General features: G+C 41.3%; 3 protein-coding genes across 3 annotated transcripts; 1 reads left to right on the top strand and 2 right to left on the bottom strand.

Moving 5' to 3' along the window:
* Positions 1-17,860: 17,860 nt before the first annotated feature.
* On the bottom strand, positions 17,861-28,843 carry LOC124253240 (UDP-galactose translocator-like). Its single transcript, XM_046686982.1, is given in 4 exon segments — positions 17,861-19,735; positions 22,196-22,216; positions 22,218-22,537; positions 28,537-28,843. Coding segments are annotated over 4 exon segments (1,056 nt in total). The 5' UTR covers positions 28,607-28,843; the 3' UTR covers positions 17,861-19,090.
* A 4,547-nt stretch (positions 28,844-33,390) lies between these two features.
* On the top strand, positions 33,391-36,250 carry LOC124253246 (putative Dol-P-Glc:Glc(2)Man(9)GlcNAc(2)-PP-Dol alpha-1,2-glucosyltransferase). The gene is given in 5 exon segments (XM_046686987.1): positions 33,391-33,586; positions 34,464-34,581; positions 34,584-34,663; positions 35,361-35,598; positions 36,240-36,250. Coding segments are annotated over 5 exon segments (597 nt in total). The 5' UTR covers positions 33,391-33,436.
* A 4,486-nt stretch (positions 36,251-40,736) lies between these two features.
* LOC124253245 (coadhesin-like) lies at positions 40,737-48,956 on the bottom strand. The gene is made up of 6 exons (XM_046686986.1): positions 48,871-48,956; positions 47,547-47,627; positions 47,126-47,160; positions 45,981-46,169; positions 44,055-44,138; positions 40,737-41,062 (listed from the first exon to the last, which is right to left on the bottom strand). Exons 1-6 carry the CDS (start codon positions 48,936-48,938, stop codon positions 40,737-40,739), a joined length of 783 nt encoding a protein of 260 aa, XP_046542942.1. The 5' UTR covers positions 48,939-48,956.
* Between the last annotated feature and the right edge of the window lie 19,021 nt (positions 48,957-67,977).

The raw sequence follows: 67,977 nt of genomic DNA, 5'->3' as shown, positions 1-67,977 counted from the left end.
ATAAAGCTGCTATTTTGTTATTTGGATATGATAATGTCAGTTTACACCAATACGAAATTAGTCGTTTCGAAATTTGAGGCTGAATTGGTTCTCTGCCAAGTTCCCAGTATACCATGAAATTAGGGGTGTTATATTTTAAAACAGTAGCTAATTTAAGAAATTTTAGATGTACTCTTTCTATCATGTCAGTCTTCTCATGTCCCCATATTTCACATCCATACATCAATATTAGTACTACTAATCTGTCAAATGCAGAAAGGAGCAGGTCCCGTGGCAATTTAACATTTCTAGCATGTTTTAGTAGCGCTATTGATGCCTTCATACCGAGATCGGCTATGTGTTAACAGCAAAATTCATACGATCATTTCTGTGTAGTAAAGCTCCTAGTTATTTATAAATGTTTAGAACATCTATCTTATTATCATATAGTACGATCATTTCTGTGTAGTAAAGCTCCTAGGTATTTATAAATGTTTAGAACATCTATCTTATTATCATATAGTACGATCATTTCTGTGTAGTAAAGCTCCTAGGTATTTATAAATGTTTAGAACATCTATCTTATTATCATATAGTACGATCATTTCTGTGTAGTAAAGCTCCTAGGTATTTATACATGTTTAGAACTTCTATCTTATTATCATATAGTACGATCATTTCTGTGTAGTAAAGCTCCTAGGTATTTATACATGTTTAGAACTATCTTATTATCATATACTGTAAACGATGTCTCATAACTAGCTGCAGGTCCGGAACCAAAAACAATAATCTTAGTCCTACTAATATTTACTTTAAGTGTCCATGTGTCGCAATATACTGCAGATGTATTCAGTATATGTTGTAATTCATCATGAGTTTCAGCTTAGAAGAATGTATCGTCAGCATAAAATAGAACTAGCAATTTTAAGTAAATAATAAAACTCATCATTATTTGATTCTAATTCAATACCAATACATGTTTGCTCTTCTAGGTGGGATTCTAGGTCATTTAGAAATAAGGAAAATAAAAGAGGAGACAAGTTTTCTCCTTGTCTAACTCTTGAAAGACAATCAAAGAAATCTGATCTTGCAGATTCTAGATACCATAACGCAGAATTGTATATCATTATACATATTTTGTATTAAAGTCAGTATTTTACCTTTGATACCAGTTTGTCTTAATTTGGTTCACAATTCTCCAAACTTTATCAAATGCTTTAGAAAAATCTATAACGGCACAAAAGAGTTTCTTTGTAATTTCTTCAAACGATGAAGCGTGAAGCGCCTTTAAATCATCTTGAATGTTTTATTTGTCAACAATCTTGTCACCGAAACTGGCACTCACGAACTCGATGCTTGATTCGATACTAGTCACAGGATCATGGCATAAACAAGGGAAGCAACTCTGCACAGTGAATTGCAGGGACCATAAACAACTCACAACCCATGCCCTATCAGTGACAGTGTTTGACATAACCACCACTCCTCAGGTACAAGATAAGGGATAATTTGTGGTCAGACCATAATAGATTAATTATTATTCTCCACGTGGCCACATCTCCTGATTTTCTCCATTCAGATATAGAAATACTGATGATATCATTATACTGTTAAATTCCGAGTTCTAGAGGAGGCTAATGAGTTAATCTCTTTGTAAATAATTGCCCTGAATGAAGCACACATATAATGCTTTTCTTTTCCCTTGAAGTGTTGCAAAAATTGATCAATGGGTGAGTGAGTTTAGTTTTACGCCGCACTCAGCACTATTCCAGTTATATGGTGGCGATCTGTAAATAATCGAGTCTGGACCTGACAATCTGATCAATGGTAGCTAGTCCTAAAATAACAAGTGAAAAAATCAAATCTGTACATTTTCCAGTAAAGAATGAAATAAAATCAAAAGAAAGATTTAAATGGTTCTTTTTCATTTGCTCATCAATTTAACTGTTCTCATGAATATGTCAAATTGAACCTAAATATAACATGAAGACATTAATAACAGCTGTCATGGTCGATTCAATGGTTGGAAAGTGACACAAATCGATCACCCAGGAAATTAATTAATAACACAACCTGCCAACCATGCAGATGTGTAACCTCTTTCTTTGAAGTAATCAGAGTTGTGATCCACAAGGTATTTTAAGCACTACAATATCTGTAGGCCTATGAGAGACAATATATACTGTCGTAATATATACTAATATAAAATAGCCTTAAATAAACATGCAGCAAAGCACTTTGCATGAAATTTGATGTGATGTATCGCACATGGCAAGTGCACTTTGTACACAATGAACTTCACTCGTTAATTTCAGGCTAAGGTGCGCGCACGTCAACACACTTCATGCCACAACTTAGAGAAAATCTGCATCTCCGCGCCATGGGTATGCTGCAGACTGGAATGACCCAAAATGAAGTGGCCAGACATTTTGGTGTCCATCGAAACACGATCTCATCTCTCTGGAGACGTTTTCAAGGACATTCGGCTAACCCATCTAAGAAATCGATTCCAGACTGCTCGGTCCATTCCTAACTTATGCCCAATCAGTTCCAGGACTGAACGGAACCGACTCAGGGAGCACATCATCCGGCCCCGACGGCCTGCAATACGTCTAATTTTGCTCCAACGTCACTGACAGGCACGTCTTGCCTGGTGTAGACAGCGTCTATGGTACAGGAGACAAGATCTGGATGGTGTTTTGTTCACTGACGAGTTGAGATTTCATCTGGACAGCTCAGATGGCAGGGCAAGGCTGTAGAGACGGCGAGGTGAAAGGTGCGTTGACGCGTGCGTTGTTCAACGTCAACAGTTTGGTGTCGACAGCGTTATGGTACGGGGGATCATCACATCTCATGGTCTGACACAACTTGTCATTGCCAATGGCAATCTGACAGGTCTGCGATACAGAGATGAGATCATTGAGCATCATGTGCAGCCGTTCATTCAAAGACAGAGACGTACACATAACTTCACTCTTCAGCAAGATAATGCCCGTCCACATGTCGCTCGTGTTGTGACAGATTTCCGGAGACAGAATTCCGGTACTCCCCTGGTCATCTGTTTCTCCGAACCTGTCCCCTATCGAGCACGCTTGGGATGCCCTGGAATGGAGCCACGTTTACGTCCAGCCCGGAATCAGCCATTGACGTTAGCTTAATTGGGACAAGCGTTGGTTCAGACATGGAACAACATTCCCAAAGCTTTCTTCAATCGCTAAGTGTCGTCTATACGTCGCCGTTGTCAAGTCTGCATCAACGCCAATGGTAGATACACACGATAATGAATGTATTAACTTTATCTTCAAGGGCGCGTCACGATGCCTCGTGTCAAATCATACAGATTTCGATATTATCCTGTCAACAGTTAAACAGTGATAAGGATAGCACCAAAAATCATTTTATTATCCTTTTGCATTAAAAAAATGGCATAACATAAAAAAATGCACAGTTACTTTATTCCAGTAGTATAGTTCAGTGAGTGAGTGAGGTTTTACAATATACATGCCACTTTGTGTATTGTGTGTGAAATAAACCTTTATTTCCACACAATATTTACGAGAGATGTTATCAATGGCACTTTTCATATCAATAATAGTTTAAGATTCTTCCCTTCAACAACATTTCAAACGTTTTCTTTTAGCCTGCAAAGCTAGCATCGTTTGTCCTGTACATTAGAGCACCTTTACCCCTTTTAACAAATGGCCGGTCTTCTTCAAAGCCACCACGAAAGGTTAAAATAACTCGGGGCAGTCCAGTAAAGGCTCAAGATTTTTTATGATAATTTCATATCTGAAAATAATTTTCCCAAAGTCTGTCAGAAATGGGACAGCGAATTGAGTGATCATTTAAATTGGATTACTATATTTCTACCATATAGACAATCTAACAAAGACACAAAACTCATTGAGTTTCAATATAAATTTATATATAAAGCTATTTATACAAAAAGGGAGTTTATTAAAATGAAACTGGTTGATAATGATTTATGTTCATCGTGTGGTTCGGTGAGAGCATCTATGATGTATATATTGAATGTCCAACTATTAGACTGTTTTGGAAAGAATTCATCAATCTTGTTAATAGACTATGGAACATAACATATGAACTTTCTATTGTAGATATTTTATTTTGCTGCAATAGCAACCACCTACTCAACCACATGATTTTATTGGCCAAACGCCATATATTTGTAATGAACATAAAGGGTTTGAAACCCAGTTTTAATACCTATAAAGCAGTATTAAAAGATGTGTATCAAATTAAAAAATATATTTGCTCGAAAAATGTAATAATTTAATAGAAAACTGGTTGTACAGTACAACCAAAAATTATTGAGAATTTAAAGATTGTAATTATGTTTTTTTCACTCATTACTCACGTATTAAATGTGAATATTAGCAGAACATAACTCCAGATTCAAAGACAGGTGAACAGTTAGTATTTTGTCAAGTCACCATGGGCAGCAATGCAGGCTTCAATGCGGCGGGGCATACTACTGATCAAAGAAGTTAGAAGGTCGTGGTCCATGCTGTCCCAATATCGGACCACCTCTTCTTTCATTTCAGCAATATTTGTCAGATTTTTCTTATTGACACTTTCCTTCATAAGTCCCCAAACATTTTCTATTGGATTTAGGCCAGGGCTATAGCTTGGCCAATCTAATAATGTCATATTTTGGGTCCGAAACCAGGCCTGTGAATGCTTTGAACGATGTTTTGGGTCGTTGTCCTGCTGGAAAATCCAAACATTTCCATAGAACACGTGAGCAGATGGAAGTAAATGTCCCTTGAGAATATCTGTCTACCGCTCACTGTTCATATTCCTTCAAATACACAGAGGGGCGTTGCCCTAACACAGATATGCCACCCCACACGTTAAATTTCGGGCTGTACTTGTTGTCCTACGTGAATAAAAAAAACAGTAAAAACAAAAACTCGGGGTAGTTGGGTAGCCTTGTGGATAAATCGAGATAGTCATAAGTGCCATACATTAGCATTAACTTACGACTATCTTAGCGCTAAGAGAGCTTCGAAAATCTAGGCCCTGCCATGGTGTATTAATGGGTACAATGTGTGAAGCCCATTTCTGGTGTCCCTCGCTGTGATATGGCTGGAATATTGCTAAAAGCTGCGTAAAACCGTTCTCACTCAATATGCCTTATACAAACAGATGTACTTTAACTTCCCTGGTCAGACACTTACGTCTGGCCAGCTGTTCCATGGGACTGAGCATGCTCAACTTCATCTTAATCCAAACCCCCCAAATCCCTAGTCCTGATAGACGCAGTCTTACCAAGCCTCCCTTAGATCAATATTCTCCAAGTATCTCGACAGTTTCGTGTTCCAGTCAGACAACACGCTTCTGTTTCCTCGTGTACATCCTGGTCAATGAGACCTGTGTGTCATGCATTATCAATGGGTCGTGTCTGACCATGATGGATTAATGAACAAATCACCTCGCCCATGACACTATACCACTAACAAGGTATCCCTATTTAGCATTTGATCATGCTTACAGGACCAGTAGTGACCGGCACAAAATACACATGGAGATCCGGGTTAGAACAGGGCCTAGATTTTCGGAGCTCTCTTAACGCTAAGATAGTCGTAAGTGCCATACATTAACATTAACTTACGACTATCTTAGCGCTAAGAGAGCTTCGAAAATCTAGGCTGACTGACTGAGTTTGGTCTTACGCCGCTTTTAGCAATATTCCAGCAATATCACGGCGGGGGACACCAGAAATGGGCTTCACTCATTGTATCCATGTGGGGATTCGAACCCGGGTCTTCGGCGTGACGAGCCAACGCTTTAACCACTAGACTACCCCACCGCCCCTCCGAAAATCTAGGCCCAGCATTCCATGCTTGTCGTAAGAGGCGACTGCAGTAACTGGATCGGGTGGTCAGACTCGCTGACTTGGTTGACACATGGAGATCCGGGTTAGAAGTGGTCTCCAGCAACCCATGCTTGCCGTAAGGGGCGACTAAGGGGATCGGGTGGTCAGGCTCGCTGACTTGGCTGACACATGGAGATCCGGGTTAGAAGTGGTCTCCAGCATCCAATGCTTGTCGTAAGGGGCGACTAAGGGGATCGGGTGGTCAGGCTCGCTGGCTTGGTTGACACATTGCATCGTATCCAAATTGCGTAGATCGATGCTCATGCATTTGGTAACTGGTTTGTCTGGTCCAGACTCGTTTAATTACAGACTGCTACCATATAGTGGAAATATTGCTGAGGCATAAAACTACCAGCAGAATTTCATTTAAATATGAAGTGAAGAGGGAATTCAGTTGCGTTTTAAGATTACTGTACGGAGACTTTCCATATTGCGATGTGCAAGCCTGTGTGTGACTGCTTGTACTAGTCCGGGCACATTTTGGTTTTATATTGCTGGCCCACTGTGATACTTGTATACCCCTCAGGGTGCCGTTGTACAAAGCGATCTTAGCGCTAAGGTGACTGTAACTCCGATACTAGTCTCTCGTACAGATCCTGAAGCAAATATATCCAAGAAAGCCCACACAAGTCTAGAAAATGTGGCAAGTCTTGATTTCCTCAGCTTCAGGAAAAATGAAGAAAGTCTCAGGGCTCCTTTTCATTATATTTTATATTTTTTTTACTATGAACTTTTTTTCAGTAAAATATGTTCATTTCAGAGACTAGTTGTTAGTCTACTCCGATACCTTAACACAGACTTAAGGTAGTCTTAGCGCTAAGGTTGTTTTGTACAACGGCACCCTGGTACACTTACTGAGCCCACTGTGATACTTGTAGACCCCCTGGTATACTTACCGAGCCCACTATGATACTTGTATACCCCCTGGTATACTTACTGAGCTCACCAGTGCTTGTTTTATCCCCTAAATGTGTGTCAGCCTGTCTGTTCCTTTGTCTGTTTAACTTTGGACTTCATGTTTCAAAATCATTGATCCATCTGTGGCAACAGCTGTTTACATTTGCCTTTGCCATTACACGACGATTACCCAACTAATGGACCGGTTTGAAACAGGTTTGAAACAGGCCCGTTTAAGAACAAATAGTGTCCCCTCTGCTAGTATAGGCATGTTTAGGAGCACAGATCAGTGAGCACAGCCCTATGTTGGGTCACAGCTCTTTGTTGGGTCACAGCCCTATGTTGGGTCACAGCCCTATGTTGGGTCACAGCCCTATGTTGGGTCACAGCTCTTTGTTGGGTCACAGCCTATGTTGGGTCACAGCCCTATGTTGGGTCACAGCCCTATGTTGGGTCACAGCTCTTTGTTGGGTCACAGCCCTATGTTGGGTCACAGTCCTATGTTGGGTCACAGCCCTATGTTGGGTCACAGCCCTATGTTGGGTCACAGCCCTATGTTGGGTCACAGCCCTATGTTGGGTCACAGCCCTATGTTGGGTCACAGCTCTTGTTGGGTCACAGCCATATGTTGGGTCACAGCCCTATGTTGGGTCACAGCCCTATGTTGGGTCACAGCCCTATGTTGGGTCACAGCCCTATGTTGGGTCACAGCCCTATGTTGGGTCACAGCCTCTTGGGTCACAGCCCTATGTTGGGTCACAGCCCTATGTTGGGTCACAGCCCTATGTTGGGGCACAGGTTGGGGCACAGCTCACAGGGGCACCTAGTCCTATGTTGGGTCACAGCCCTATGTTGGGTCACAGCCCTATGTTGGGTCACACAGCCCTATGTTGGGTCACAGCCCTATGTTGGGTCACAGCCCTGTTGGGTCACAGCCCTGTTGGGTCACAGTCCTATGTTGGGTCACAGTCCTATGTTGGGTCACAGTCCTCATGTTGGGTCACAGCTCCATCCCTGTTGGGTCACAGCTATGTTTGGGGCACAGCCCTATGTTGGAGTCACAGTCCTCTGTTGGGTCACAGTCCTCTGTTGTCACAGCCCTGTTGGGTCACAGCCCTATGTTGGGTCACAGCCCTATGTTTGGTCACATCTCTTTTTTGGGGCACAGACCTATGTTGGGGCACAGCCCTATGTTGGGGCACAGCCCTATGTTGGGTCACAGTCCTCTGTTGGGTCACAGCCCTGTGTTGGGTTACAGCCCTATCTTGGGTCACAGCCCTATGTTGGTCACAGTCCTCTGTTGGGTAACAGCCCTGTGTTGGGGCACAGCCCTATGTTGGGGCACAGCCCTATGTTGGGGCACAGCCCTATGTTGGGTAACAGTCCTCTGTTGGGTCACAGCCCTGTGTTGGGTCACAGCCCTATGTTGGGTCACAGTCCTATGTTGGGTCACAGCCCTATGTTGGGTCACAGCCCTGTGTTGTCACAGCCCTATGTTGGGTCACAGCCCTGTATTGTCACAGCCCTATGTTGGGTCACAGCCCTGTATTGTCACAGCCCTATGTTGGGTCACAGCCCTGTATTGTTCACAGCCCTATGTTGGGTCACAGCCCTATGTTGGGTCACAGCCCTATGTTGGGTCACAGTCCTATGTTGGGTCACAGTCCTATGTTGGGTCACAGCCCTGTATTGTCACAGCCCTATGTTGGGTCACAGTCCTATGTTGGGTCACAGCCCTATGTTGGGTCACAGCCCTATGTTGGGTCACAGCCCTGTATTGGGTTACAGCCCTATGTTGTGGCACAGTCCTATGTTGTGGCACAGTCCTATGTTGGGTCACAGTCCTATGTTGGGTCACAGTCCTGTGTTTGGTCACAGCCCTATGTTGGGTCACAGCCCTATGTTGGGTCACAGCCCTGTGTTGGGTCACAGCCCTATGTTGGGTCACAGCCCTATGTTGGGTCACAGCCCTGTATTGGGTTACAGCCCTATGTTGTGGCACAGTCCTATGTTGTGGCACAGTCCTATGTTGGAGCACAGCCCTGTGTTTGGTCACAGCCCTATGTTGGGTCACAGTCCTATGTTGGGTCACAGCCCTGTGTTGGGTCACAGCCCTATGTTGGGTCACAGCCCTATGTTGGGTCACAGCCCTATGTTGGGGCTGTTTACAGCCCTATGTTGGGTCACAGTCCTATGTTGGGTCACAGCCCTGTGTTGGGTCACAGCCCTATGTTGGGTCACAGTCCTATGTTGGGTCACAGCCATGTGTTTGGTGACAGCCCTATGTTGGGTCACAGTCCTATGTTGGGACACAGCCATGAGTTGGGTTACAGCCCTATGTTGTGGCACAGTCCTATGTTGGAGCACAGCCCGGTGTTGTGGTACAGCCTATACCTAGGTCTGAATGTTGACCGTCAGCCCACACCTGAATTACTCTGTAAACAGTTTGGCTGTGGCAACAGTGACTCATCCAGTGTTCACATAACTCTGAACCTGTCAAGCAGGCAACATAATAGTTGTAATTACCGGTGTATAGGTGTCTCCCTTCAATTACAGCACAGGCTCGAAAATGCCTTGTTTGCAAAGTTAAGTGCACAGTTACAATTATTGTAAAGTTAGGACAAGATAACAATACAAAATCCATTTCAGTTAGATTTTATTTACAGTGTTTTTCATACATCCTCCTCAAGCACTCAATTGACAGCTGAACATTTTTCCAAGTAAGAATCCATTTTATCTCAATTACTGAGAGATCATGTAATTGTGGTATTAGTGTGATGTAAGAGAATGAAAACCAGAAGAATATTGTTATAATAATTGAATAAACACCACAGTAACACAGAAATCAACATACAAGGAGATGAAGTATATTACTTATCATTTGCTACCAAAACAGGCCCCGATTTCTCGAAACAAACTTAAGTCTGAGTTTCGACTTAAGTTAGAGTTTTTACTCAAATTTGAGAAAATGCATTTCCCAGAATGAACTAAAATCGATATTAAACTCAAACATAGTAGACAATTTGAGTTTGGTGGATAGATTACTTAAGTTGTTTGGGCTTTTTTAAATTTATTTAAAAAATGCAGTTGAGTTAAAAATTCATCTGTTTCAAATTGTCCAACTCAGTTTGAAATTTGAGTAAAAACTTAAGTTTGTTTCGAGAAATCGGGGCCAGATCTTCTAAGTCAAATGTGTGGTCTTTAGCAAAGGTTGAGTGACACAGTTACACAACACACTGCCCATCATGTTGGCACAATATTCTGTCTGGAACCACAGGTCCATCATGTTAATGGAAGCTTGATTGTTCCTTGGTAACAACATCCTGCTGTGTGATATAGTAGTGACTTTATGTGGCATTCAGAAGTTGGCGTGATTGACAAGGGCAAGTTGATATAGATTTTTTAAGACAACTGAGGTGATGTTCAGGTGTGGATCTTAACACTGTTATCACTTGTCTGATAAATGTCTTAGAATCAAAGTCCATGCAGTTGTAACAGATTGTTTGTCAATAACAGTAAATACATGTGACTCTAACTCCAGGGCCTAACTAAAACGTGCTGAACACTTATGGATGGCTTTAACACAAAATCAAGAGCAGATTTCAATGCGGCCACTGATCCAAGGACATCACAATAAGAATTGAGATGTATATTTATTCCCGATGACTCAGTTACAAATGTCCAGGCATTTTGTCACTTGATCCCAAATGAATAATACACACTGAGCCAACACAGTGATTGAGACAAAAATAATACTTCCACATAATCAACAAATGTGTATACACATGCCAAAATAATACATATTGTGTAACCATGGTAACAAGCATGATGCTGATATACATACTGATGCAACGTAAACAAAACACCAATCCATAACAAACCCCTTTCTAGCTCTTGCTAAACCAGTAACATAGCAACAACAGAATATATAGCCAATCGGTATACAAATGAAAATCGAGATCTTACAAGCATCACTGCTGTATTTTTTTTGCAATTTCATCACCATGCCCTTCACAACAGGCTTGATTCTGGCGGAAAATATGTCACAGCGAACCCACAATATCTTTAACCTGTGTGTATATAGGGATATATAACATATCACTACCCCTGTAGTGCGATATGAATCATATATCTGCACAACGTTATCCCTCAATCATGATTATATTAAAGTATTAGTAAGGCAATAAAGAATCACCTGTTCCCACAACAAAAGCTACCCAATGCTTTGCTAGCAAAAAATTCTACAACTACTTTCCCATTATAGCAGATGACTTATCTGCAGTCTGTCTCGTGTGACGACTCATTTAGTTGTGAATCCATTTTGCAAACATGATGTGGTCTCTATCGTACTATTTTCCCATTAACCTGTCAGAACCAATTGTCAGCACCTCAAAATTGTACATTTAAATCTAAAAAAAAATAATTAAAAAATAAATAAATAAATAAATTTGAAAAAAACAACCCAGTTTGTATATATGTGAAGATGTCCACATTAAAACTTCATCTGAAGTGTTACCATGGTGAAGTTGGAGAAAGTCATGTTTGCCTTATACATATCCATCAATAAATATTTCACAAACATGAAATACAATCAATTCGTTTAAAAGTTATCAAATTCCACATATTCCACTTTTATTTCCTGTTTGTGCACCTGAAGCAATTTTTTTTACAGCATTCGATGCAAATAGTAATTTTTCTGCAACTTGGGCCCAATAATTGGGATACATATCACACTCAAGTGCACACTACACTAAAGCAAAATCAGGGTATGTTTTCACATGAACTCAATGTGAGTCTGTAACTGGTTCACCTGTGTACAGAAGTTGGTCAATAGAGGAACATGCCTGCCATTCCCAAAGACACACCTGACCTTACATCAATCTGGAAAACGCCTGTACCAATTTCAGCCTGACAACTTAGTTTTGAAAAAAATGACATCTAAACCAATTCCTACAGAAACGAACCAACTACTCTTCCCTTTGTCCCAGTACAACAGGTCATGATGTTTTAGCCTTTATACTGTCATATAGAATGAGCATCTTATGACTGTTCTTTAAACTCCCAGTCTCCATACCCACGAGTTCAATATGTTCACATTTACTATGTTCAGTGACATTTCCACAATACACTCATACAAATTCCTCTTTTTATTCTGCCTGGTTAGATTTGAACAACTATACCCCAAGTCTAGTCAATCGACCAATGGGTTATCAGGAAGGTCATCAGGCATCCAATCAAAATGTTGTATACCTCCTACAGACGATATGTAAAAATATCTCACTAGTATGTTGGTCTTCCATACAAGCTTGTACTGGATAACACATACACTACAGGACCGCCTCCGTGGTGTAGTGGTTAGAGCGTCCGCCGGTGTGCGGAAGGTCGCGGGTTCGTGTCTGAGTGGGGTATTCATGCTTCACTGCGGCATGGTATCTCAGTGGGCTAGCACTATAAAACCAGCTTCAGTCTGGGCTTGTACAAGCAGCCGCACATACACATACACACGCATGTACGTCGTCATATGAGCAAAATATTCTCAAGCACGACGTTAAACCCAATTTCACCACCACCACCATACACTACACTGTGTCCTTGGCACTGATTGACCTTGACCTTCAGAACTAGGGGAACCCCCAATCACTAATTCAAAGGGATCTTGCAGGAAATAGGAGGGTCCTGTGAAGTACCGCAATGGTACCGAGTACTGCAGTGAAAGATTTAATAATTAATTTGTCAAAGATTTGGTACAATGTATATTCTGAGTCCCTCGAGACACAGTATGTTTTTCCCTGTGTCCAATCCATACATCTGCCCATGCTGGATTCACATTTCTGCATCGTGTAAAACCATGGTCCTTAGTGGTTGATTACCTTTTGGGTGGGATTATGAGAATCTAAAACCAGTCTGCACTAAACTACCCAAGGATAAATATTCCATGCACAGCTGCCACTGATCACTTTTGTCTGTTGAGAGAACAGTAATGTTACTGTCATCAGAAGTGTTGGGGCACTTACGAATGGGGAAACTTGTAGTTTGACAAGCAGTCAAAAATAGATGTTCCTAAAGCTAAAATGTTATCATATAATAGTTACTATGCAATCATCCCCTTTCACATGGTTGTTTTATGTAAAAAAAGAATCTGTAATTTCAACAAGATAAGTTTTGATGTTACCCTTCCATGCCTTAAACATAACTTATATTGGTGTTGAAGTTGGTCAGCAGGTGCTTGTTGAAGGTGTTTAATACAGATAACAGCCAGTAAATACTTTCCACAAAAGTATTGCCCCTTACACAGCAGGTAGCATTCTTCTGTTTCATCATGAACTATCCAAAGTACTAATTCTGAAATATGTATTGTGCATATTATACAAAATAAATTTTGTTTTGTTTGCAAAACATTTATCAGTGCCAAATCAGTATAAATAAAAAAATAAACAAAGTCAGGCGGCCTAACCCGCTCAGCCACCGGAGCTTACATAAAAGTCAGACAACTGGTAGCCTACACCACAGACTTTGTGTACCCCGCTGACAAGTGTAAATCGGCACGGCTCCCACGGCCGAAAGCTATGAATACACATTGCCATTTAGAAAGTTGTCAAATGTAACATATGTTACTGTGTACTGGCGATTAGATGTCTGACTCCCAGATGGGACTCAACCCAACAAAAGTACTAAAATCTGTCCTTTACTGAGAAAGTGTAATCCCAAATATAGCACGTTACATTGGAAGGCTTTGTAAATGGCATTGTGTATTCACAGTGTAACACAAAGTTGGTTTTGATTTGAGCTTAAGTTCTGAACAAGGACAAACTATCTAAACAACTGACCAAAATAAGCAACTTTAGGTTCAAACTCAGCATAGATTCAATCAAACAAATGTAATTTAATTCAGTGCTTTAATGTTGCCCTATTCAGGGTACACACATTTGTAAAACAAATAAATAAAATGATCAAGAATGATATATCTATTAATAAATAAATGAAATGTGCTTCAACATGGGTCAATAAATACAAAGAAAATCAAAAACATTAATCTGTAAACCTTGCATAATGTTCTGATGGTGTAGAATGTTCTGATGGTGTAGAATGTTCTAATGGTGTAGAATGTTCTGATGGTGTAGAATGTTCTGATGGTGTAGAATGTTCTGATGGTGTAGAATGTTCTGATGGTGTAGAATGTTCTGATGGTGTAGAATGTTCTGATGGTGTAGAATGTTCTGATGGTGTAATGTTCTGATGGTAGAATGTTCTGATGGTAGAATGTTCTGATGGTGTAGAATGTTCTGATGGTGTAGAATGTTCTGATGGTGTAGAATGTCCAAATGGTGATCAAGACTGTTAAACTGTGTACAACCAAAGCAGAAGTCAATTAAAGGAAGGCACGACCAAGCTCAAAACTGGAAATTGTTTCAAGAATCTAACTAATGGACCTATTAAATAAGTTTAAAAAGACCTCAAACCACCATATCATCAGTAAGATGAGTTGCCCATTGTTCAGAAACATACAAAGTAGCCATTACAACATAGTGTAAATTAGTTCAGGACAAGTGGAATGACTGAATGGAGACATGCTAAAATCACTGGACAATCCAGACATATGACGTCCATCCAGGCCAACAATTTAATAGTGTCTACGAATTTTCACTCAAAAGCTTTCTCCTTAACTGCACACCAAATGTGATTTGGCAGTATAACCATTGAAAACAAACTAAATATTTCAGTTGCAACCCTACAGCAAAACTATTGCAGATAAATTAGGTGATGTGATAATGCAGGATTTCACTTGTGTGTATGTAAATTGTGTACATTCTTTGTGGCAGAAGTACCCATTCCTAATGATCTCCAAGCATACAAAGGCATGCACAAAGTGCCAGAATATAGTGCTACACCAAATGTGCTGAAAATCTAACAATCATAAAAATGGTAAGAATTTCCACTGTAAAAGAGGGCCTTAATTTCAGAGTGTTTTACGTTACTGTGATGTGCAGTGTTACTTGATACTGTGTAGTTTTACACCTCTATTTATGCAAGAGCAAAATGTAGCAGCAATAAGCATCTTTCCTGCGTCATCTCTGTCAGAGATGAAAGCGCAAGTCTTTTTGTTATTGGTCGGCCAGCTATGGCAGCAGTCATCCTAGTGAAGCCATTACATATAAGTACAGCGATCTGATCTTCCATCACCAAGGACATATCATGTTCCACACCAGATGGAACCGCGATGGAACCGCGATGAAACCAATAAGTAGGGTTGGCCATGTTTAAACAAAGTTTTGACATGGGTTATTGGACACTTTTCACTCAAGGAAGGTGGGCAATTTAGCTTAGTGACACTGATGATCAGTTTTGACGTGATGCTTTATGTAAAGGTCTCAAATAAGAACCAAGGAATTAAAACCAGTTTGTGAAGTAAGTCTAAGAACTTAAAACATTAAGTAGCAGTAGACATTTGTGCAGGATTTCACTTTCAGGTTGAATGTCCCGACATGTTCCACACAACATCATTTTGCCAAGGCAGCCATTTTGAATTTCTGACACAATATGACTAGAGGTATTTGGAACATGCACAACTCACAGGGCATCAAACTTCTCCAGCCCCAAGCAACATCATATGCACATTTTTGAGATAAATATATCAAGGGCCTCAGGCAATCTGAATGGCATTATAAAGAAGTTACAATAAATCTTCTCCCTTGCTCAGTAAATGATTCTCTGCTATTTTTATCAGCATGCCCAAGGTGGAGATTACATCATGACACCGTGATTGGGTAATCTTCAGTATCAAATGGCAAGGAAGGATAAGAGCCATATTCACCACCTAACCTGCATGGTTTAAAAATCATGCATTAGAAATTATATTATTGTTTAGATATGTTCACATAAATGAAAACTGGACTAAACTCAATTCAACAATTGCCTGCTTCGCAACACTACATGTATAGATAAGGACAGTGGCTGGTTTTAGAGGCTTTCATGAAGGGTCTCTCTAACACTGTTACACTTTTATTTGTCTTTGACCAAAGACTGTACTCAAAGATGTACATGAAAACATTACAAGTGTATGGTAAAAGATTCATGTTGGGCTACAGACATATTTCAGCTATGTGTGGACTTGAACAAGTCAAAAGTCCACAATTTGCAAGAATAAAAAACAAAAAGCTAATTGTCTTCATTTGAACATGGCTGATGTTCACCGCAAAATTTCAAAGTTTCGGGAAGCTGAAAACTTGACATTTTCAATAGGTAAAAATACTCATCTCATTCATTCTGTAAGAAGTTTGGAATTAGAATTGATCACCTATGGTATATGTTACAGTGTATTAGTCACATAGGAAATATTTACAATGTAGTTTGGGGTGTAATATGTTAATAAAATAGGTACAAAAATAATACATCAACAAATATTGCAACGCATGGTGAATTTTCATCTGGAAAAAGTGAAAATTCATACACACATATACATCATGTTCATATATATATGTTGTAATTGTTTGAGGGGTTATCCTAACTGCACCAAGCAGATATTCGACCCTAAGTCAACATCAAATATCATTAACATTCCCAAAATAGAATGATGCATTTCCTAATTTAAGCTTATAAAAATATAACAAATTAGCTACTGTTACATCAGGTAGATATGACCTGTATTTCCCTGATAACAGGGAACATAAGTACGAACAGACTGTAATACATGTACATAATACTTATTGCACTCAATGCAATGTTAAAGTACATTTTTCTTAATAGGCCTTCCTCTACAATTAAAATACGAAATTTGAAGAAATATTTATTTTTTAACAAAACAACTACTTTCCCCCCAATTATTCGCCCATGAGGGCCATTTAAAATGAAAACATCTGCTGAAAACCAACTAGGTGATACATCTCCTAGAGATGTGTACATGTTGAAAGTGGACTGAAACACCACCGCACCACATTCTGTCATAGATTTAACTGATACAATCACGGTGAACAGAAGAAATATATATATCAGTGTAACAAGTTTGGTCAACATAAATTAAGGTAGTGATTATCTGTCGCATCGATGCAAGAAATACATTTGGAAAACTTCATGACATTATCAACATTCCATGTACGCATGGCTCATCTTGTGAAACATAATGATAATAATCAAAAGAACACACTGAGGGTGTCAGTCCTATGTCAGTGAGTGAGTGAGTGAGTGAGTGAGTTGGGTTTGGTTTTACGCCACTTTTAGCAATATTCCATCAATATCACGGCAGGGGACACCAGAAATGGGCTTCACACATTGTGCCCATGTGGGGAATCGAACCTGGGCCTTCAGCATGACGAGCGAACGCTTTAACCACTAGGCTACCCCACAGCCCCCCAGGTGCAGATGAAAGGGTGTCAACCCCCTTTAGGAATCAAGGATATGGCAGTGCAGATGAATGCCATGAAATGCATATCTGGTACTTGGATGAAAGTATTGGAATCGATTTCTCTCATTTCTTGTGATAAATCAAACAAATATTTAATCCTGATTTTCAGAGCATGGTCGTCATGCATTCTACGTGAAAATCCCAGTATAATTCCCAAATACTGATACGAAGAATTCTTTAACTGAGTTAGTGGTACTGTGGATGCCCAGAGAGGGCGACACCTTCAGTTACAATACCATCTGAAACAGTGCGAAATAGTTTCCAAATTTTGCTAGCCAGCCAGACTAGCTATGCCTGAAAGTTACTAGCCCACAAAATAACTCTGCTGCTAATATGATGATCATTTTTATCAGGCCATAATCTTGCATGATTTAAAAGAGTATTATAACTTAACAAGTCGGAGAGAGTGATAATGACCCTCTGAAAATTCACCAGCCAGTTGGGTCTGTGACTGTGGAGATTTACTGTCCCGAATAGATTTTTACTAGCCACGGGCTAGCGGGCCAGTGGCTATTTCACAAACTGATCTGAAACTGCTTTCTTAACAATTCTTCACCAATGTTCAGTTCTTGGGTTATCAGCTGGACTCTACATGACACAGCTTCAGATTTGGTTCTTTTTATGGACAAAGACTCCTTAGATTTTCTGTCATATTCAGCAAAGAATATTATTTTCTGATTTTCTAATCTCCTGCTCACCCTGCATTTTCATTCTAATGTGAAATAATATAAAATTTTCAAACCTCAAATTTCCCTGCTGCAATTGAAAATTAATTGCCACCGTGACTGAAAACAAACTACTACCATCAAACACTCATAAAACAAACAGTCATTGCTGCAGCAATGTTTATTAGACATTTATTTCTGAAGCCAAGTAACTATCTGGTAAAACTGTAAGACTGGTACCAAGTACTTTAAATATTAAGATGTATACTATTAGGGAAACACCTTTTTCAAAAATATATTTCCCCCATCCTTTCCCTTGATTGCTGAAGATGGAGATAAGAAACTCAAAAACAATATGGCAAGTCGAATGAAATAGACAAAGGCCTGATGAAAAGATGATACAGTCATGAAAATTCCCCACTGACATTTATGATAACATCTGGATGTCCTACAAGATGAAGATGGGAATCTGATGGCCTGTTACGCTGTTGCAACACAACACCTGTCGATTTTTCATTTCAATGTGGCTAACATGAGATTCACAATTTATATACTTCAAAGTAAACCAGTAGTGAACAGCTTTCTTCCTTCACCATATTGACCATGCTACACAATCACCATCCCAATGTGAGTAGCAGCATTATTGGTGTTAGTTATCTGGACAACGAAGTACATAACACGTCCCAGACATGATAATACACAGGATATACACCCACATACTATGTTGTTAAACAGTCAATTGAGCTTCCATGGTAACTTCATATAAGCCCTCCCATACAATGTTTAATAAAATAAAAGCGTGAGTCAAGTAGGGGTGAAACGGTATACCGCGGTGTTAGTAGAACCATGGTATCTTGCCTTCAGTCCGTAATGCAATCCCAAAAATTCACTTTTCGTACCGGCATTTCCAGCTAGTCATAAAATGACAGTTTTGTTCATTCAAAATAACAAAGATTATGGCTATTTTTTTTCAATGGTTTCACTCTTGTTGTCAATTTCTGCATTATGATCATATCTCATGTACCAAACCGAACCGGACTGAAGGTCTTGCAGTAGCTGTACCACAATATTTACCGTACCAGAATAAGAGCGTACCGTTTCACCCCAAGAGTCAAGCCTCATCACACATGACCATGACAAAAATTTGTTAATGACAGTCTGATTTTCCTCTAATGATTTCGATGATCAACACATGCAGCTGAAAATAGATAGGGTGTGACTTCATGAAGGCAGGGTCTGTCTCTTCAAGATTTAAGTCGACTGTATTGCCTTGGGTGGTACTGGGACATATCTGCTGTATATATACACTGCCAGCATCACAAACGAGGCACCCACTACAAACTGAAGAGACAACTGGAAGTTGAAGAAGTACATGGAAGCGATACAAGATATCACAATGGCTGCCGAGGTGGCGAAACCCTTGAGAATATTGTCAGCATACTTCACCACAACGGCCACAAGCAGACCTCCGAATGATTGGAGGCACACAACAAACCACACCACTCCATCATATCCATGGAAGAATCCTTTTTCTCTAACACTTGATCCGTCCTTGATCAGCATGGTGATGACGCCAATGACGCTGCCTAGAGTGCCCAGCTGGACGTTCCTCAACCAGACAGACTGGTGCGTGCCTTTAAGAATCTTCTCAAAGTACACCCCAGCGAACCCAGACATCAGACATGATATGATGACTGCTATGAGGCCTTTGACGGGATTCTGTTCAGTGGTCACTTTCTCCTTCACGTCCTTTTTGTCGGCAGTGGGCTGCATCTGGACGATTGACACGCCCACAAACAGAATCACCAGTGAGATCCACTGAAGCTTACTCAGCTGTTTCTTCAGCATGAACACAGAAAAGATGGCAGTCGTTAGAATCTTCAGCTGGTAGGTCACCTGCAACAAGAAAGTGCTGTGTGTGTATCGAATAGCCAACAGAATGTACAGTACATAATAGTAGGGTTGGGAATTGGTTAAAATGTCATAATTGATGATTAGTTCATTATAACCGATCAATCATCAAAATAATGGGTTAGCGTCATACATGAAATTTTCCTGGTTATATTCGTTTGCACAAAAACATAAAGAAAAAAAGCATGTAGTTCTTTATTATTTTTTGTTGCAATTTGCACATCTTTAAAGGATGACTAGTATGTTAGGAACATAAATTTCTTGGGGTCTTTAAGATAAATTCAATCATGACTTGGAGTTGAAATGAGCTTGTAGTGCTCCTGAAATGTAACAGACAAAACCAACCTTGTGAAAAATATTGTTAATGCAAAAAGTGTTCCAGAATTGTTTGTGTTCAATTATGAGAAAACTTTTTCGATTGCTTGGTCATTTAGTCAACGCGACTAATCTTCGATTATTTCAATTAATGGGAACAACACTAGAAAATAGCAAGTAAACATTTGTTACACTCATAGTGAGTGAGTGAGTGATTGAGTTTCAATCTAAGTCACATCGGCAGTATATCAGCCAAATTGTGACTTGATCAAGTAATATAATATCAAACAATACATTTCAAACTAAAAGTAAAACCTGTCCACAAAGGACAGTAAACTAACTAGATGATCACAGATATAGATCTAAGACTAGTATGTAAGCATTAACATGTCACTGTTCACAACAATACAATATAAAACTGGGTTATAGATCACCAGGTGCCACAGTCAGGCCACCACACCAAGGAGTTACACTCAGTCATAGCAAAAACATGACAAAATATAGCCATGGAAAACAAACGTAGTCAAATTCAAAACCAGCTGAATTTTCAGTATGTAAGCAACCTGGCAGTGGGTGTATATGACAGTTGTGTCTGCTTTATCATGCGTATCATCAGTGTGGGTGTACTGAATGAAAGAACACAATACAGCTCAGTGAGCTGTTGCTCATGGCCTGGTGTAAGGTGCTGAAACAGATGTAACAAACCAGCCAGACCTGATACACAGAGACCGACAAACACGGAGACTGACAAACACAGAGACCGACAAACACTGAGACAGACAAACACTGAGACCGACAAACACTGAGACTGACAAACACAGAGACCGACAAACACAGAGACCGACAAACACAGAGACCGACAAACACAGAGACCGACAAACACAGAGACCGACAAACACAGAGACCGACAAACACAGAGACCGACAAACACAGAGACCGACAACACAGAGACCAACAAACACAGAGACCGACAACACAGAGACCAACAAACACTGACCTACAAACACAGACAAAACACTGAGACCCAACACACAGACCGACAAACACCGAGACCGACAAACACAGAGACCGACAAACACTGGAGACCACAAACACAGAGACCGACAAACACAGAGACCGACAACACAGAGACTTGCACACTGACAAACACAGAGACCGACAAACACAGAGACCGACAAACACAGAGACCGACAAACACAGAGACCGACAAACACAGAGACCGACAACACAGACACAAACACAGAGACCGACAAACACAGAGACCGACAACACACAGAGACCGACAAACACAGAGACCGACAAACACACTGACAAACACAGGACCGACAAACACAGAGACACAAACACAGAGACCGACAACACACAGACCGACAAACACAGACCACAAACACAGACCGACAACACAGAGACCGACAAACACTGGAGACCGACAAACACAAGAGACCGACAACACAGAGACCGACAAACACAGAGACCGACAAACACAGAGAACACAGAGAGACCAACAAACACAGAGACCGACCGACAAACACAGAGACCGACAAACACAGAGACCGACAAACACAGAGACCAACAACACAGAGACCGACAAACACAGAGACCTACAACACACAGACCGACAACACACAGAGACTTTTATCTGTTGACAAGTTACAGCTTGATACACCAGGCTCTGTATGTGACCTGAACATTTCTAGAATAGTATGTAAGAACTAAGGGTTATAAGAGTAGCAAGTAACAGCCAAGTACATTATCATGATCATATTACACATGAATAACCCATCACCTGCTTGAAGAGAGGGCCCATTTGTGCCACCAACTATCACCATAAATCATAGGAGTGAGTGAGTTTTACGCCACTTTCAGCAATATTTCAGTAATATCATGGCATGGGACACCAGAAAGAGGCTTCACACATTGTACACATGTGGAGAATCAAACTCAGGTCTTCAGCATGATGAGTGAACGCTATCACAGCTCAACTACCCCATTGCCCCTAAATCATAAGTTGCACTGACTCTAGCAAATTCTTGTTGAAGTCACAAATCTTGGTCTACACACTTGAAAATCAACAAGTCTATCTGTTTACAAAATAGGGATTAAACAAAGACAATTACAAGGTTCATTTACCTGAAAGGTTGCAGCATCCAAAATTTGACACTGCCATATACAGCAGATTATTCTGCAGCGTGTATATGAGCGAGGGTACAGACACTTTGAGGCAGTCGAGTGGCTGTTGAATTATGTCCTCGTTGAGACGCTGTAGGAAGCGTCGCAAGTTTCCTTCTTGGTAGAGGATGAGCAGCAAGCATGATGAGAACTTGAGTATCTCAGACAGGATGACAGCTGTGGTTGCCATGAACATGTCTCCATTCCGAGTCCGGACATAGCGCATGACGAGGATGAGCAGAGCATTCTGCAGAGTCAGGCACATTAAACTGAAGTACTTCAACACATCCCCCGATGATGAGACTGTAAATAAGGAATTACACAAGGGTTACCAAGGATGTAATAGCACAGGTCTAAGTTATCAACATACTACAAACATGAAAAAACATGTTTGACGCTTAGTACCCTAAAGATAAATTTGTCGAATTCTGATTGGTCAATAGCCAAAGCACACGAAACTACGTAGACGGATATGGCAGGGTGTACGAACCATTCACCCCGTGAAATCTGTCATGTGACACACTACACTGGTTGTACAAATGACATTGATTTTTATAGATGCAATGTGGCTGCGAAAAATCTGATCGCTTCAAAATTTTAGAGTTGGCGTAGACAATTACTTAATTATGAGTATAAACAGCATAATAACATTGTTAGCATAATTTCTTGTTTGTTTGTGCCAATACAAATACAAAAACAAACAAAATGTTCCTGTATTTCTGTATGTGTAAGAAGCCGGAACAGATATGGCACAGACAAACCACATAATTTAATACTCATAATCAGGGCAAATCTGGGATTTAAACCCAGAACACTGATTTTGCCCAAGGAATGCAACTCTGCACTGTGAATTGCTGTTGATGACGGGGCTAACCCTATCCCTGTTTCTTGTCTTAGGGATGAATGTGTCATATACAGAAGATGAAATAACATGAGGATGGAAAACATACATTCACCATGACTACTTCTTGGTTTTTTTATAATAAAGTGAAAACAAAAATATGAACTGGATTATGATTGATGTATGTGGTTTTTTTCAGTATACTTTCAGTATACTATCAGTATATCATGGAACCCCCTATTATCACAATACTTAATGTTGTCGCTACCGGGATTATGAACGCCTATTGACATTTGGCATTTTACATATATTTTCAGTTGACTGATGTTTAATCTTCATTTCTGTCACAAATGATGTGTAACACAATTGCCACTCGTTCAATACGATTGCGGCAATCCTGATTGGCTCGTTTGACCCGGAAATTGAAGCAACTCTCTATTATAGTGGTATTGCTATTTTGCAATTTCATTAAAGGTCACATGCAACGTAAAACACAACTTTGCAGATTCTGATACCTTTCGGTATGGACTTACGAAAAAAATCATCAAAAATGCAAATTCAACTCAGAAAGTTGAAAAATAATGCGATGAAAAAAACTGCGCGAAATCGTAGTTCAAATGATTCACTAATTTTCCCCTAGCGCTTGGGGGAATTCAAGTGGCTTCAACAGCTGGGCTGCGTTCATAGCACATGCGCAGTGAAATAGGTTCACGCAGCTTGGAAGCGGGTTGTCCGGTGAATACTCAGTGAAGGCTTTAGTGTCAGCTATTATTCTAATGTTTCGTTGATATTTCACAGGCGCAAGCTTTTTATATGTTATGACAGTAGATTACCGATTTAACTGTTTATATAATTTCATTTGTCTATTTCACCACACGTTCTTCTTACCGAGTCACTTTGATACTCAGTTCGATACTTTAAAAAGCAATGTCATTATTTAGCGTTGACAGAATTTCTAACTGTGATATAGATATGTCGTTGTCACAGACAAAACTCAATGTCTGTTTTATTGACACCTATGTGTCTGCCTGCCTGTCTCTGCTAATGACAATATTCAATACACAACTCTGATCACTGACCACATGCAATTTGAACTTAACACCTATCAGGCTATACACCATAAACAAAACGCATTGATTTATGGCCCGAATTCGGTCTCTGTCACATTATGCAATTACACAGACAGGCAGGTGTGATACTTGAACACATGACATGTTATGATGTTTGTTGATTGCAACATGTTACACACAAAAAATGAGCATGTATTTACAAAACCCAACGTCTCTATTTATACACACACAATGAGCCGTGAGGGCATCTGCAAATGAGCCAGCCGTTACACTTGAGTGCACACCCACCGCCTCTGACTGGGTTTGGTATCCCGGCTGCCTCGTTTCTTGGGAAGTAAACCCAAGTACACAATATTGCACTTTTGATTTGCGATTGTATGCTTATAATTTTGTTTATATGTTTTTTTCATAACCAGCAATGTATATTATGTCATGAATAAGTGATAACTGTGTTTTAATTATGTTTGATTTTTTGGTTGCATGTGACCTTTAAACACTACAGCTTAGGCGACACCAAGAATGAATAAATTGTGACACATGTTTTGATTGTTACAAACAAAATAGTGATTTCCAGTTGATTTCTACAAATTATACCATATCTACTCGGTAGTACTGGATGCATATTTGACTTTTATTCGTGTTTATTTGTCTGCTAAACAAGTACAAATAAAAACGACAGAAGAAATAGGTAATTGGGCATTTTCTCTGAGATGAGGGCAGAACACCAAGTCTTGACCAGGTTGCTTCGCTGTTTACTATTCTTAAGGCTCATATGTGTTATCTTCAAGATGAGCATGCCGCCTTACTAGTACAAGGACAGTTCAATCCCAGCACATCCAGATTTTTTCGGGGCCTTACAGAACAATACTAGTGGCTTTTCGCCTAGTGCTTTGGAATCGTTGAGGAGTGCAGCTTAAATCGCCGCTATTACTGGACAGCAGAATATACATCACAATAACTTTCAACACCGACGCAGATTCACCAGAGGTTGTGGTGGTCATGATATTTATTCACAATTTTCGAGTCGTTCCTTTCCCCAGACTCGATCTCACAACACGAGCGTCCAGCTTAGGAACGAAAGCGATGACTAGTTATAGTCGTTAGAGTTACCTCCCTTGGCATGGTGAACTGTTTACATTGTGTTTCAGCATGGGAACAGAATTGATTCTCCAAGCACTGTTATTGACTGGATCCGTGATGGAATTAGGATACCTTTTCCGAACATTCCATCTAAATTTGACTTTAATAATCCTTCCTTGTCAGTAAAAGAGTGTTCATTTATTGATTGCGAGGTAAAAGACTTGCTCTCCAGTGGAGCTATTGAACCATGTACTAACACTGACTTTGTGTCTGCTATTGGTTGTGTACCAAAGAAAAATGGTAAACTTAGACTTTTTCATAATTTGAGGTATCTTAATTCTTTTTGTAGTGTTTCAACTTTTAGAAATGAAGATATCAGAGACGTTGCAGATGTTATTAAACCCAAAGATTACATGGTTACTCTTGACGTAAAAAATGGTTTTCATCATATATTAAACATGACATTCCAATGAAGTAGATAACTTTTCAAGAGCAATGAATTTATTTTACATAATCTGCATATGTAAACAGGGTGTGGTATTTCCGCTTTGCCAATTTTTCACGAGCCGCAACAATAGAAAGCCTACAATAATAGACAGTCCTGGTATACTTTCTACCAACATTGGTGGATCCAAAGAGTGTGAGTGTAGCGTAGCCATTAGGGGGTTCTGACCCCCTTTAAAATGACTAAAGCCCACATTGAAGTTAATTAATTGCAAACCCCCTGAACACCCCCTTAGAAGATTCCTGGATCCGCCTATGTACTAATGTATCCCAAAACGAGCTTAATTTGATGTTCTGGTGATTTCGAAAATTGCATTGCTCGCGCTCTATCGGGGGAGTTTGTGCACAATCGAAGTGCACAAGCAATTTCAGAAAGAGTTCCTTCCGTTTCCCCGGGTGCCAGTCAAATCGCCCCAGCTACAAAACGCCCCAGCCAATTTGGTCAAAATGCCCCAGATTTTTGGTCAAATCGCCCCAGGTTTGGTCAAATTGCCCCAGGGGGTTGTCAAAATGCCCCAATGTATTTAAATTGGTTAAATATATGCCACAAATGCATAGTTGTTGTCAACTTCCATATTATATTCTATATATAATATTATATAGTGATATTTCTGATAAATTTTCTATTGGTAAACTGATAAGACCAAAAGTAATATTCATGTACATAAACAACACTATAATACCAATTATTTGGTAAAGAATTACAAGAGTAAAATGAAAGGTTTGTATAATATGTTTATTGGCTGTAAATAGTTTTTGGTCAACAAATGGCATTATGTAATCTTAACAAGTATGGTATAATATTTATTATTTAAACATATTTATTTCCAAAGAAAGGAACCTGATTGGTAAACAAGCATAAGCTTATATGAATACCGCGCTGGGATACAATGGAAGGAAGAATAAACTCGTCATGATGAATGTACAATGTGAATGATATATAAATGTTGCAAAAACGAGAAATAACGCCTATCATTGTTAAACGGTATATGTCATATAAACAAAATATTTTGGATCAAATCTGCCTGTTAAATTTATAAAAGAGTGCACTGAAATTAAAAGTTCTTTGTTTACTATTGAGGAGCAGCGTTGGTTTCCAAACAAAATTGATTTTAGGTCAAATCCTTTAGTATAAAAATACATAATTTGACGTATATCGTTGTAAAGAGTACATGAAAAGAACTAGTGAGCAGAGTCTTCATAGTTGTGGCCACAAGAGCAAGATGGTGTCGGAGATATAAATCTTTCATACTTGTGCGCATTAAGGTCACTACATTCAAGTTGGAGACGAGAATGTATGATTAGACAAAATCTGCTACCGAAATTTAAGTCAAAATGACTGTAGATATTAGAATCGTTCAAAATTACATTTTTGAATCTCGATAGGTGATGGTCAATTAGTGAATATGTTTTTATAGCCTGAAATGTTCATACATTCGAGCCTCAACATTTCCTTTAACTAAACACAGCATTGAATGACAATTAGTGAACATGTTTTAATAGCCTGTTTATATCCACACTTTTTGACAAGATTAATTAACAAAAGCTCTAGATTGTTTTGATAAGCATTATACCATACTTGTTGAGAAAATCTATGCATTTACGGCCAATAAACATTTTATACAAACATTTCATTTTATTCTTGAAATTCTTTACAAAAGCATTAATAACATGCAAATAATTGGTATTATAGTGTTGTTTATACATAAATATTACTTTTGCTCTATCAGTTTATACTAACAGAAAATCTATCAGAAATATTACTATATAATATTATACGAAGTATATAAAATGGAAGTTGACAAAAACTATGCATTTATGGCATATATTTAATCATTTTAAATACACTGGGGCATTTTGACTACCCCCCTGGGGCAATTTGACCAAACCTGGGGCGATTTGACCAAAAATCTGGGGCATTTTGACCAAATTGGCTGGGGCGTTTTGTAGCTGGGGCGATTTGACCGGCACCCGTTCCCCCAACCCTAAACCTAACTCTAAACCTAACCCTAAACCTAACTCTAAACCTAACCCTAACGTAAATTTTGGACTTTAAGTCATTTTGTGAGTTCTCTAGTAATTGTTGTGTTAAGTTTTGTTAATAATTTTAGTATATTTATAAATATTATTTGGGATGGGGGAACGGGAAGAACTCTTACCCAGCCGCATATTTTAGGCAACCACACTTTGAGAAACAAGTTCAAAGAAATGTTACCAAACTTTGTGTAACCATGGCAACATGTAGATGTTTATAATTAAACATATTTATGCAAGTTGTAATGAAAGCTAAAGATATCTCATGATCAATAATGCTGCAAATACTGTATAGTGGAACTGTGCATTTCTTGAATGACTGTTGTTTACAGTTTATTGATATTATACCCAGCAAACTACGAATCACGTTATACAACTTCATTTTCAGATAGTTTGAAATGTTAAACATTTTATTCCGCAATGTGTGACGTTTCCAAAAGTAAAACGCCCTATTACAATCCATGACGTCCAACATTTACATTTGTATGTAACAAAAAAACAAAAAACAGTTCATGTTATCTTCTGCACACGTGTCATGTGGAACGGAGCATTTACTGTGCAATGTGGCATTTCAAAAATCAATACATAGTCGCAACATCAAACTGTCCAACCACTTGCCACTTGAACAGCTCCAAAAGCAAGCAAAGTTAAGAATGCATTGCTCTAATTCACACAAAATTACAACATGGGAGAAGCCTAACTTTACGAGGCTTGTCATGTTCTGAAATGTTGTAGTTCATAGATGGTCTTTATATTTCTGTAACTTTTCTTACCAGTCTTCGCCATTTTCCCTCCCTCGAGATCACGCGTTTTCTCGTCAACAACTGCAGATGTGGCAGACATCGATATCAGATTTCGTTCACACCTAAACCTGTCGAATGTATCCAGTATATCTCCCCCACTTTATGTGACTGTTGCCACAAGTCTCGTCAGTTTAACCAGCAATGGTACACCCTCGTTCATACAGTCGACTCGATCACAAGAACGTGTGCACGTTTGACATTCCAACACAGAAACGAAGGGGAGTAACCGGTTTCGAAGAACAGTAATACTGGGCTCCTACCCGGATCGGCATAGAATAACGCCATGACAGCGACTGCGCCGTCTAAACATGATGACCAGTATTATTTTTGTCCCGGCGCAAGCAAAACTGGTTTTGCGCCATGCACGCTGCGCAGATGCCTAAAGCTATGACCGTTCGTCAGTATTGTTTGTTACGATCGAGGACTGACTGATAAGTTCGTAGCTGAAAGGGAATTTTACCGATAAAAGCACAACAGGCACACCATGTCTCGTGATTACCTAGCTTGGTCTGAAGCTCACAGGGAAAGGCCCTTAATTGCAATGATTTGTGACCTGAGTTCGAAATAGCTACTGGCCCTCAAGCCAAATGCTAACTGATTGTGAATCGGGCCAGTAATATACATTAAAGCTATCCCGACTGGCTAGCTGAAAATCCCAGATAATTTGTCTTAATTTAATGCACATGAATATGATGAAGTCAGTTATTAAGATGTTAAAAGTCCGTCCGCAAAAGTTTCGTATGACCAGAAATTATTGAGAATTTTAGGAATATGTTTAATAGGATTTCTAGTATAAACAACCTTGACCAGCTATCAAGTGCTTGGTTTCATTCAAGAGAGACAACTCCGTTAATCCCTTTTCATTAAAAAAGAGTTATCCCCCATTGTTTACTTGCTAGCAGACAACATTTTCAGTGATCCTCAGTATGGATGATTTAGAGAAGAGGAAGTTGATTTTAGAGTATTATAACAAGGACATCAGATCAGCTAAAGTGATTTCAAGTAGAACAGGCATCCCTTTGTCCACTGTTTATCGTGTTTTGAAAAATATTGCAAATGGATATGGGCATTGAGCACCAGGGAAGTAGGTAGGCCCAGGAAATTGACTGTCGGTGACAGGAGGAGGCTTGGTATTCTTGTTTCTAAAAACAAACGACTTTAAGGAGTTTAGAAAACCTTAAGGCTGGATATGATTGATAAAGGAACTGTTGCTGTCTGTAAGGAGACAATTAGAACTGAGCTGCATGCAATGGGTTGGCAGAAAAGTCGAGGAATTCCATCACCGATCATGAAACCTGAACAAAAGGAGCGAAGGTTGAACTGGTGCTTACAGCATAGAAATTTTAACTGGGACAATGTGATTTTCTCAGATGAAAGTTCTGTGTCGCTGTTTCCTAATACACTGAAATTCTGGACCAAACAAACTGAAATACCTTTGTATCAGCGCCCAAAGTACAGTCCGAAATTTAACGTGTGGGGTGGCATATCTGTGTTAGGGGCAACGCCCCTCTGTGTATTTGAAGGGAATATGAACAGTCAGCGGTACACATATATTCTCGAGTGACATTTACTTCCATCTGCCCACGTGTTCTATGGAAATGTTTGGATTTTCCAGCAGGACAACGACCCAAAACATCGTTCAAAGCATTCACAGGCCTGGTTTCGTACCCAAAATATGACATTATTAGATTGGCCAAGCTATAGCCCTGTCAATAAGAAAAATCTGACAAATATTGCTGAAATGAAAGAAGAGGTGGTCCGGGACAGCATGGACCACGACCTTCTAACTTCTTTGATCAGTAGTATGCCCCGCCGCATTGAAGCCTGCATTGCTGCCCATGGTGACTTGACAAAATACTAACTGTTCACCTGTCTTTGAATCTGGAGTTATGTTCTGCTAATATTCACATTTAATATGTGAGTAATGAGTGAAAAAAAAAGTACAATCTTAAAATTCTCAATAATTTCTGGTTGTACTGCGTGTGTTATCTCTTGCCATACCAAGATAAAAAAAATGGTTAACAGCGTTGCGCAAAAGAGGTTATGAACCATTACAATACACAAGTAACGTTTAACGTTGCTACGCTAAACAGTGTGCACACTCGTTGTGTTTGTTTGATTTACATTTTTCCAAGGGGCGACAATATATTATAATCTTCAATTACCAAACATCCCACCAATTCTGATCGATGTGCATTTTGATATTGATATACTATCCCCAAAAAGAAACGCATAGGCGTTTTGTATTTTTAAAATCTATCAATTACCAATTGTGTTCAAACAATCGTCAAAATATGTAACAAAAGTGTTGAGTGTTGATAACATGATTTTACACTATTGCACAACTAAAAAATCGACTTTACCTGAAAATGTTGATTTTGATGAGATTTCTTTCAAGAATTAAATATTCATCGCCACAACGCAACAGAAATCACGTTCCAGTTGAGAGTGTGCAGCAAAGAGCATGCACTGTCTGGCTATAAAACTCCAGATTACTTTCGGAAATCGGCATTCGTTTTGAAGGAGTTTCAAGGTCAAATCACTACGCCACGTCTAGACGCTGCCACAGAGGCTTGTAACGCTAAAACTGCCATCAAGGTATATACTGTCACTAACGGGGTCTTAGTACCATATAAAAGGATCCTTTTATATAGTACTAAGACCCCGTTAGAGACAGTATGTACCTTCATGGCAGGTTTTAGCGTTACAAGCCCCTGTGGGCGCTGCGACACGGAACATCGCCATTGAAAGAATGCACGCTGGAGATTACCAATTTTCTGTTGCCAGGCGTCTGAATGTTAGTCTGAGCATGATATCACTGCTTGTAGCTCGTTACAACCAAACAGGTATAACAAATGACCGTGCCCGTACAGGCAGACCTCAATTCACCACTGCAGCCCAAGATCGGTACGTCCGGGTACTACATTTGCGTGATCGTACTGCCATGGGTGAGAGAACAGCAGCCAGGGTGCCTGGACTTCGGAGGATATCCGGTCAAACAGGTTGAGAGAGATTGGACTGAGAGCCAGGAGACCCAACGTCGGGACCACGCTACGTGGTCACCATCGTGCGCAACGTCTCCGTTATCTGAAAGTATCTACTGGGTTGTATATACATTACCGATGTAAAAATTCATGTACTAAAGTCTATTTGTGGACGAGTTATACATGTTTGAAAATACAACATTTTTACAACAGATTTCTTGGTTATGCGTTTCTTTTTCTGAAATAGTATATTTTGCGGAGCCAGTGAAGTATGCTGTGGGCCAGCAACATGTTTACTTAACTGGCCCTCCTGACCAGTGACTTATTTAAAATTAATTCATCCACTGTTTGTGACAATGAATGAAACCTTAGTTCAGGCCAAAAACTATTCCTCATTTAAACACTATACGTGTGTATAGGATAAACAAAAAACAAAAATACAAATATATACAAAGCACACATGTAGATTGCTTTGTTCCTGATTCGGGCATTCCACGGTCGCTACACTGGAGCCCAACTTGGGTCCGAGCAAGTTCATTATAAATTTGTGCAAAATGAATCCCAACCACGCGACGTGCCTTTTGATGGCAACGGGGTAAGTTCTAGGGCAATGGTGCGTCCCACATATCACATTCTTACCTCGTTGATAATGTGGACAAAGTGTTCCGATGTTCAGATGTAGCGGCAATAATATTAAATAGTCGTATATTATAGCTGTGCTAATTTCCACAACATTTGGGTTCGAATCCCATAAACTATGACCATTGGTTGGTCTGCACCTGGGCAAGCTGTACTGGTCATAAGAGGTGGCCAATGGGTCGGGAGGTCAGGTTCATTGACTTGGCTGATAGGGTGTCATCGTGCTCTGCGTGGATCTTTGCTCGTAATATCAATCACTGGATTGTCTGATCCAGACACGAATATTTACGGGACGAGGTCATAGGTTGGAGTATTGTCTATTGCAGGTTTAAACAGCAACGAATCCTGAATAGAAAGTAATAGAAAGTATCAGAGTCAATCAATATTGATATGTTGATAATGCATGTTTTGAGAGTGCATCACCACTTGCATTTCATTATGACCATAGTTGTTTGTACAGTAACCGCTCTTGAAAAATGACTGGTGTATGACGTGAAATTTGCATGTGTATGTATTTGTATTTTCAGTCCAAAAGAAACAAAGTAAAAACGGCTAGAAACAAACACTAACTTGTGATGCGATACACGCACGCACACGCACACGCACGCACACGCACACACACACACACACACATTCCTTTGTCCTGAAAGTTTAGTAATTGACCTTTGAAACCTTCGTGAAAACGAAGTGTGCACCCCCCACCCCATCCCCTTTCTCAAAAAGCTGTATCCGCCCCTGGGCTACTCCGTTCTGCACGTGCATCTTATGCGTTGTGTTAAGGGATGGTGATGTTAAGAGATGTTTGTCTTTGAAAAATTTGTTAACGCTTATACTTCCTATCCAAATTGAAAGTTCAGGTTCCCCTACTTTTTTTGATAGTACATATAACTGATTTCTATATGTAATTCATAATTATAATATCAATAATCTTGGACATAAATATGCTATTGTTGTTAGGTCAAGGGCCTTTTAATGAATTAATGTAGAGACAGAAAGAAACGCTAGATTGTCAGAGTGTTGACAATTTGCTGGAGTCGAATACCTTAGCTGACAGCAGCGTACTTTGGACTCGGCACCTGTCTTTTCCTGCTGTTTAAACTGGGTTCCGTCTCTCAATATCGCTCTGGCGTAAGTTGACTACGCGTAAAGGGCGAGGACCAGCTTACCTGCCGATGCGTGCAGGAAACTAGGGGCAGGTTACTCTAAATGTACATGTCCTCAACTCAAGACGTGGATGCAGCTTGAGGATGATCGTGTTTACAGTGGGCTTGCTGCTCTATGCAGCCTCTGGCCTAATGCTTATGAAAATCTTCAATGAAGTACAAGGAAAACCTTACATGGACGAGATTTTCCATATTCCCCAAGCACAGCAATATTGTCATGGGAATCTATCTGAGGTGCGGCCTTAAAATTAGACTATCGATTCAACAAGGTCTGACATAACACAGAAATTGAGTATAGGAAACTAAGTGAAACGGCGCCCATGAACGCATGACAAAGGCACCAAGAGGAACCAGCGATAACTGTCTATTGGGTCAACTTGATATGAAACATAGAAACACATAGTGACAATAATTTGTCATGTAACAACACTTTATAGTAATTCATAAGAATCACCGATGTATTTCATCATTCTTACAGGTTTACATTGAACTGCCAGGGTGATGTGATCTACTGTGTGCTCATTTCGAGGGTTAAGTCCGTATAATCTGTGTTGGAATTCAGTTTCATTTCAGGACAGTTTTTAAACATGCATTTCCTTTTCGCAAACTGTCTTTTTGTTAGGAACTTTCAAAGATCGGAAACATTGGGGACACCAGCACACGGCATGCAAAATCATTCATGTGATCAAACATGTTATAAACTTTTTTTCTGCCAGGAATTAAGAATCCACACTGTTAAGAGACACCCTGACTGCTGTCTGACAATTACTCCTCTACATGTCAGCATTTCACATTATTTTACTTTTGATGTTTCAAAATCTATGCTTTTAATGTTTTATTCAGATTATGATTCAGGTATGACTACACTTCTAGCTTCCTAATCACTAGACCTTGTGTGTGTTTACCTGGGGTGGTAAACATCTAAAACCTGTATCACTTTCAGCTTTCCACAGAGTAGGACTCGCATTGGAAAGACCTTATTTAATGATTCAGGTATGACTACACTGTGATATAGAGTGTAATGCTGTTCAAAGTGGCATTAAACCCAACTGACACACCATGTCACTCACTCCAACTCACTCACTCACTCCACTGGTTGTGCCTGTTCCAGTGGGACCCAATGATCACCACCCTGCCAGGGCTGTACCTGGTGTCTGCTGGGATGCTGGTCCCCACATCACGGCTGCTGCACCTCCCCCTAGCCAGTGCCTGCTCCACCCTCATTCTGCGGGGGTCAACCTGCTCTTCATGCTGGCTAATGTCTGTGTGTTGTATCTACTGACTGGTGCCATTCTAAGTGGGAAGAAGAAGGTAATTATCATCTATATTTTCTCATGGTTAGCTGTATTACACTGACAGTACAAGTAGCACTTGCTCATAGGGATTCCTGGTTTAGGCTGGTCTTAAGAGACAACTGACTCATGAAGGCCCAGTTTAGAATTGGTCTTCAGCAACCCATGCTTGTCGTAAGAGGCGACAAACGGGATTGGGTGGTCAGGCTCGCTGAATGGTCTGATACATATCATTGTATCCCAATTGCGTAGATCGAGGCTCATGCTGTTGATCACTGGATTGTCTGGTCCAGGCTCGATTATTTACTGACCGACTCCATGTAGCTGGAATATTGTTGAGAGTGGTGTTAAACAATAAACTAACCAACTTACGAAACAACTAAATGGATCGTTGGTCAGGTTGGTGATTCCAGCTTGAGGCTGGTCATGAGAGGTGATTAATGCGTCCCTTACTCATCTTACACAGACCTGCTTAGGGGCCAATATACAGCTGCAAATTTGCAGCAATGTCAGCATAAGTTCAGCTTAATTTCACATAGTGTAAATATAGTTTAAATGCCTTTGCAATTAAGAAAATTGAAAGTGATAATGATTATTTTCAACCTTTTGGACTTGTCTCGTAATTTTTCATGCTGTATAACATTTCTGGTGACATTAAGAGACAAGTCCAAGGAAAGACATTATCTTACCTCATCCTTGGATATTTTTCTTTTCAGAACCAGAGAGTGGACTCACTGTCCCAGACCCTCCAGGCAATATCTCTAGGACTGTACCCCGTCCTCTACTTCTTTACCTTCCTCTACTACACCGACCCCGGATCCGTCCTCTGGGTCCTCCTCATGTACCTCGCCTGCCTCCGCCACGCCCACTTCTCCGCCGCCATCTGCGGTGCCATCGCGGTCATGTTCCGCCAGACCAACATAATCTGGGTAGTCTTCATGGCTGGCATAGCCAGTGAGAAACATGTATTCAAATGGCTTGATGACTGCAAAGAATTGCGAGGAAAGGACAACATAGATAAATATTCTTTGACCATACTTAAACCTCTCTTTAAATGCCTAAGCAAGACCTTGTTTCATGACCAGAAGAAATTATTTAACTTTGTGAAAAATATCTTAAAAACTATTCTCCCTTATATATTTATTGTTTTGGTATTTATCACCTTTGTGTACCTCAACAACGGCATAGTGGTAGGCGACCGAAGTCATCATCAAGCATGTCTCAACTTCCCGCAAGTGTTTTATTTCTTCAGCACATGCTTGGTGTTCAGCTTCATGCATTTCCTATCTAGGTCAAAGATCACTTATGTTTTCAAATTCCTTATCAACCATCATTTTTTAATCAGCATGTTTGTAGTCCTCGCAGCATACTTGATCTCAAATTTCACTTACGTTCATGAATATCTGCTGGCAGACAATCGTCACTACCCTTTTTACGTTTGGTCGAAGATTTACAGACGACATGAACTGGTCAAGTTTTTGCTAATTCCGGTGTATTGTTTTGCCTTGATAGTCTTCAACTGCTCCTTGAGTCACAGGACGATTATATGGAAGATGTGCTTCTGGGTGTGTGTTATTGTGTCTCTTGTTCCGCAGAAACTGCTTGAGTTCAGATATTTCATAATTCCCTTTTATGTTTGGAGGTTGAATATCAATGACCAGCCCCCCTCTAAACTAATTTTAGTTCTCGAGTTACTGTTTTTTCTTTTCATCAATGCAGCAACTATTTACATGTTTTTGTATAAACCATTCCATTGGCCAGATTCTGATGAACTGCAACGCTTTATGTGGTGAGGAACTTGGGGGTAGGAGAGATATGGGGAGGTTCACCAACATTATGGCATAGGGAGGCTCATGTACTAGCTGATGCTAAATCAGGGAGGGTCATGTAATAGCTGATTCAGAATTTGGAGGTCATATAACAGATGATGGAGAATGAATGGGGAGGGTCTTGTAAGAACATATTTATTATTGTGCAGGGTCACTTAATGAGTTATGTAATATCAGGGAGGGTAAAACATAATATTTGGCACATATATGGGAAGATTAAAAACATTTTGTACACTGCTGATGGAAGTGTGTGTATTCTGAATTGAATTGAACTGAATAGCCTTCCCAAGTCTGTCTTTGCCCAATTGAGACAAAACAAAATGTGTTTCCAAGAACCATGAGCATTGTCATGTTGTTGTTAAATAAAGATTACACAAAATATAAGTCTATGTTTCCAGATTTTCATCAATCATGCCTGTAGTATGGTACTTACAGGGGTGTTGTGTGTATCTTGGTGGCAGTCTCAGTTCATGAGGACAATTGATTGAAAAGACCTCATGGAAGGTACCAGTCATCAAGACCTGTTGGGACTCTGAGTTAGTCTTAGTGGTCTCCAGTTACTGTGGTTGTACATGGCTACTTAACGGAGGATCAGGTGGTCAGGCTTGCCGGCAGGGTAGATTTTATGTCTTCTCCTAATTCCTACGTCCCTGGAATATCTAGTGGACGAACACTTTTGGTTTTGTTGGGTTTGTTGTTTAACGCCGCACTGAGCAATATTCCAGCTATATGGCGGCGGTCTGTAAATAATCGAGTCTGGGCTAGACAATCCAGTGATCAACAGCATGAGCATCGATCTACGTAATTGGGATAGGATGACATGTGTCAACCAAGTCAGCGAGCCTGACCTCTTGATCCTGTTAGTCACCTCTTACGACAGGCATGGGTTACTGAAGACCAATTCTAACCGGATCTTCACGGGTCCCACGAACACTTTCTTAGTCAGTAGGTATATGGATGGCTGCAACATAATGCTGAGTACAGCATGTAACAAAGAACGGTTGCTTCAAACTACTGTGAAGAGCCCAGCCCTGATATTTGAATATTTGTAAAAGCAGCAAGGAGACGCCTCGGACGCGTCATATGTAATATGTGTACTCATGTCAATCCATGTACTCCTGTCAATCCATGTACTCATTTCAATCCATGTACTCTTCCAATATCTTCTGGTTATGTTCCATCGTTTGTAAGCGGACGGTGGGGTAGCCTAGTGGTTAAAGCGCTCGCTCGTCAAACTGAAGACCCGGGTTCGATTCCCCACATGGTTGCAATGTCTGAAGCCCATTTCTGGTGTCCCCCGCCATGATATTGCTGGAATATTGCTAAAAGTGGCGTAAAATTAATTCACTCACTCGTTTGTCAGCAACACAGGTTTCGCCTTTACAGCCTGTGCAGACGGGCGCCGTGGGGCAGCCTAGCGGTTAAGCTAAACTAAACTGACTCTCTAATGACTGAGAGGATTTTGGACAGGAATGTTGGACAGATGTTGAAGGTGTGGGGGTAGGGATCGGGTGGAGGGTGGGGACGATACACGTGCAGTTTATGATATGAACAGAACTGGGCATTGATTGGGCAGGCTGTATCTCTCGTGATATTTCTAAAAGCCACAGAAAAACATATTCTGTTTGAGACCGGTGAGCCGGCTGACTTTGTGTCCTAGTGATTAGGCGCCTGACTCGGGGATTGTGAGTTCGGATCCCAGATGCGACTCAGCCCAACAAAAGCACTAGAATCTGTACTTTACTGAGAATGTGGAATCCCAAATATAACATGTAATGTAATGGTAGTCGTTCAAGCGGATGGGTGACAGTATTCGATGGCTTGACTACTGGTAGTCCCTGGGGCTAATGAAATATGTTACCTTTTCCCTATTTCTTTGTGACTTTGCTCGAAATACCCCTCTATTCACCTAGTAGTGAATTGGCAGGATGGAGTGAGTGAGTATAATTTTAGGCCGCTTTTCCCATTATTCCAGCAATATCACTGCGGGGAACACCCGAAATGGGCTTCACACATTGTACCGATATGGGGAATCGAACCCAGGTTTTCAGCGTGACGAGCATACGCTTTAACCACCAGGCTACCCCATCGTCCCAGGTAAGACGAGGTAGCAATAAGACTGTCAGCCTTCTACCTCGACATACAACGGCTTGGTGACTGTCCTTTATATGAGACTAAGAAGAAAATGTGGGTCACAGACTCACACAGATTCACTGACAGGGTTATAAAATGTTCAACAATGCACGTGTACCTGCGGAACTTTACCTGCATAGCACAAAGGTAATCGAGTCTAGCTAACCATGCCCGGTATTCACACCCAGTGCATGCTGTACTTCATACAATGAATGTTTCAAGAATACAGTATAGGTGCCCCGTGTATATGATTGTATGCCCCGTTGAAACTCCACCCAGATGGCCTATACTGACTGTATGCATATGCTGTATATAATAGTAAGTGTTCATTTAATTGTTTGTAAAGGTTCTTAAACAGTAATCCTTAAACACATATTGGTATTTGTGCCGCCCTTATCCCCTTCATATAAAAAGCCATGTGCAAGGCTCCGTATTGGTTAAAGCTGTTCAAATGCACGAAGATCGTGTGCCTGAAAAGAATTTTATGTAAATGTGCTGTAAGGAAGGTGAGGTGAAATTGGGTTTAACGTCGTGCTTGAGAATATTTCTCTCATATGACGACGTGCATGCGTGTGTATGTGTATGTGCGGCTGCTTGTACTAGCCCAGACTGAAGCTGGTTTTATAGTGCTAGCCCACTGAGATACCATGCCGCAGTGAAGCATGAATACCCCACTCAGACACATTATACTGACCCCGAACCGACCAGTCCATGTTGTAACGTCTTTGCCGAGCGACGCGGACCATCAAGGCACCATATTTTAACATCTTTTGGTATGACGCGGACGGGGATCGAATCCGCGACCTTCCGCTCTCCGGGCGGACGCTCTAACCACTACTCCACGAAGGAAGGATAACAATATATGTACGAACAACTTCTTTATTCCAGTGACAGCGACGTGTCAGTTCTGACACCCTTCTCATGCTCGACTGTGGGATCGCTTAGTGAACACGACACAGAGATGACTGAATAAGAGAGTAATCCTCTCGGCAGACCATGTAGCTGCATGGTGATGATTTTCTTTATGGAGAAGCATGAGTGACCCTCCCCTCCTGCATGTCATGTACAAAATTGGTGGACCTATCCCCAACCCCCACATGTGTACAGACAAGATACCCCCTCCCCTAAACCCATCAAACCCCTTCCACACACGCGCGCGCGCACGCACACACACACAGACACACTTGCCATAAATTATGAACGGTCCCTTATTACTCCAACTTTCAAATGCCTCTCACGCAAGTCAAATGTACTCTCATAACTGTGGTTATAAAATAAAACATACATACGGTTATTTGTGATATTCGCACACTGTTTTGGTTGTATATAGATGTTTTCAAGCCGTTGTAGATATACGTTCATTAAGTCAGTTCCTATGAACATGTTCTTTCAATCCTGAAAATGTACCTTGCATAATAGGCTAAGATATCGTTTTTATAGAGTACAAAAGTCCTTTGGAACTAGAAAAAATTTTGTTGATGCAACAGGTAAACAACAGGTAAACAACTTCGCAATGTACTAATCCAATTTAGAATGAGAAGAATGGCTGTATCACAACGTCTATGTGTTTTGTGTAAGTGAGGGAAGGGGGATGAGTATCATTGTGCATTGTTTGTTCGTGTTATAAAACTTCCAGACTGAAATGTACAGTATATATACCAGCCGTATATTTTCATAAGCCAAAAATGTACAAGTTCAAATGCCTTTTATATTCAAACAATGAATCACTATTGAGACTTTTATGTAAATACTGAAGGCACGTGTATGAGGAAAAAGAATAGTTCCACAGTCCATAAATATAATAACAAATGACCGAAAATTGTAGATTATGTAAACATGTATATATTATATGTGGGCCCGTGACCTCCATACCAAATACATTACTTGACTCAAAGCCAATCAGTCAGTTGTCCGTCTCCTTGATGCTGAGCACCTTTTGGTAGGTTAAGGTCGAGGTTCGAACAACGGACCATCCGCTCTCCGGGCGGACGCTCTATCCACTAGACCACGGGTCGTCTCCATGGATACAATCAGCTGCTACAACTCGTAACACGTTTGTACGCATTATATAAGTTTATTGTAACTATTATATACATGTGTGTTGTCAAGTACGTTTCTTGATGTTGTAAATTACATGCCGCAGATTTGGGTGGTGGCAGGGTCGTCACAGAGACGGGTGTCGGCGTTGAACACCAGGCCAGGGGGGCACACCAGGTCAATAGTGCGAGTACCAGCCAGACACATGAAGTATTTACGACAGTCGCCGGAGAACGGTTGATACAAGCCCTCCATGATGTTGCAGGGCTGTGGCGTACACGTCTCCGCGATGCTGCTGAAGGCGGCGTGGTCGGGGCACTCCTCCAGGTAGGCCACGTCGCCAGCCTCATTGCACTCGTAGTAGAGGTTTTCTTTGACTTCGTGACGCAGGACCTTCGGGTTATCAGGAGAACAGATATCTGCAATAGAAGTCATTGTTATACTGCAGCTTAATTCTGTGCGCAGGTGAAACTGAAAATCATGTGCAGAGTACAATCCGGACAACGTTCAATCAAACAGATGCCTTTCTTGTTCAATAAATAGTGCGTCCGTAACTGAAATATTAAATTGTAATTACACTTGTGTATTTGTGATAATTTCCACCAAAGTCACCGTTTTTTTGTGAAACATTTACGGTAACGTAATCCACAGGCCCTCGTGTCTTTGCGAGGATTAAGGGTTTAAAAATATTTACAAAATTTAGATGATCACCGACTCGAAATGCTTCACAGAACAATAAAATCATGACAGATTATACTGTGAAGCATTTCGAGTCGGGATCATCTCCAAAACAATTTGTTTTAAATCTATGATCCTCACAAAGACACGAGGGCCTGTGACGTAATCTGGTCTTACTGTCGAGAAATGAAATTGTTATGAATTTGTTAAGGTGTACACAAAAGCCAAGGTTAGGTTCGGTTAAAACATCTTTGTTGCTGTCGTTTTCCGCATTCATGGAATATTTTGGCGTTGTCGCCCAGTTGCACATACAAGAAATCGGTATACTTCAGTTTCTGTCTATTAATCGGAGTTCTGATGGCTCTTAGGCATTGAGGCTGGTACTGTGTTATAGTTTCATACATAAACTTGACCTGTTATTGTTTCAATTAAACGATTCTAAAGAGTATTTTGTATCAGTTGTAATGACTAACGGCAGTTAAAGCAAATAATATAATAATCTTTCTAAAACATTATCCTTTTTTTTTTCTTTTTTTATTCCCAGAATTATGTTTACAGACTTTACCTCAGTTGTACAGTACAGTACAGGTAGCTTCTTAGTATGCAAGTACAGTGTTTCTTTGTTTCTTCTAAAACATTATCCTGATTAAACCTAGCAATGTCGTGAAATATGGTATTCACTGTAACACAGTTAACTGTGACTGATCAATATAGGAAGAGTGAGTTGAGTTTGACGCCGCACTCAGCAATATTCCAGCTATATGGTGGCGGTCTGTAAATAATCGAGTCTGGACCAGACAATTCAGTGATCAACAGCATGAACTTCGATCTACGCATTTGGGATACGATGTCATGTGACAACCAAGTCAGCGAGCCTGACCACCCGATCCCGTTAGTCGTATCTTACGACAAGCATGGGATACTGAAGATACTTCAACCCGGACCTTCACGGGGCCATCATAAGGAAGAAAGCAACATCATACATATGATACACAGGCTTATCGTCTAGGATCACATCCAGTGTTAAAGTGATAAACACAAACACCCTCTGGTCATTAGATAAGAACGATGGCCTTGGGCAAGGACGGCATCCCATGCGATAACGATTATAATCTGCCAACAGGATAAAACGATTATACGATATAACACTACTCAAACTGTAGATGCTATCTACCCTACGAGGGGCGGTAGGGTAACCAAGTGGTGAAAGCATCACGCCAAAGACCCGGGTTCGATTCCCCACATGGGTACAATGTGTGAAGCCCGGTGCCGTTCCACTAACCGATCTTAGCCCTATGCCAATCGTAAACCCCTAAAATCCCAATCTTAGCGTGACGTTACGATCGGCATACCGTTCCACTAACCAATCTTACCTAAGTCAATCGTAAAGTTAAGATTCAAAGTCTAAGTTGCTCATGACCAACTTAGGATAGCTAAAATCAATCGTAGAGAAACCAAAATGGTGGCTTTCCTATTCTATGTGAAAAATAAGAGCGAGCATTTCACCGTGAGCGTCCCCTAAAGTCCCCATGAAATGAATTTGTATATTTCTGTGATGTAAACAAACACTGCACTGAAGCCTTACAAATGTCAGGCCAGTCTGACCACTGTCGTCATGGGAACACAACCGAGCGAGTCGGTGTAACACATTTGTACAACAATATTGCAACGTCATGGTTAAGAATAGGGACAGCCGTGAAGTGAACAATGTTCTGAAGCAAAAAGATACAAATATGTTTGATTTCACTGCGCATATTTGGTGGGGATTCTAAAGGCAGGCCGCGTGTTATTCAAGACCACTGACAGATTCTACATACGTTATAGCCTCGTCACGCCTTGTTTATTCTGATTGACAAGGTTCAGGCACATATTAAAAGCTCTGACACAATTGACATTTTTAAGTCCAGACTTAAAACCTGTTCTCAGTATATTACTTATAATCTCGGCTGTAAATATTCTCGTGTAAATTATCTGTACACAGCGCTTTGAGCATGCCCAAGGATGTGGAATAGGCGCACTATAAATATGCATTTATTATTATTATTATATTATGCTTGATACCCAGCGTTCTCACGCACTTGCACCTGAAACCAAGGTGCTCACTACCCTAATATTTTGCTCTAGGTTTTTTCTCCACGTTTACACTTGGTTGGAAAAATACCCATGAAGGCCCGGGTTAGAATATTGAACTTCAATAACCCATGCCTGTCGTAAGAGGCCACTAACGGGATCGGGTGGTCAGGCTCGCTGACTTGGTTGACACATGTCATCGGTTCCCAACTGCGCAGATCGATGCGCATGCTGTTGATCACTGGATTGTCTGGTCCAGACTCGATTATTTATAGCTAAGATACATAGCGTTCACTAACATGAACGCTCATGTTAGTGAACGCTATGCATCTTAGCTAGATTATTTACAGACCGCCGCCATATAGCTGGACTATTGCTGAGTGCGGCGTAAATCTAAACTCACTCACTCACTCAGTTGGTTCGTAAACTACTTTCTATCATTTGCTAGACTATGCAAAGGGAGATAACTCGTGCCTCGCATTCCTCTATCTCTCGCACGAAAGAGTCTCGATCTAAGCTTGGATCGGATCGTAAGATCGGGACCGGCTACGATCGGCCTAAGATCGGTTAGTGGAACGGGTGTAACTTTTAGCTAAGACGATTGTAAAATTGGCGTAACTTGCTAAGATTGATCTTAGATAAGATCGGTTAGTGGAACGGCACCCAGGTCCGCCTTCCCACCCCCACACATCGCGGGGCACTCCTCGATAGTGGTCCATTCCGACCAGTCGCTCCACCCACCGGCAACTGAAACAGAAGTAACACTTGTGTGGAACCTTCGGTTGTCTCGTGGTAAAATGGTTTGTTCTACGTATTCTACGTGTTCTACGTGTTCTACGTATTCTACGTATATAAACCAGAAGTGTGCTTCTCACTATATATTAAGCGTGTCTTTCTTCCCCGGAATAACCGCATTTGAGGTTTTTGTTTGCTCTCAGGTTTTACTTTTTGTAAGTAAGACCTCTTCCCAGGTTTTACTTTTTGTAAGCAAGACCTCTTCCCAGGTTTTACTTTTTGTAAGTAAGACCTCTTCCCAGGTTTTATTTTTTCCAAACACTATATGAACATCAACATTCAAATGATATATGAGTGTTTGAAATCAATTGAAAAATATCGTCCAAGATCAATTTCAAAGTGCAAATGTTTTCCCAAGCAGGATTAGAACCGAAATCAGGTTAATAAGCAGACGCTCTACCTCACGGCCACCGAGCCGACGAAGACTTTGGGGTTGAATTATCTATACATTAAATTGATTTTACTTGCGCTTCAGTTATTGTTATGTTAGGGAAAACACTTCCCCTCGGTTTTAGTAGAGAATGTAAAACCGAAAGCCCCTCGGGATTTCCCTCCTCCCTCGGTTTTACATTCTTTACCTAAACCGAGGGGAAGTGTTTTCGCCTATACAGAACCGTACAATATGGGCGCGGTGGGAAAGCTAGCTAAGGCGTCAGGCTAGTGATCCAGCGAGGGTGAGGTGTCGCGATCGAGCCCACCTGTGACCGGGTGTAAAAACCTTGGAGTCAACTTTGTGTGCAGACTCTCTCAGTGTTGTCACAACAGTACACAACCCCGTGCACTTAAATGGACCCACGAATCCGTTGGTATATGACCAGATGATGGCCACAATACGTGCAAACACCTAGTTGCGGTACAGCAACGTGCAGTAAACTTGGACAAAGTACTGTGACCATGTGTCCAAGTCCACCCAGCTGTGAATGGGTACCCCGTTAGGATGGGAAAGCCACAATAACTCGGTGCGCCTAGTGGCTGCAAGAGTTGTATACTCCCCGGGGAGTTGAGATTGAGGTCCAATGATCGAGGGAATAAAATACCACCACCTTGAGCATGTACTAGTTGCGGTGACATGTGCGCTATATAAATATCCTATCCTAATCCTATTTATAGTCCGTTTGGCTCAAAATCGGACCGATGAATTGCAATCTAACTCGAAAACTAATAAACATATAATAATCAATGAAACGCTGATCATAATTAAAACGTCAGACCAACTCTGTGAGGTTTTTGAAGAATTTATATTCTAAAAATAAAAAAGTTGTTTATCAAACTATCATTAAAGTTTTGACACAGTTCACTATTTCTTACGAGGGAGGAGTGCAGAGAGAGGGACAGCCAGGTGTGCGAGAAAGGATGGAGACGCCACAGCACAGGTTAATGAATCAATAACCTGGTGGGCACTTGTGCACGTGCTTCGCTAACACCTGGCTGTCCCTTTCTCTGCACTCCTCTCTCGTAACAAATAGTGAACTGTGTCAAAATTTTAATGATAGTTTGTTAAACAACGTTTTTAATTTTAGGACATAAATTCTGCAAACAAACCAGAGAGTTGGTCTGATGTTTTGATTATTATCAGCGTTTCATTGAGTATTATATGTTTATTAGTTTTCGAGTTACATTGCAATTCATCGGTCCGATTTTGAGCCAAACTGGACTATATTAGTAATAAGTTTGCGGTTCGGTGGAACCTCGTATCATAAGATACCTCCAACATCGACACAACCGTGTATGAGTAAGTGAGATCTGTCTGTCTATCTGGTTCATTTTGGTAATATGGTTGAATGATTGACATACTTGGGCATGGGTGAGTGTTGCACGTCACTGTCTTCGTCTCCGACGTCTCGCCTTCACACTGTCTGCCGCCGTTGCTAGGGGCCGGGTTGTTACACAGGCGGAACCTCTGCTCCGTTTTCTCCCCACCTCCACAAGGTTGAGAGCACGTGTCGGTCGCGTCCCATGCTGAAAAGGTGCTCCACTGGCCGTCTGGACACAAAAACCATATTCATGATCACATATACTGGACTATATATGTAAATATTTATGTCCACCATTTACCAATCTGATCTTCATCAAACACCAGTAATGTCATACATCGTACTCCATAAACAGCAGAGGCGGCGGGGTAGAGGAGTGGTTAAAGCGTTTGGTTAAAGCGTCCGCTCGTCGCGCCAAAGACCCGGGTTCGATTTTCCACATGGGTATCCTTTCTGGTGTCCCCGCCGTGATGTTGCTGGAATATACCTATAAACGGCATAAAACTAAACTCACTCAGTTCACTACAGACCGCCTCCGTGATGTAGTGGAGGAGCGTCCGTCGGAGAAGGAAAGGTCGTGGGTTCGATCCTCTCACTGCGTCATACCAAACTAATACCAAGTACTTGTTGTTTCCCTGCCTGGGTTTTGGCATAGAGGGGGCCAAACGATTCGTTGTCAGTATCCTGTGTTTGATTGGGCTTACGTGTCGTATACCTCTGGGTGAGTGAGTGAGTGAGTGAGTTTAGTTTTACGCCGCACTCAGCCATATTCCAGCTATATGGCGGCGGTCTGTAAATAATCGAGTCTAGACCAGACAATCCAGGGATCAACAGCATGAGCATCGATCTGCGCAATTGGGAACCGATGACATGTGTCAACCAAGTCAGAGAGCAGGACCACCCGATCCCGTTAGTCGCCTCTTACGACAAGCATGGGTTAATGAAGACCAATTCTAAGCCGGATCTTCACGGGTGTATCAGGTTACGACAAGCATGGGTTACTGAAGATCAATTCTAAGCCGGATCTTCACGGGTGTATCAGGTTACGACAAGCATGGGTTACTGAAGATCAATTCTAAGCCGGATCTTCACGGGTATAACCCCTGGACTACTACAGGATGTACTCGAAGCAAGTGACGTATCCTTACACACGTATGGCTAATAGAAAGCATATACTACACTCACGTGTACAGTCTTTGTAGCAGGTGCTGGCGACGCTCCTGTGTGTGAGAAACATGATTTTGTGAGACTCTGTTAATATCTCTACTGAAATCATATTTGGAATATGAGATTGCTTACAAGCCAGTATTACTGGTCATCCTTAACAAGATCTACTTTCAAAAACATCTCGTCCACATCAAAGTTATGTATGTAAGTTGTAACCATTGCAACTTGACACTTATACCCCCTAAAATATTTATAAATGCATACAAATAAACAATTTAAAATTCCTCTAGTATCAGCATCTTGTGCAAAACTGCGCCATGACCAATTGGTTGTATTCAGGCAGTCTTCACACATTAAACTGACACACAGGCGTTAAACTGTCCACAGCGCCGTCAATGACAACACACTCACTCACTCACTCACTCCGCAGTTGACTCACCTGTATTTGCTGCAGCGCTTCCATCCCCACCATCCACAGGACTCGGTGCTGCGCTCCGACTTGGTGCACGGGTACGCACACCTGGGGACAGAATGTCTCCGAGCAGCGTTCATTACACCTAGATTTGCATGTTTTGGAGAAGTTTCGAACGATTTCATACATCTCAGACCTTAGCACCCGTGGGTTTTACAAATACAGTAAACCATGCATGTAACGAACTCGCTTATTACGATCTGACGGATATAACGAAGTACCGTATTGACGCCGGACGTAAAGCAGCTCACTAACAATTACGGTAATTACACCCAGTAAGCGCAAAAGTGCCGGGCCTCTATTAAGCGCCGGGTCTGGAAGTCCGTTAAAAAAATAAGCTTCCGGGCGTATATTAGAGGAAATACGATATGTGTTTGTCCCAGCCCCGTGCTGTTTGTTATACGTAGTTCTGAGTTCATTATATCCGTACTCTACTGTAAGTAGATTTATAATGCACCAAAATCTATGCAGAAAGTGAAATAGAGACAAATTATTACCCTGGTCAACGGATCAGTATGCCCTTGATTTTCAATCTCAGTTTCTAGGGGATTCTACAGCCCTGCTGCCTGTATCGCGCATATAACCTGTGCACCTTTTCTTCATATTTACCTTTGACTTCTAACAGATCAGTTTTCTTATGTTTTAAGTGTCCCATCACTGTTATCTACTAGGGGCGGTGGGGTAGCCTAGTGGTTAAAGCGTTGGCTCGTCACGCCGAAGACCTGGGTTCGAATCCCCACATGGGTACAATGTGTGAAGCCTATTTCTGGTGTCCCCCGCCGTGATGTTGCTGGAATATTGCTAAAAGCGGCGTAAAACCAAACTCAGTCAGTCAGTTATCTACTAATAGTTACCCTGGCACGTGTTCTGTAGATTAGAAAACACAGCGTATTAACCGCGTTGACAGTGTACGATAAATATGTTTTTCTTCCGCCTATTAATATAATTTTCTATAACCAGTCTATTTCAATTTATTATGTAGATTTCTCCGTAATTCATGTCACATGTACGTGTTTGTCAAGGGACTGCGGATGTATTTGTTACTTAATGCCGCACACAGCAATATTCCAGCTATATGGCGGCGGTCTGTAAATAATTGAATCTGAACAGACAATCCAGTGATCAACAGCATGAGCATCGATCTACGCAATTGCGATACGATGTCATGTGTCAACCAGGTCAGCGAGCCTGAACACCCGATCCCGTTAGTCGCATCTTACAAGCATGGGTTGCTGAAGACCACATGTAACCCGGATCTTCACGGGACGGCGGGAGAAGAAAGTCCACTCACCTGTCAGCTGTGGCGGACGTCGCCCACAGCGTGACGCTGACCACTGCAATACACCAGGTACCCTTCATTTTGATACGCACACCTGACCCACAACTCAAACCTTATATAGACACCGAAATTACTTCAGCTAATGAATATGCATGATTATGTCAACACCATTAATGGAAGTTGCTTGTTCATTTAAGCGTGCGAATACTTTGCATAATCAGATAACCGTTGATGCTATTATGTTAATTCCTGCTGACGTTGCGGAAATATATCCGACTACGACATACCCTGTGTTGTAGCTGTGTAAAATGAGTACAACCAGGCCTTTTGTGCTATTCTTGCCATTTTCCGCTAGCGACATCAAACATGGGCTAATTTAATTTTATTAATGAACAGCAAACACTATAACCCCAAAGCTACAGAAACCCTAATTGTCATGTTACAAATATGTTATAATGGGCAAATGTAAGAGACACAGCGCTTTGAGCATGCTTTAGGGTATTACTATTATTATCATTAGCAGTAGAAGCCATCATCATCGTCGTCATCGTACTTATAATCATTGTAATAATCCTTTAATTTACATTAGAACACACATCTACATTTTTACTAAAAAACAACATCTGTTGTAATGGTTCAAAAAAAGAAGCATATTAAATGTGCCGTCAGCAGTATTTCGGCTTCCCTTATATAGGCTGGCAGGGCAATCCGATTAAAACAAACATGAAATTTGCATTTACTTGTAGGCAATGCTTGGATTTGCACATAATTTATATCCGAAATGACAACCTCGGAATTGTTTCCAAAACTGATTAAATATAAGTTAGAGGAGTTGGAGAGGCTTACGAATATTTTATAGCAGCATCACAATGGTTAAACTAGATGAGGAGGTAAAATATGTAAATTTAGACAGTGTGGTATTAATTTCCACTTGCCTAAAACAAAAAACAGCGCATTTACTTTAAGAAATGTTTTCTTCGTTATTTCTTTGAACTTCCATTAAATTTATAGATATGCAGTTGAACCGAGCAGCTTGAATACTTCGAGTTATCCGAGGTACGATGAAAAGATGACGAAATAAGGATTAAACGCAGGGTCTGTTGGGGTCGTCCCACCTGTTTGGTCTGCACATCAAACAAACCGGACAGGTGGGACTGACCCCGGTCGGGGTTTAACGTTGAGCAACCAACAAACCCCTAAACAAAAGATTGTGTACATTTGTCCCGTCTACTAGATTGTGTACATTTGTCCCGTCTACTAGATTGTGTACATTTGTCCTGTCAAGATTGTGTGCATTTGTCCCGTCTACAAGATTGTGTACATTTGTCCCTAAAGTCTACTAAGATTGTGTACATTTGTCCTGTCTACAAGATTGTGTAGATTGTGTACATTTGTCCTTGTCCTGTGCACATTTGTACAAGATTGTCTGCACACATTTGTCCTGTCTACAAGATTGTGTACATTTGTCCTGTTTTTACAAGATTGTGTACATTTGTCCTGTCTACAAGATTGTGTACATTTGTCCTGTACAAGATTGTGTACATTTGTCCTGCTTTACAAGATTGTGTACATTGTGTACATTTGTCCTGTCTACTAGATTGTGTACATTTGTCCTGTCTACAAGATTGTGTACATTTGTCCTGTTACATTTGTCCCGTCCACAAGATTGTGTACATTTGTCCTGTCTACAAGATTGTGTACATTTGTTACAAGATTGTGCACATTTGTCCTGTTTACAAGATTGTGTACATTTGTCCCGTCTACAAGATTGTGTACATTTGTCCTGTTACAAGATTGTGTACATTTGTCCCGTTTACAAGATTGTGTACATTTGTCCCGTTTACAAGATTGTGTACATTTGTCCCGTCTACAAGATTGTGTACATTTGTCCTGTCTACAAGATTGTGTTGTGTACATTTGTCCTGATTGTCTTGTCCTGTCTACAAGATTGTGCATACATTTGTCCCATGTTTACAAGATTGTGCACATTTGTCCTGTTTACAAGATTGTGCATTTGTCCAAGATTTACAAGATTGTGTACATTTGTCCTGTCTACATTTGTCCTGTTTACAAGATTGTGTACATTTGTCCCGTCTACTAGATTGTGTACATTTGTCCCGTTTACAAGATTGTGCACATTTCTCCCGTCTACTAGATTGAGTACATTTGTCCAGTTTACAAGATTGTGCACATTTGTCCCGCTTACAAGATTGTCCACACTTGTCCCGTCTACAAGATTGTGAACATTTGTCCCGTTTACAAGATTGTGTACATATATCCCGTTTACAAGATTGTGCACATTTGTCCCATTTACAAGATTGTGTACATTTGTCCCGTTTACAAGATTGTGCACACTTGTCCTGTCTAAAGAACATTTGTCCTGCTTTTACAAGATTGTGTACATTTGTCCTGTGTTTTGTCCTGTCTACAAGATTGTGTACATTTGTCCTGTTTACAAGATTGTGTACATTTTTCCTGCTTACTAGATTCTGTCTCCTAGATTGTGTACATTTGTCCCGTCTACAAGATTGTGCACATTTGTCCCGTCTACAAGACTGTGTACATTTGTCCCGTCTACAAAATTGTGAACATTTGTCCCGTTTACAAGATTGTGTACATATATCCCGTTTACAAGATTGTGCACATTTGTCCCGTTTACAAGATTGTGTACATTTGTCCCGTCTACAAGATTGTGTACATTTGTCCCGTTTACAAGATTGTGTACATATATCCCGTTTAGAAAGTCTGTGTATATTTGTCCCGTCTACAAGACTGTGTACATTTGTCCCGTCTACAAAATTGTGAACATTTGTCCCGTTTACAAGATTGTGTACATATATCCCGTTTACAAGATTGTGCACATTTGTCCCGTTTACAAGATTGTGTACATTTGTCCCGTCTATTAGATTGTGTACATTTGTCCTGTTTTCAAGATTGTGTACATTTGTCCTGTTTTCAAGATTGTGTACATTTTTCCCGTCGACTAGATTGTGTACATTTGTCCCGTCTACAAGATTGTGCACATTTGTCCCGTTTACAAGATTGTGTACACATTTGTCCCGTCTACTAGATTGTGTACATTTGTCCCGTTTACAAGATTGTGTACATTTGTCTCTGTTTACAAGATTACAAGATTGTGTACATTTGTCCCAAGTCTACTAGATTGTGCTTACATTTGTTTGTCCTGTCTACAAGATTGTGCACATTTGTCCCGTTTACAAGATTGTGCACATTTGTCCCGTCTACTAGATTGAGTACATTTGTCCCGTTTACAAGATTGTGCACATTTGTCCCGTTTACAAGATTGTGCACACTTGTCCCGTCTACTAGATTGTGAACATTTGTCCCGTTTACAAGATTGTGTACATATATCCCGTTTACAAGATTGTGCACATTTGTCCCGTTTACAAGATTGTGTACATTTGTCCCGTTTACAAGATTGTGCACACTTGTCCCGTCTACAAGATTGTGTACATTTGTCCCGTTTACAAGACTGTGTACATTTGTCCCGTCTACAAAATTGTGCACACTTGTCCCGTCTACTAGATTGTGTACATATGTCCCGTTTACAAGACTGTGTACATTTGTCCCGTCTACAAGACTGTGTACATTTGTCCCGTTTACAAGATTGTGTACATTTGTCCCGTTTACAAGATTGTGTACATATATCCCGTTTACAAGTCTGTGTACATTTGTCCCGTCTACAAGACTGTGTACATTTGTCCCGTCTACAAAATTGTGCACATTTGTCCCGTTTACAAGATTGTGTACATATATCCCGTTTACAAGATTGTGCACATTTGTCCCGTTTACAAGATTGTGTACATTTGTCCCGTTTACAAGATTGTGTACATTTGTCCCGTCTACTAGATTGTGTACATTTGTCCCGTCTACAAGATTGTGTACATTTGTCCCGTTTACAAGATTGTGCACATTTGTCCCGTCTACTAGATTGTGTACATTTGTCCCCTTTACAAGATTGTGTACATTTGTCTCGTTTACAAGATTGTGTACATTTTTCCCGTCTACTAGATTGTGTACATTTGTCCCGTCTACAAGATTGTGTACATTTTTCCCGTTTACAAGATTGTGCACATTTGTCCCGTTTACAAGATTGTGTACATTTGTCCCGTTTACAAGATTGTGCACACTTGTCCCGTCTACAAGATTGTGAACATTTGTCCCGTTTACAAGATTGTGTACATATATCCCGTTTACAAGATTGTGCACATTTGTCCCGTTTACAAGATTGTGTACATTTGTCCCGTTTACAAGATTGTGCACACTTGTCCCGTCTACAAGATTGTGTACATTTGTCCCGTTTACAAGATTGTGTAAATATATCCCGTTTACAAGTCTGTGTACATTTGTCCCGTCTACAAGACTGTGTACATTTGTCCCGTCTACAAAATTGTGCACACTTGTCCCGTCTACTAGATTGTGTACATATGTCCCGTTTACAAGACTGTGTACATTTGTCCCGTCTACAAGACTGTGTACATTTGTCCCGTTTACAAGATTGTGTACATTTGTCCCGTTTACAAGATTGTGTACATTTGTCCCGTCTACAAGATTGTGTACATTTGTCCCGTCTAGTAGATTGTGTACATTTGTCCTGTTTTCAAGATTGTGTACATTTGTCCCGTTTACAAGATTGTGTACATTTGTCCTGTTTTCAAGATTGTGTACATTTGTCCCGTTTATGTGGGAAAAGACGTCCATTTGTCCCGTTTATGTGGGAAAAGACGTCAACATTGTGATGTACCCATCCTCAAAGAACTGCTGTTGTCTTAAAAGCGTATGGACTTAAGTAAATGTGCATAAATGATCGTTCAAATGTACTCACGTGAAGATCCGGGTTAGAATATTGATCTTAGTTAGTACATTTGTCCCGTTTACAAGATTGTGCACATTTGTCCTGTTTTCAAGATTGTGTACATTTGTCCCGTTTACAAGATTGTGTACATTTGTCCTGTTTTCAAGATTGTGTACATTTGTCCCGTTTACAAGATTGTGTACATTTGTCCCGTCTACTAGATTGTGTAAATTTGTCCCGTTTACTAAATTGCATACATTTGTACCGTTTACTAGATTGTGTACATTTGTCCCGTTTACAAGATTGTGTACATTTGTCCCGTTTCCAAAATTTTGTACATTTTCAGCAACGACGCAAAGAAAAGAACAACGAAACTCTATGACGCTTTAAATATACTCATTCATTGAGCTTGATTGATTGGAATTCTTGAAGTTGGTGAGTTAATGTGAAAACCTGCAACTGTGTAAATAACAAATTCTGGTTAATTTAGCGACGTGTCGATGTAGAGTCTATCCCCCTTCATCAAGCTGGACAACGGTGTAAGAATCTAATCAACACGTTTCTATATGCAACAAACCAGAAGAACTATAATTGTACGTTTTCTGAACGCTACAGTAGTGAACTGACTTAGTACTTACTACCTACTCATTTTTCTTTTGTATATCACCATAGAGTTAAAATATGCTAAAATCGTTACAATCTTTGTGTTCACTGTGTGGAATCGTTTGTCTATATATATATGAAACTTCTCAAAGGAAATGATTTAGAATGTGTTGGTTTGGGGTTTTTTGGGTCGTTTTTTGGCAATATTGCAGAAATATTATGGCGCCGTAAAGCAGAAATGCGCCAAACACAGTTTAGATGTGGGAAAAGACGTCAACATTGTGATGTACCCATCCTCAAAGAACTGCTGTTGTCTTAAAAGCGTATGGACTTAAGTAAATGTGCATAAATGATCGTTCAAATGTACTCACGTGAAGATCCGGGTTAGAATATTGATCTTAAGTAAATTGGGCTTCACATTATTGTACCCATGTGGGGAATCGAAACCGAGTCTTCGGTGTGACGAGCTAACGCTTTAACCATTAGGCTACCCCACCGCCCTACATGCGGGGTGTATCAAGGGAGAAATAGATTAACCGTCTTTATCAGCAGCACATTGATGTCCCATATTAACCTTAGAAACTTTTGTATCAAATCAGGGTTTAAGTATAACTGAAGTTGCCTTGTAAAAATCACGCGTGCGAATACTTTGCATAATTTAGAAATTATATACGTCGAAATGCGTATAACGAACTAAAATTAGTAGTCCCTTGAGTTCGTTCATGAAAACATCTTGAAATATATCTGCCTGTCAGAATATTTTTCAGACTCGTAAAGTGATGGCAGCTTTGATGTGGTCTACATGACCAAATGCAGGGGTGGAAATAACCCATTGCCCGACGCCCGAGTCCAGTGTTTTTTTCTGTCAGGCAAGCAAATTTGTATATCACACTGTACCGGTGTCCAGTTGATATTCCAATGTTAATTATGTTGTGTATTTAAAAAATCAATAAGAAAATGGCCGGTATAGTGGAAACATTATCAGGGCAAGTGATTTTACAAGTGCCACTGTACCGGAGTACACTAGCAATTTTAAAGTTATTTCCACCCCTGAAATGGCTACAACGTGTTACATGAATTGTTCAGACCAGTCATTGATTCTCGGTCCTCGACATCCGGTACACTTTTCGGTGTGTAACCATGAAGTGCACAGCCAAAGACAGTTGTACGAACGATAAGAAAACAAAAGGTCATACTGATAGAAAAATAGAGACATTTATTTATGTGCACCCACACGTACACATCTAACAGAATGAAAACAAAACAACATAGTATTTTAATCACAAGAAGAGGCTGATGGGTAAATTAAAACATTTTGTCATCTTCTTTTGCCTAAATGGGATTAATTTAAATAGATATCTGCCCAACATACTGAGTGGTACAATCATGTCATGTGACACAGCTGGGAGCAGGACCAGGCAGGAGCTGTATGTGAGATGACTGGGAGAGTGGGGTGTGCTGGTATCAGTCGCGGTTTTTACGTGTTCGAAATCTGGTGGTATGGGTTCAGAGGACATCTATTTCGTTGACATTATGGTTGCTCCGAAAGTAGTTTTCCTGGACATACCGTTTAGTGTGTAGATGATCGAGAAAATGTGTTACACTGGTGTCTTTGGAACACAATACTAAGAGAGGTGACACTAGTGTCTTTGGAACACAATACTAAGAGGGGTGACGCTGGTGTCTTTGGAACACAACACTAAGGAGGTGATACTGGGGTCTTTGGAGTACAACACTAGAGAGGTGATACTGGTGTCTTTGGAACACAACGCCAGAGAGGTGACACTGGTGTCTTTGGAACACAACACTAGAGAGGTGACACTGGTGTCGTTGGAAGACAACACTAGAGAGGTGACATTGGTGTCTTTGGAACACAACACTAGAGAGGTGACACTGGAGTCTTTGGAACACAACACTAGAGAGGTGACACTGGTGTCTTTGGAACACAGCACTAGAGAGACGACTATGGTGTCTTTGGAACACAGCACTAGAGAGGTGACACTGGTGTCTTTGGAACACAGCACTAGAGAGCCGACACTGGTGTATTTGGGACACAACACTAGAGAGGTGAGACTGGTTTCTTTGCAACGGAACGCTAGAGAGGTCACACTAAACTGGAGAGGTGACACTGGTGGTTTTGGACCACATCACTAGAGATGTGACACTGGGGTATTTGGGACACAACACTAAAGAGGTGACTCTGGTGTCTTTTTACACAACACTAGAGAGGTGACACTGGTGGTTTTGGACCACAACACTAGAGACGTGACACTGGGGTATTTGGAACACAACACTAGAGAGGTGACACTGGTGTCTTTGGAACACAACACTAGAGAGGTGACACTGGTGGTTTTGGACCACAACACTAGAGATGTGACACTGGGGTATTTGGGACACACACACTAAAGGAGGAGACTCTGGTGTCTTTTTACACAACACTAAAGAGGTGACTCTGGTGTCTTTTTTTACACAACACTAGAGAGGTGACACTGGTGGTTTTGGACCACAACACTAGAGAAGTGACACTGGGGTATTTGGGACACAACACTAAAGAGGTGACTCTGGTGTCTTTTTACACAACACTAGAGAGGTGACATTGGTGTCTTTGGAACAGAACACAGGAGACGTGACACTGGTGTATTTGGGACACAACACTTGGACGTGTCATTGGTGTCTTTGGGACACAACACTAGAGAGTTGATACTGGTGTATTTGGGACACAACACTAGAGAGGTGACACTGGTGTCTTTGGAACACAACACTAGAGAGGTGACTCTGGTGTCTTTTTACACAACACTAGAGAGGTGACACTGGTGGTTTTGGACCACAACACTAGAGAAGTGACACTGGGGTATTTGGAACACAACACTAGAGAGGCGACAATGGTGTCTTTGGAACACAACACTAGAGAGGTGACACTGGTGTCTTTGGAACACAACACTAGAGAGGTGACACTGGTGTCTTTGGAACACAACACTAGAGAGGTGACACTGGTGTCTTTGGAACACAACACTAGAGAGGTGACACTGGTGTCTTTGGAACACAGCACTAGAGAGACGACTATGGTGTCTTTGGAACACAGCACTAGAGAGGTGACACTGGTGTCTTTGGAACACAGCACTAGAGAGCCGACACTGGTGTATTTGGGACACAACACTAGAGAGGTGAGACTGGTTTCTTTGCAACGGAACGCTAGAGAGGTCACACTAAACTGGAGAGGTGACACTGGTGGTTTTGGACCACATCACTAGAGATGTGACACTGGGGTATTTGGGACACAACACTAAAGAGGTGACTCTGGTGTCTTTTTACACAACACTAGAGAGGTGACACTGGTGGTTTTGGACCACAACACTAGAGAAGTGACACTGGGGTATTTGGAACACAACACTAGAGAGGTGACTCTGGTGTCTTTGGGACACAACACTAGAGAGGTGACACTGGTGTTTTTGGACCACAACACTAGAGAGGTGACACTGGTGTATTTGGAACACAACACTAGAGAGGTGACACTGGTGTCTTTGGAACACAACACTAGAGAGGTGACACTGGTGGTTTTGGACCACAACACTAGAGACGTGACACTGGGGTATTTGGGACACAACACTAGAGAGGTGACACTGGTGTCTTTTTACACAACACTAAAGAGGTGACTCTGGTGTGTTTTTTTACACAACACTAGAGAGGTGACACTGGTGGTTTTGGACCACAACACTAGAGAAGTGACACTGGGGTATTTGGGACACAACACTATTTGACAAAACACTAAAGAGGTGACTCTGGTGTCTTTTTACACAACACTAGAGAGGTGACATTGGTGTCTTTGGAACAGAACACAGGAGACGTGACACTGGTGTATTTGGGACACAACACTTGGACGTGGCATTGGTGTCTTTGGGACACAAAACACTAGAGAGTTGATACTGGTGTATTTGGGAGACAACACTTGAGAGGTGACACTGGTGGTTTTGGACCACAACACTAGAGAAGTGACACTGGGATGTTTGGGACACAACACTAGAGAGCCGACACTGGTGTGTTTGGGACAAAAGACTAGAGAGGTGAGACTGGTGTCTTTGGAACACAACGCCAGAGAGGTGACACTAGTGTCTTTGGAACACAACACTAGAGAGGTGATACTGGTGTCTTTGGAACAACGCTAGAGAGGTGACAGCAGTGTCTTTGGAACACAACACTAGAGAGGTGACACTAGTGTCGTTGGAACACAACACTAGAGAGGTGACATTGGTTTCTTTGGAACACAACACTAGAGAGGTGACACTGGTGTCTTTTACACAACACTTGAGAGGTGACACTGGTGGTTTTGGACCACAACACTAGAGAAGTGACACTGGGGTGTTTGGGACACAACACTAGAGAGCCGACACTGGTGTGTTTGGGACAAAAGACTAGAGAGGTGAGACTGGTGTCTTTGGAACACAACGCCAGAGAGGTGACACTAGTGTCTTTGGAACACAACACTAGAGAGGTGATACTGGTGTCTTTGGAACACAACGCCAGAGAGGTGACACTGGTGTCTTTGGAACACAACACTAGAGAGGTGACAGCAGTGTCTTTGGAACACAACACTAGAGAGGTGACACTAGTGTCGTTGGAACACAACACTAGAGAGGTGACATTGGTTTCTTTGGAACACAACACTAGAGAGGTGACACTGGTGTCTTTGGGACACAACACTAGAGAGGTGACACTGGTGTCTTTGGAATGCAACACTAGAGAAGTGACGGGTATTTGGGACACAACACTAGAGAGATGACACTTGTGTCTTTGGGACACAACACTAGAGAAGTGACACTGGGGTATTTGGGACACAACACTAGAGAGATGACACTGGTGTCTTTTTTACAGAACACTAGAGAGGTGAGATTGGTGTCTTGGAACACAACACAAGAGACGTGACACTGGTGTCTTTGGGACACAACACTGGGGAGGTGACACTGGTGTCTTTGGGACACAACACTTGAGAGGTGACACTGGTGGTTTTGGACCACAGCACTAGAGAAGTGACACTGGGGTATTTGGGACACAACACTAGAGAGCCGACACTGGTGTATTTGGGACACAAGACTGGAGAGGTGACACTGGTTTGTTTGCAACGGAACGCTAGAGAGGTCACTACACTGGAGAGATTACACTGGGGCCTTTGGGACACAGCACTAGAGAGGTGACACTGGTGTCTTTGGAACACAACACTAGAGAGGTGATACTGGGGTCTTTGAAAGACAGCACTAGAGAGGTGACAATGGGATGTTTGGGACACAACACTAGATAGGTAACACTGGGGTCTTTGGAACACAACACTAGAGAGGTAGCACTGGTGTCTTTGGAACACAACGCTATAGAGGTTACACTGGTGTCTTTGGGACACAGCACTAGAGAGGTGACACTGGTGTCTTTGGAACACAGCCCAAGAGAGGTGACACTGGGGTCTTTGGAACACAACACTAGAGAGGTTACAGTGGGGGTCTTTGGGACACAGCAATGGAGTGGTGACACCAGTGTCTTTGGGACCACAACACTAGAGAGGGTGATACTGGGGTATTTGGAACACAGCACTAGAGAGGTGACACTGGTGTGTTTTTGCACACACTAGAGAGGGTTACACTGGTGTCTTTGGGACACAGCACTAGAGAGGTGACACTGGTGTCTTTGGAACACAACACTAGAGAGGTGATACTGGGGTCTTTGAAAGACAGCACTAGAGAGGTGACAATGGGATGTTTGGGACACAACACTAGATAGGTAACACTGGGGTCTTTGGAACACAACACTAGAGAGGTAGCACTGGTGTCTTTGGAACACAACGCTATAGAGGTTACACTGGTGTCTTTGGGACACAGCACTAGAGAGGTGACACTGGTGTCTTTGGAACACAGCCCAAGAGAGGTGACACTGGGGTCTTTGGAACACAACACTAGAGAGGTTACACTGGGGTCTTTGGGACACAGCACTGGAGTGGTGACACCGGTGTCTTTGGGACACAACACTAGAGAGGTGATACTGGGGTCTTTGGAACACAGCACTAGAGAGGTGACACTGGTGTGTTTTGCACACACTAGAGAGGTTGCACTGGTGTCTTTGGAATGCAACACTAGAGAAGTGACGGGTATTTGGAACACAACACTAGAGAGATGACACTGGTGTCTTTGGGACACAACACTAGAGAGATGAGATTGGTGTCTTGGAACACAACACAAGAGACGTGACACTGGTGTCTTTGGGACACAACACTGGGGAGGTGACACTGGTGTCTTTGGGACACAACACTTGAGAGGTGACACTGGTGGTTTTGGACCACAGCACTAGAGAAATGACACTGGGGTATTTGGGACACAAGATTGGAGAGGGTGACACTGGTTTGTTTGCAACGGAACGCTAGAGAGGTCCCTACACTGGAGAGAGATGACACTGGTGTCTTTGGGACACAGCACTAGAGAGGTGACACTGGTGTCTTTGGAACACAACACTAGAGAGGTGACAGTGGTGTCTTTGGAAGACAGCACTAGAGAGGTGACAATGGGATGTTTGGAACACAGCACTAGAGAGGTAACACTGGTGTCTTTTGAACACAACGCTATAGAGGAGTTACACTGGTGTCTTTGGGACACAGCACTAGAGAGGTGACACTGGTGTCTTTGGAACACAGCCAAAGAGAGGACACACTGGGGTCTTTGGAACACAACACTAGAGAGGGTTACACTGGGGTCTTTGAGACACAGCACTGGAGTGGTGACACCGCTGTCTTTTGGGACACACACACTAGAGAGCCGACACTGGTGTATTTGGAACACAACACTAGAGAGGTGACACTGGTTTGTTTTGCACACACTAGAGAGGTGGCACTGGTGTCTTTGGAATGCAACACTAGAGAAGTGACGGGTATTTGGGACACAACACTAGAGAGTGACACTTGTGTCTTTGGGACACAACACTAAAGAGGTGACACTGGTGTTTTTGGACCATAACACTAGAGAAGTGACGGGTATTTGGGACACAACACTAGAGAGCCGACACTGGTTTCTTTGGAACGCAAGGCAAGAGAGGTCACACTACACTGCAGATGTGACAGCGGTGTCTTTGTACCACAACACTAGAGAGGTGACACTGGCGTCTTTGGGACACAACACCAGAGAGGTGATACTGGGTGTTTGGGACACCATACTAGAGGAGTGACACTGAGGTCTTTGGGACACAATACTGGAGAGGTGACACTGGCGTCTTTGGGACACAACACTAGAGAGGTGACAGTGGTGTCTTTGTACCACAACACTGGAGAGGTGACACTGGCGTCTTTGGAACACAATACTGGAGGGGTGACACTGAGGTCTTTGGGACACAACACTAGAGAGGTGAAACTGGGGTGTTTGGGACACAATACTGGAGAGGTGACACTGAGTTCTTTGGAACACAATACTGGACAGGTGACACTGGCGTCTTTGGGACACAACACCAGAGAGGTGATACTGGGTGTTTGGGACACCATACTAGAGAAGTGACACTGGGGTCTTTGGAACACAATACTGGACGGGTTACCTCGGTCAGACTAGTGGTCTCAGGACACAATAAATTATCAGAAGGCGAGGTTTTTATGGAACGCAACACTAGAGGGGTCACATAACACAAGAGAGGTGACACTGGTGTCTTTGGAACACAACAGTAGAGAGATTACAGAAAACAAACAAGTGGTCTGAGGACACAGCGAGACCAAACATCCATCGAGGTTTCAACCAGAAGGATAGTTATACATGTAATGATTTAAGAATGAAGGCAGGCATGGTCATTTTGACTAGAAAGGTGACATTGGGACACCTTTGTCCTCAGTCCCCCTCTCTTGTACTTCAACCACCACCTTTCCAACCCCAACCTGCACACCCCACCATTCCTCAACCCCATTTGGCTGAAACAAATCTGACACCAAGACGATCATCTGTTTGACCGTGTTGAACTGAGCTATATCTTTTGTTGAAATTAAAGTTATGGACGATTTAGTCCGGACCTGAATTGTCTACAACACGTCGACATGGCGAAGGAACACCTCCGCTCAGTCCCAGTATGTGTTCAGTGTTCCTCCTGTTCTGGACATATGTCATCAGTTAAAATCATCTAAACACGGTAGGCAGGATATTTATAGAAGGAAACACACATCTATTGAAAAGAAAATTAAACTTACATATACTAAAAGTCTAATATTAACTTTACCCATCAGCCTCTAAATCTCTGCGGAAGTTTATCACACCGCTTCTGTACAGATAGCAAAATAGTTCATCGGGAATTGATTCAATCAGGGTCAAGGTCGTTAGTGGAGGACATGCGCGTGGGTCATGAAAGGATGAGGTAGACCACCGAGGACCAATCAGAAAGTAGCATTTACAGCATGAAGCCAGTCTTCATGCCTCCGAAGATGCCCCTTCTTCTTGGGTTTGTCCTGTTTCGCTGAAAGAAAATAAGTGGATTTTAGCCACTGTCGTGATACAACATAGTTGAAAGAATATCTGCGACCTTGTTGAAAAGCACTGACATTCAAGAACAAATTTAACTGTTTCTGTTGAGTATATAGAATCCACATTCCCTACCTGGAACGGTGTCGGCCTTGGGAGCTGCAACAGCAGCTGCAGCGTTTTCACCACTGGAGAGGTCAGTACCAGCTGCAGCAGACTGGACCCTCTCCATGGCAAGAGCTGCAGCTGCTCTCTTCTCCTCCAGCGCTGCATAATTGTGGGCCTTCTCCAATGCCTCTGCCTCTAATCTCTTCACCATCAACGTTTCAGGTGACCCAGCGTTCTTCGTTGAATATGCCGACACTCTCTCGGCCTCCAGAGCTGCAAAAATCATGGCCTCCTTCCAGGCAGCATATCCAGCGTCTGCTGCAGCAGTAGCAGCCTCGACCTTCTCTACAGCGGTGGCGGCGTACGTCTCAGCGGCTTGCTGATCTGCCTCCCGCTTCTGCATCTCTTGTCTCTGATCTATTGAACCGAAAGATTGTAGGTGAGTTAGATAGGAAAATAGACCCGACCGATAATCACCCAGTAGAGTTGTAAATATGGGCTGGATTGGAAAACAGCGTTGATGGTCAACTGGTGAATTATTTTATCTAGCAAGCAGAGTGTAACTTCCATTTCTGTTAGAACATAGCCTCACAGTAACCTGTACTTGTCGTTAGTGAAAACTAAATGTTAATCGATGCTCATGCTGTCAATCACTGGATTGTCTGGTCCTAATCGCCATGACTTAGCTACATTGTTGATGAGTGCGGCATTATAGAACGACAAAGGAAATTCAAGGATCGGTACATGTGTCATGTAGTTCTAAACAATACCTACCATCGCGGTATTTGAGGTATCTCTGAAATTCATATACGGCTAGAGCCAAACCGTGAAGAAAGATCATCTTGCTCTCAGCGCTGTCGGAAGACAAAATGAAAATATATTTGTTATCATTTCCAAAGTGATACATTGTGTGTCTGAGACTTTCCACCTTCTTTCAATATACGATTAATCAGATGTGATGTGATGTGAAATTGGGATTAACGTCGTGCTTGAGAATATTTCGCTCATATGACGACGTGCATGCGTGTGTATGTGTACGTGCGGCTGCCAGTACTAGCCCAGACTTAAGCTGGTTTTATAGTGCTAGCCCACTGAGATACCATGCCGCAGTGAAGCATGAATACCCCTCTCAGACACAGTATACTGACTCCGAGCCGACCAGTCCTTGTTGTACCCATTAATGCCGAGCGCCAGACAGGGACCAACAAGTACCATATTTTAACGTCTTTTGGTATGACGCGATCGGGGATCGAACCCGCGACCTTCCGCTCTCCGGGCGGACGCTCTAACCACTCACTACACCACGGAGGCGGTCCTGATTGGTCAGGAACACAGACGTGTCCCGGGAACCTTTTCCGTCACACTGCGTTTCTTCGTAACATATCCTCATTTTACAGTAACGGTGACTATTAAGGAGGAAACAACTATTACGATATCGATAGTCTATTGCGACCAACTCTGGCAATACTATTGCAATATTTTTGGTTTTTACCTCCTTGAATTGTCTCACATGAAATCACTTCTCAAATGAATGTATACTTTACATGAAAGTTGAAGTAGTTTCAGTCTCTTTAAATAACTGACAAGAAACTTGAAACCCATATCAAGTAAACAGTTTAAACAATGAAGCTGCAAATCTGCACCCAAACAATAAACAAACCTTTAATAAAAATAAATAACCATCCAAATACCCATTTATCAACGGAAGTCAATTACAAAAATCTAGATAGTCACACACACTATCGATGCATCGATAGTTTTTCTTGTCTACTATCGATTAATTGCTATCGGAGACTCAACAACTGCAATCCATCGACAGTTCAATGCATCGTTACAGCCCTATTTTACAACTATATAATACGATCTATAATACGATATGTAAACACAAGATGCATTTTGCTGTTTCGGTGTCCGGTCCATGCATTTATGTTTAGATAGGGGCGGTGGGGTAGCCTAGTGGTTAAAGCGTTCGCTCGTCACGCCGAAGAACAAGGTTCTATTCCCCACATGGTTACAATTTATGAAGCCCATTTCTGGTGTCCCCCGCCGTGATATTGCTGGAATATTGCTAAAAACGGCGTAAAACCATACTCAGTCAGTCAGTCAGTCAAGAAGATATAGCGTTTAGGACAATATATTTTGTAAGCATCGTATAGCGCAAAACAAATTTATACCACATTCTCCTATTTTGTAAATTCAGTGCGTTAGGACAAAAAGTATAACTTAGGAATAGTATTTTCATTGGAGGATAACACTGAAACAAACGTGAGTGAGCGAGTTTAGTTTTACGCCACACTCAGCAATATTCCAGCTATATGGCGGCGGTTTATAAATAATCGAGTCTGGACCAGACAATCCAGGGATCAACAGCATGAACATCGATCTACGCAGTTGGGATACGATGACATGTGTCAACCAAGTCAGCGAGTCTCACCACCCGATCCCGTTAGTCGTCTCTTACGACAAGCATGGGTTACTGAAGATCAATTCTAACCCGGACCTTCACGGGTCATGAAACAAAAGAATTACATTAAGAACACTGTAGAGAAATAAACACCCCCTTTATATTTATGTTGTGTAACGCGGACAAAATAGCAACGAAGCTGACTTTCTATGCCAACTGTGCACAAAGGACAATATCTATCGAAATAGACACATGCAGGGTGAAAGTGAGTAAGTGAGTGAACGAGTGAGTTAGTTGGGTTTTACGCCGCTTTTAGCGGTGTTCCAGCAATATCACCCCGGGGTCATACCAGAAATGGGAATCACACATTGTACCCCTGTGGGGGAATCGAAACCGGGCTTTCGGCGTGACGAGCTAACGCTTTAACCATTAGGCTACCCCACCGCCCTACATGCGGGGTGTATCACGGGAGAAGTAGATTAACCGTCTTTATCAGCAGCACATTGATGTCCCATATTAACCTTAGAAACTTTTGTATCAAATCAGTGTCTGAAAATTCCGGGTTTAAGTATTATTGAAGTTGTCTTGTACCATTTGCTGGTAAATGGTCAAATGGGTTTGTTCACCACGGCTGGGGACGGGTTCGAATCCCCGATTGCAAGTGTAAACGAGAGATAAAATTTGCTATAGCTTACGTAATAATAACCTGAATCGTTTACAATCTGGCATTACACATATTACGAAACGTTTCACCTACCTTGCTTCGATCAGGTGATATGACAGCGCCTAAAACGACGTGGAACAACAGCGGCAGCAACAAGACGTCCGACCAAGGCGGCGATGCGCTGACAATGAAGGCGTAACTATGCGGAGCCGTCTATGACGTCACTTCCCGCGTAACGGAGCAAAGATTGAATGACGTTGAATATTATATACCAGTCTGAATTTGGTTAATAAATGACAGACTGACTGACTGAATTTTGGTTTTACGCCGCTTTTAGCAATATTCCAGCAACATCACGGCGGGGGACACCAGTAATAAATGACAGAACACATCACTTCATCACAAAGTAATGGACTCATGTCAGGGAGGTAATGACCTGAATCGACTTGTACACCTCAAAACTAAAGTTAAACCTGCTTTTGACGCATGAAATGGATTTATCGTAAGGAAATACAAACAGTTGTTGTTCGTGAATTTTCTTTTATTGTGAGTGAGTGAGTTTAGTTTTACGCCTTTTTTTACCAGTATTCCAGCAATATCATGACGGGGGGACACCAGAAATGGGCTTCACACATTAATTGTACGGGTCCATGGGTCTTCGGCGTGACGGGCGAACGCTTTAACCATTAGGCTACCCCACCGCCCTCTTTTATTGTGACAAATGTCACCGAGTAACGATAATCATGATTATATTGCACTTCACTATAAAAGTGCTAAGCCGGCGAATAAAAATATTTATATATATGTTCGTTTGTTTATCTACTGGAAGGGGATTGGGGAGGCTAAAAGCTAAACATATCAAAGTCAATATTTAAAGAAAGCCATCTCTTCAAAATACGAGACTGTGTTTAACATCGTGCAGCAATGTATCAACTGTGTATTATACACGGGGCCGGTGGGGTAGCCTAATGGTTAAAGCGTTCGCTCGCAACGCCGAAGACCCGGGTTCGATTCCCCTCATGGGTACAGTGTGTTTGGTGTCCCCCGCCGTGATATTGCTGGAATATTGCAAAACGTGGCGTAAACACAATACTCACTCTCTGCTATACATGGTACCTGGGGATTCAGTAAGGGGCAGTAGTGTGCTATGTTTGTACTAGATTCAGACAGAATGATCTTGTAAATGCTTCAAGGAGCTTTTTCCTCAAAAAGTATACATAAGGGGAGTTAACTCTTGTCTTTTATTTCACATTAAATATGACGCCACAAGGACACCAACAATGTGTTTGATGATCAAACTCTGCTTCCAAGTTGGATTACTGTTGTTGACAGATGAATATTACCATTGTATATATTGCTATAATCACTGCTCATGTTGGTTTGTTGTTTAACGCCGCACTCTGCAATATTCCAGCTATATGGCGGCGGTCTGTAAATAATCGGGTCTGGACCAGACAAACCCAGTGATCAAAAGCATGAGCATCGATCTACGCAATTGGGAACCGATGACATGTGTCAACCAAGTAAGCGAGTCTCACCACCCGATCCCGTTAGTCGCCTCTTACGACAAGCATGGGCTACTGAAGATTCAGTCTAACCCGGACCTTCTTAGGTACACCGCTCGTGTATTGTATTACGTCTGAATTTGTACTGCCACAGTGATACCTTTATATTGATTTCTGAATCACATCACATAACTCTGTTGCTGTCACACCGAGTTCTTTCTCGGTTAACAATTTAGTTTTAACTAAACTGATTTTAACTAAACTTCTAGACTAATTCTCGGTTAACAATTTAGTTTTAACTAAACTGATTTTAACTAAACTTCTGACTAATTCTCGGTTAACAATTTAGTTTTAACTAAACTGATTTTAACTAAACTTCTAGACTAATTCTCGGTTAACAATCTGGTTTCAACTAAACTGATATTTACTAAACGTCTGGAGTAATTCTCGGTTAACAATTTAGTTTTAACTAAACTGATTTTAACTAAACTTCTAGAGTAATTCTCGGTTAACAATTTAGTTTTAACTAAACTGATTTTAACTAAACTTCTGGACTAATT

This window comes from Haliotis rubra, unplaced genomic scaffold, assembly GCF_003918875.1.
Source record: "Haliotis rubra isolate DU_JTF1 unplaced genomic scaffold, ASM391887v1 Scf537, whole genome shotgun sequence".
Classification (NCBI taxonomy): Eukaryota; Metazoa; Mollusca; class Gastropoda; order Lepetellida; family Haliotidae; genus Haliotis; species Haliotis rubra.
Note: the sequence above shows the minus strand (reverse complement) of the source record. Positions and strands in the feature narration are given on the sequence as shown.

What these genes read in the sequence shown, in the direction of transcription:
- LOC124253245 (XM_046686986.1), bottom strand. Translation starts at nt 48,938, where the DNA reads ATGAAGGGTACCTGGTGTATTGCAGTGGTCAGCGTCACGCTGTGGGCG. An exon ending in ACGTCCGCCACAGCTGACAG is followed by an intron (nt 47,628 to 48,870) that starts GTGAGTGGACTT and finishes TTCTGTCCCCAG; the next exon opens with GTGTGCGTACCCGTGCACCA. An exon ending in AAGCGCTGCAGCAAATACAG is followed by an intron (nt 47,161 to 47,546) that starts GTGAGTCAACTG and finishes TCTCACACACAG; the next exon opens with GAGCGTCGCCAGCACCTGCT.